Source organism: Oncorhynchus mykiss, chromosome 27 (assembly GCF_013265735.2).
Source record: "Oncorhynchus mykiss isolate Arlee chromosome 27, USDA_OmykA_1.1, whole genome shotgun sequence".
NCBI classification, from domain to species: domain Eukaryota; kingdom Metazoa; phylum Chordata; class Actinopteri; order Salmoniformes; family Salmonidae; genus Oncorhynchus; species Oncorhynchus mykiss.
The window spans coordinates 35784876-35853160 of NC_048591.1; the positions used below are offsets into that span (position 1 = coordinate 35784876).

Consider the following 68285-nt stretch of genomic DNA (forward strand, 5'->3'; position numbering starts at 1 on the left):
CTATAGCCTCCACATTGACTCTGTACCGGTAACACCCTGTATATAGCCTCCACATTGACTCTGTACCGTAACACCCTGTATATAGCCGCCACATTGACTTTGTACCGTAACAACCTGTATATAGCCTCCACATTGACTCTGTATCGTAACACCCTGTATATAGCCTCCACACTGACTCTGTACCGTAACACCCTGTATATAGCCTCCACATTGACTCTGTACCGTAACACCCTGTATATAGCCTCCACATTCCACATTGACTCTGTACCGTAACACCCTGTATATAGCCTCCACACTGACTCTGTACCGTAACACCCTGTATATAGCCTCCACATTGACTCTGTACTGTAACACCCTGTATATAGCCTCCACATTGACTCTGTACCGTAACACCCTGTACATAGCCTCCACATTAACTCTGTACCGTAACACCCTGTATATAGCCTCCACATTAACTCTGTCCCGTAACACCCTGTATATAGCCTCCACATTGACTCTGTACCGCAACACCCTGTATATAGCCTCCACATTAACTCTGTACTGTAACACCCTGTATATAGCCTCCACATTGACTCTGTACCGTAACACCCTGTACATAGCCTCCACATTAACTCTGTACCGTAACACCCTGTATATAGCCTCCACATTAACTCTGTACCGTAACACCCTGTATATAGCCTCCACATTGACTCTGTACCATAACACCCTGTATATAGCCTCCACATTGACTCTGTACCGTAACACCCTGTATATAGCCTCCACATTGACTCTGTACCGTAACACCCTGTATATAGCCTCCACATTAACTCTGTACCGGTACACCCTGTATATAGCCTCCACATTGACTCTGTACCGTAACACCCTGTATATAGCCTCCACATTGACTCTGTACCGTAACACCCTGCATATAGCCCCACTCCTGTTATTTTACTGCTGTATTTTTTTCCCAACATTGACTCTTGTTGGTTAAGGGCTTGTACGTAAGCATTTCACCTTAAGGTCGACACATGTTGTATTCGGCTCATGTGACTAATAACAGTTGATTTGATTTAATTAAGTCATATGGTAAAGCTTCATCAGTAACCACAGGATACAACAGACAGTGTACACAGGCCATTAACGCATATGGTATATCGTCATCAGTAACCACAGGATAGAACAGACAGTGTACACACGTCATTAACTCATATGGTAAATCGTCATCAGTAACCACAGGATAGAATATCAAGAACATTCTCACATGAGAAAAAAGGAAGTGGGGTGTAGTGACTTAGCCAAAAGGATCCATAAAGAGGGAGTTCAGAAAGAGGGAGTCATTTACTTGTGACAATGGTGTTAATGACACAGAATGACTGACAGCTGGTGTATCTTGTCCACTCTCTGAGCCAGGCTGTGCAGGGCCTGGGGGTTCTGCTTTTCTCCATTCCATGGTTAAGGGGTGTATCTCTTCCACACAGGTACACTCAGGTACTCACAGGCAGATACCCACTGCTCACAGATGACCACGCCCACTCTCAGGCTCTCACTCACAGACAGGAACGGGGTCCATAAAAAGTTTAAAACCCATCAGCTTCTTGCGCACCGTACCTGCCCAGCGCACAGTACATGCCCAGCGCACCGTACCTGCCCAGAGCACCGCCTGACACGCATAAATACGTAGTCAGAAACACATAGGAGGCCATCTGAAAGAATGCAATAACACCACCATAATAAACTAACTGGACATAGTGTGTGTGTGTTTGTGAGAGTGTGTGTGTGTGTGTGTGTGTGTGTGTGTGTGTGGTATACCAATGACATCCATGAGTCTGAGCATGTGTGTCTCAGGAAAGGGATCATGGTCATTCTGCCTCCATACGTCATCCCAGCTGTCTCTGCTCACCCCCACCAGCTCCACAGCGTTAGCCAGACACACCAGCCAGACCACTGTAGTCCTGATACACACAGGCGGATGATACAGTCAATACACACACACACACCCTTTCCTGATGACAATGACATGATTGATTGGGATGAGTCTGGGGTCCGGTGAGTGAACAGATGGCTGATGAGGTCAATCTGGGCTGGAACATTCTTTACTTTACTGCCTTTATTGTCCCCTTGGGGGAAATTTGTTGCAATATCACACACATTTTAAAATGGCGTTTAAGGACAAGAACACACTATGAATGGATAATAAAAGGACGATACCCAAGAAGACTCAAGGCTGTAGTCACTGTCAAAGTTGCTTCAACAAAATACTACTAATTTTCTAAAAACCTGCTTTTGCTTTGTCATTATGGGGTATTGTGTGCAGATTGATTAGTGAAAAAAAACAATTTAACGTAACAAAATGTGTAAAAAGTCAAGGGGTCTGAAGACTTCCCGAAGACACTTTACATGTAAACAGGGGTAAAAGTTACTAGTAGCAGGATAAATTCCAATGGTAATAATAATCCTAATATAAAAATCTAAATAGGTAATAGAATGGGTAGAAGTTACTAGTAGCAGGATAAATACTCATGGTAATAATAATCATAATATTTCCTATCTACAGATTGTGACACCAGATAATGTGATTTAACCAAAGATTTTTGGTTAAATCAACCAACCTTATCCATTCCTGGGAGTTCCAGGTTAGGTACTGTTTGTTGTACCACAGAGTATTTTCGACCAACCTTAACTTGGTGATAATGTGTTTGTTCTCGATTTGGGTCCTGTTGCAGGTGGTGCGTTTGCGTTATTTAAAATAAATAAATGTTTTGATCTGTGAAGTAATCCAACAATATGTATGCTCCCATCATGTCTATTTCAAATCTTCTCTCATTGATTGAGACAGGTGTCTCCTCGCCAAGGTGTCACATGTCATGATGACACTCACCTGTCTCAATCAATGAGAGAAGTAGACAAGCTTGCAGCAAACACATTGTTGGACTGATTTTGAGTTGGGCTACATTGGCTCCATACAGGTCGAACAAGATGGTGCCAAAGTTTGTTTGATGTGAAACTTGTATCGTTGGAATATTTTGTTCATGCTATGTTTGTGTGTTGCTAAACTTGTCTCAAAGAAGTTACAGTTACTTAGCTATTTCATATCGATTTGACAGTATGGAGAGCTTGGAAAGTGCAGCGAAAAGAAGCACGTGTAGGGTCTGCTGACAGTCGAAATGGCGCTGAGTAGTGTGGACGAATTGGAGGAAATGGAGAAAAGGTTGGAGAAGAAAGAGCTGTATTGGAAGCAAACAATATGGGTTTCAGTTCTGATGATATGGAGTGGTGGATGAGGGTCAAAGTCCAGAATGGTCTGAAGTGTGGGGGGGACTCTACACCAAACAGCACCTAACCTGTAACACCCAGCAATTGATACCAAAGATCTTTGGTTAAATCCCGTTATCTGGTGTAACAATCTGTAGCTAAATAGTTGCATGATTTGAAGATTTTATTTTGAATGGTGACTTTTCATGATCAAGATGAGGGTGAGATCTGTAGCAGGCTTTATATGTATTGTACAAAGATCACCTTGCCTTGAAATATTCTAAACGTGTAATGTCAATTCAGTTCTGTGTAAGGGTCCCCTGGCGATCCGCTGCAGCTGATCTGTTGATCCGGGTCACGGCACCAATCTCTAGCGGACTTGATATGGACCACAGAATAACCAAGAAATGAAGAGTGACACCACTGCTGTCTTTTTGGGCTTTTTCTACAATGGCATTTTGAAAAGTCAGGTCAGGAACACATCAGTCTTCAATGCACCATCTGACAAGTTGTTCTTTCTCTCTGTGTTTTTCACAGACTGACTACGGGAGCATGATGTTAGCGGTGATGTAGGCACCCAAATCAAATAAAATACATTAAACGAAAGAATATGTTAATAACTTCCAGCTACTGTAGCTGCCTACTTAACACCAATGGACAGTACTAGTAGCACAACAAATGAAAATATAAACCAAAAGTAAAGTTCAAATCAAATCAAATCAAATCAAATTTTATTTGTCACATACACATGGTTAGCAGATGTTAATGCGAGTGTAGCGAAATGCTTGTGCTTCTAGTTCCGACAATGCAGTAATAACAAGTAATCTAACTAACAATTCCAAAACTACTGTCTTGTACACAGTGTAAGGGGATAAAGAATATGTACATAAGGATATATGAATGAGTGATGGTACAGAGCAGCATAGGCAAGATACAGTAGATGGTATCGGGTACAGTATGTACAAATGAGATGAGTATGTAAACAAAGTGGCATAGTATAGTATAAAGTGGCTAGTGATACATGTATTACATAAGGATACCGTCGATGATATAGAGTACAGTATATACGTATGCATATGAGATGAATAATGTAGGGTAAGTAACATTTATATAAGGTAGCATTGTTTAAAGTGGCTAGTGATATATTTACATCATTTCCCATCAATTCCCATTATTAAAGTGGCTGGAGTTGAGTCAGTGTCAGTGTGTTGGCAGCAGTCACTCAGTGTTAGTGGTGGCTGTTTAACAGTCTGATGGCCTTGAGATAGAAGCTGTTTTTCAGTCTCTCGGTCCCAGCTTTGATGCACCTGTACTGACCTCGCCTTCTGGATGATAGCGGGGTGAACAGGCAGTGGCTCGGGTGGTTGATGTCCTTGATGATCTTTATGGCCTTCCTGTGACATCGGGTGGTGTAGGTGTCCTGGAGGGCAGGTAGTTTGCCCCCGGTGATGCGTTGTGCAGACCTCACTACCCTCTGGAGAGCCTTACGGTTGAGGGCGGTGCAGTTGCCATACCAGGCGGTGATACAGCCCGCCAGGATGCTCTCGATTGTGCATCTGTAGAAGTTTGTGAGTGCTTTTGGTGACAAGCCGAATTTCTTCAGCCTCCTGAGGTTGAAGAGGCGCTGCTGCGCCTTCTTCACGATGCTGTCTGTGTGAGTGGACCAATTCAGTTTGTCTGTGATGTGTATGCCGAGGAACTTAAAACTTGCTACCCTCTCCACTACTGTTCCATCGATGTGGATAGGGGGGTGTTCCCTCTGCTGTTTCCTGAAGTCCACAATCATCTCCTTAGTTTTGATGACGTTGAGTGTGAGGTTGTTTTCCTGACACCACACTCCGAGGGCCCTCACCTCCTCCCTGTAGGCCGTCTCATCGTTGTTGGTAATCAAGCCTACCACTGTTGTGTCGTCCGCAAACTTGATGATTGAGTTGGAGGCGTGCGTGGCCACGCAGTCGTGGGTGAACAGGGAGTACAGGAGAGGGCTCAGAACGCAACCTTGTGGGGCCCCAGTGTTGAGGATCAGCGGGGAGGAGATGTTGTTGCCTACCCTCACCACCTGGGGGCGGCCCGTCAGGAAGTCCAGTACCCAGTTGCACAGGGCGGGGTCGAGACCCAGGGTCTCGAGCTTGATGACGAGCTTGGAGGGTACTATGGTGTTGAATGCCGAGCTGTAGTCGATGAACAGCATTCTCACATAGGTATTCCTCTTGTCCAGATGGGTTAGGGCAGTGTGCAGTGTGGTTGAGATTGCATCGTCTGTGGACCTATTTGGGCGGTAAGCAAATTGGAGTGGGTCTAGGGTGTCAGGTAGGGTGGAGGTGATATGGTCCTTGACTAGTCTCTCAAAGCACTTCATGATGACGGATGTGAGTGCTACGGGGCGGTAGTCATTTAGCTCAGTTACCTTAGCTTTCTTGGGAACAGGAACAATGGTGGCCCTCTTGAAGCATGTGGGAACAGCAGACTGGTATAGGGATTGATTGAATATGTCCGTAAACACACCGGCCAGCTGGTCTGCGCATGCTCTGAGGGCGCGGCTGGGGATGCCATCTGGGCCTGCAGCCTTGCGAGGGTTAACACGTTTAAATGTCTTACTCACCTCGGCTGCAGTGAAGGAGAGACCGCATGTTTTCGTTGCAGGCCGTGTCAGTGGCACTGTATTGTCCTCAAAGCGGGCAAAAAAGTTATTTAGTCTGCCTGGGAGCAAGACATCCTGGTCCGTGACTGGGCTGGGTTTCTTCCTGTAGTCCGTGATTGACTGCAGACCCTGCCACATGCCTCTTGTGTCTGAGCCGTTGAATTGAGATTCTACTTTGTCTCTGTACTGGCGCTTAGCTTGTTTGATAGCCTTGCGGAGGGAATAGCTGCACTGTTTGTATTCGGTCATGTTACCAGACACCTTGCCCTGATTAAAAGCAGTGGTTCGCGCTTTCAGTTTCACACGAATGCTGCCATCAATCCACGGTTTCTGGTTAGGGAATGTTTTAATCGTTGCTATGGGAACGACATCTTCAACGCACGTTCTAATGAACTCGCACACCGAATCAGCGTATTCGTCAATGTTGTTATCTGACGCAATACGAAACATCTCCCAGTCCACGTGATGGAAGCAGTCTTGGAGTGTGGAGTCAGCTTGGTCGGACCAGCGTTGGACAGACCTCAGCGTGGGAGCCTCTTGTTTTAGTTTCTGTCTGTAGGCAGGGATCAACAAAATGGAGTCGTGGTCAGCTTTTCCGAAAGGGGGGCGGGGCAGGGCCTTATATGCGTCGCGGAAGTTAGAGTAACAATGGTCCAAGGTCTTTCCTCCCCTGGTTGCGCAATCGATATGCTGATAAAATTTGGGGAGTCTTGTTTTCAGATTAGCCTTGTTAAAATCCCCAGCTACAATGAATGCAGCCTCCGGATAAATTGTTTCCAGTTTGCAGAGAGTTAAATAAAGTTCGTTCAGAGCCATCGATGTGTCTGCTTGGGGGGGGATATATACGGCTGTGATTATAATCGAAGAGAATTCTCTTGGTAGATAATGCGGTCTACATTTGATTGTGAGGAATTCTAAATCAGGTGAACAGAAGGATTTGAGTTCCTGTATGTTTCTTTCATCGCACCATGTCACGTTAGTCATAAGGCATACGCCCCCGCCCCTCTTTTTACCAGAAAGATGTTTTTTCCTGTCTGCGCGATGCGTGGAGAAACCTGTTGGCTGCACCGCTTCGGATAGCGTCTCTCCAGTAAGCCACGTTTCCGTGAAGCAAAGAACGTTACAGTCTCTGATGTCCCTCTGGAATGCTACCCTTGCTCGGATTTCATCAACCTTGTTGTCAAGAGACTGGACATTGGCAAGAAGAATGCTAGGGAGTGGTGCGCGCTGTGCCCATCTCCGGAGTCTGACCAGAAGACCGCCTCGTTTCCCTCTCTTTCGGAGTCGTTTTTTTGGGTCGCTGCATAGGATCCACTCCGTTGTCCTGTTTGTAAGGCAGAACACAGGATCCGCGTCGCGAAAAACATATTCTTGGTCGTACTGATGGTGAGTTGATGCTGATCTTATATTCAGTAGTTCTTCTCGACTGTATGTAATGTATGTAATGTATGTAATGAAACCTAAGATGACCTGGGGTACTAATGTAAGAAATAACACGTAAAAAAACAAAAAACTGCATAGTTTCCTAGGAACGCGAAGCGAGGCGGCCATCTCTGTCGGCGCCGGAAGTTTGATTGCTAGGAATCATAGCAATCTGACTTCCCCTTCTGTCTGAATTTGGAACATTCCTGTTTGTGGGCTTGGGCCACTGACCCTTAACCTGAATGTTCTGTTCTAATGTACTAATCTAGTAAATGGAATGGATGGAATAACCATTTCAACTCCTACTTAAGCATGATATATAATGGCATGCATACTTGATAGGAAAAATAGCTGTAATATTTCAAATGTAAAGTTTGATCATTTTATTGTTGCCTGTCAGGTTGGCCCAGTAGGTAGGAGACTTAAAAGCATGGAGGCAGTGGTACGAAGTCTGTCGTGGAAATTTCCTGTATTTACCAAATCATAAGAGCAAACCACACACAAGTCAGGGTTAGTTATCACAAAGTCCATCTTTAATTACAGTGCCTTGCGAAAGTATTCGGCCCCCTTGAACTTTGCGACCTTTTGCCACATTTCAGGCTTCAAACATAAAGATATAAAACTGTATTTTTTTGTGAAGAATCAACAACAAGTGGGACACAATCATGAAGTGGAACGACATTTATTGGATATTTCAAACTTTTTTAACAAATCAAAAACGGAAAAATTGTCCGTGCAAAATTATTCAGCCCCCTTAAGTTAATACTTTGTAGCGCCACCTTTTGCTGCGATTACAGCTGTAAGTCGCTTGGGGTGTGTCTCTATCAGTTTTGCACATCGAGAGACTGACATTTTTTCCCATTCCTCCTTGCAAAACAGCTCGAGCTCAGTGAGGTTGGATGGAGTGCATTTGAACAGCAGTTTTCAGTTCTTTCCACAGATTCTCGATTGGATTCAGGTCTGGACTTTGACTTGGCCATTCTAACACCTGGATATGTTTATTTTTGAACCATTCCATTGTAGATTTTGCTTTATGTTTTGGATCATTGTCTTGTTGGAAGACAAATCTCCGTCCCAGTCTCAGGTCTTTTGCAGACTCCATCAGGTTTTCTTCCAGAATAGTCCTGTATTTGGCTCCATCCATCTTCCCATCAATTTTAACCATCTTCCCTGTCCCTGCTGAAGAAAAGCAGGCCCAAACCATGATGCTGCCACCACCATGTTTGACAGTGGGGATGGTGTGTTCAGCTGTGTTGCTTTTACGCCAAACATAACGTTTTGCATTGTTGCCAAAAAGTTCAATTTTGGTTTCATCTGACCAGAGCACCTTCTTCCAAATGTTTGGTGTGTCTCCCAGGTGGCTTGTGGCAAACTTTAAACGACACTTTTTATGGATATCTTTAAGAAATGGCTTTCTTCTTGCCACTCTTCCATAAAGGCCAGATTTGTGCAATATACAACTGATTGTTGCCCTATGGACAGAGTCTCCCACCTCAGCTGTAGATCTCTGCAGTTCATCCAGAGTGATCATGGGCCTCTTGGCTGCATCTCTGATCAGTCTTCTCCTTGTATGAGCTGAAAGTTTAGAGGGACGGCCAGGTCTTGGTAGATTTGCAGTGGTCTGATACTCCTTCCATTTCAATATTATCGCTTGCACAGTGCTCCTTGGGATGTTTAAAGCTTGGGAAATCTTTTTGTATCCAAATCCGGCTTTAAACTTCTTCACAACAGTATCTCGGACCTGCCTGGTGTGTTCCTTGTTCTTCATGATGCTCTCTGCGCTTTTAACGGACCTCTGAGACTATCACAGTGCAGGTGCATTTATACGGAGACTTGATTACACACAGGTGGATTGTATTTATCATCATTAGTCATTTAGGTCAACATTGGATCATTCAGAGATCCTCACTGAACTTCTGGAGAGAGTTTGCTGCACTGAAAGTAAAGGGGCTGAATAATTTTGCACGCCCAATTTTTCAGTTTTTGATTTGTTAAAAAAGTTTGAAATATCCAATAAATGTCGTTCCACTTCATGATTGTGTCCCACTTGTTGTTGATTCTTCACAAAAAAATACAGTTGTATATCTTTATGTTTGAAGCCTGAAATGTGGCAAAAGGTCGCAAAGTTCAAGGGGGCCGAATACTTTCGCAAGGCACTGTATATGAGCTCCATCACAACCCTGTGACTCTCAGATCAATTCAGTGTCTATAAATTAATTCTCTGAGAGTCCCTTACACATTGCAACTGAGATCCTTTATAGCAAAGACACAAATAGCCAGACAGCATTGGCATAATGTATCGTTCAGCTTTGTCTCCTAAACTGTGTTCTTTTCTCAAACTCAGAACCATAAACCAAATCCACATATCAACAGGCATATATCAAATCCATCCTATCTTGACTAGATCACAGAGACATATTGACTGGCACACAGACATTGTGGAGCCAAGAGATACACGCTTGACCTCTCCCCTCTCTCAGATGACTGCAAACCCCGCCACAGTATTATACAAAAATATTCTGATGAGAAGTAACTTACAAACATATGATGAATATTAAACATCTTACCTATGTCACCAACCAATTCTGATTATTCCTCAACAAGTCACCATTGGTTTATTTCACCCCCCAAAATGTGGAGTTCCAGGTATAACGGCAGGACAAAACAAAATGAAAAATTACAAACACATTAGGCTAGGCATGAACTTGGTCTTTACCTGTGTTTAGGCCCATTAAGCTTCCATACAGTAGCATGCTACTGTCAGTATATTCCAAAATCGTTGATGTGTGTGTGTGTGTGTGTGTGTGTCTGTCTCTCTCTCTCTCTCTCTCTCTCACACACACACACACACACACACACACACACACACACACACACACACACACACACACACACACACACACACACACACACACACACACACACACACACACACACACACACACACACACACACACACACACACACACACACACACACACACACACACACACACACACCACAGGGTTTCTTCTCATGGTCTGGTCTACACAGCCTTTTTGTAGGCTTAGCTCCGCCTCCCACTACCGAGACAGGCCAAACTGATCCAACAACAAAAAATTAAAAGTACAAACAACATTCTTCAAAACATAATAGAAAATTATTCACAGAAAAATGTATACCCGGGTTTCCCACTTGGGAAGTATCAGAATCAACCAATTGAAAACTATACGCAAATAACTTATGTTCAATTTAACTCGGAGGTCCTGAGTTTCCGAGATGACATGAATGTGACAATGTGCTGAATTTGTAAGGAAGTGAGAAGTGGGAATTTACCACATACGACTGGGAAAAATCCACTTGAACTGGCTGCTCCAACTGGTAATTACTAGTGGGAAACTGCTCTATCATCCTGAGCTCCCAATTCTCCCACATGCTGACCTCTGACGTCCCAAAATAAGGAACTGACCTCAACAACAGTATTTTTGTCAGTTAAATTAATATGAATCTATCAATGTGGTTTTTGAACACTATAATTTGTTTACAAGCTGTACTTTTCATTTATGATAAAACTCCATCACTGCTCACACTTTTCGGACCTGTTGTAAGGCAGGTTCTCACCAGACATCACCGGCAACAACGTCGCCTATGGGCACAAACCCAGTCACTGGACCAGACAGGACTGGCAAAAAGTGTTCTTCACTGACGAGTCGCGGTTTTGTCTCACCAGGGGTGATGGTCGGATTTACGTTTATCATCGAAGGAATGAGCGTTACACCGAGGCCTGTACTCTGGAGCGGGATCGATTTGGAGGTGGAGGGTCCGTCATGGTCTGGAACGGTGTGTCACAGCATCATCGGACTGAGCTTGTTGTCATTGCAAGCAATCTCAACGCTGTGCGTTACAGGGAAGACATCCTCCTCCCTCATGTGGTACCCTTCCTGCAGGCTCATCCTGACATGACCCTCCAGCATGACAATGCCACCAGCCATTCTGCTCATTCTGTGCGTGATATCCTGCAAGACAGGAATGTCAGTGTTCTGCCATGGCCAGCGAAGAGCCCGGATCTCAATCCCATTGAGCACTGTTCGATCTGAGGATGAGGGCTAGGGCCATTCCCCCCAGAAATGTCCGGGAAATTGCAGGTGCCTTGGTGGAAGAGTGGGGTAACATCTCACAACAAGAACTGGCAAATCTGGTGCAGTCCATGAGGAGGAGATGCACTGCAGTACTTAATGCAGCTGGTGGCCACACCAGATACTGACTGTTACTTTTAATATTACCCCCCCCCCCCCCCCTTTGTTCAGGGACACATTATTCCATTTCTGTTAATCACATGCTCCCATGAACTTGTTCAGTTTATGTCTCAGTTGTTGAATCTTGTTATGTTCATACACATATTTTCACATCAGTACCAGATTAGAAAAGCCTTTACCTGGTATGCAGGACACAGTAAGTGCTCTTTTTCCTGATGACCTTACAGCGCCATGGTCAATGAACAACTAATACACAATGTGTATTATGTATGCTGAACAGTATGCACTTTACATTAACAAGGAAAATCTGTTTCAGAAACCTCAGTAAACATGGCTGGAAGAAGATATTCTCATCAGTAGTGGAAATACACTGCTCAAAAAAATAAAGGGACACTTAAACAACACAATGTAACTCCAAGTCAATCACACTTCTGTGAAATGTCCACTTAGGAAGCAACACTGATTGACAATAAATTCCACATGCTGTTGCGCAAATGGAATAGACAACAGGTGGAAATTATAGGAATTTAGCAAGACACCCCCAATAAAGGAGTGGTTCTGCATGTGGGGACCACAGACCACTTCTCAGTTCCTATGCTTCCTGGCTGATGTTTTGGTCACTTTTGAATGCTGGGGGTGCTTTCACTCTAGTGGTAGCATGAGACGGAGTCTACAACCCATACAAGTGGATCAGGTAGTGCAGCTCATCCAGGATGGCACATCAATGCGAGATGTGGCAAGAAGGTTTGCTGTGTCTGTCAGCGTAGTGTCCAGAGCATGCAGGCGCTACCAGGAGACAGGCCAGTACATCAGGAGACGTGGAGGAGGCCGTAGGAGGGCAACAACCCAGCAACCCACCTCCGCCTTTGTGCAAGAAGGAGCAGGAGGGGCACTGCCAGAGCCCTGCAAAATGACCTCCAGCAGGCCACAAATGCGCATGTGTCTGCTCAAACGGTCAGTAACAGACTCCATGAGGGCCCGACGTCCACAGGTGGGGGTTGTGCTTACAGCCCAACACCGTGCAGGACGTTTGGCATTTGCCAGAGAACACCAAGATTAGCAAATTTGCCACTGGCGCCCTGTGCTCTTCACAGATGAAAGCAGGTTCACACTGAGCACATGTGACAGACGTGACAGTCTAGGGATGCCGTGGAGAACGTTCTGCTGCCTGCAACATCCTCCAGCATGACCGGTTTGGCGGTGGGTCAGTCATGGTGTGGGGTGGCATTTCTTTGGGGGGCCGCACAGCCCTCCATGTGCTCGCCAGAGGTAGCCTGACTGCCATTAGGTACCGAGATGAGATCCTCAGACCTCTTGTGAGACCATATGCTGGTGTGGTTGGCCCTGGGTTCCTCCTAATGCAAGACAATGCTAGACCTCATGTGGCTGGAGTGTGTCAGCAGTTCCTGCAAGAGGAAGGCATTGATGCTATGGACTGGCCTGCCCGTTCCCCAGACCTGAATCCAATTGAGCACATCTGGGACATCATGTCTCGCTCCATCCACCAACGCCATGTTGCACCACAGACTGTCCAGGAGTTGGCGGATGCTTTAGTCCAGGTCTGGGAGGAGATCCCTCAGGAGACCATCCGCCACCTCATCAGGAGCATGCCAAGGTGTTGTGGGGAGGCAACACACACTACTGAGCCTCATTCTGACTTGTTTTAAGGACATTACATCAAAGTTGGATCAGCCTGTAGTGTGGTTTTCCACTTTAATTTTGAGTGTGACTCCAAATCCAGACCTCCATGGGTTGATAAATTTGATTTCCATTGATAATTTTTGTGTGATTTTGTTGTCAGCACATTCAACTATGTAAAGAAAAATGTATTTAATAAGAATATTTCATTCATTCAGATCTAGGATGTGTTATTTTAGTGTTCCCTTTATTTTTTTGAGCAGTGTAGTTTAGTTACTGTAGCAGGATGATGTCCAGACAGATCTATAGGCCAACTGCTATTAGTGTAAGTTTCAAATTGTACAAAGCATAATGGGATTGCACAACGCATACATTTGAATTACTTCAAAATCATCATGTCGACCACTGAAGTAGGTTTATGCAACATATTCATGCATATTACGCTCCAAAGGCCATTGCAGCATATTAAAACCTGCTTACTGGATATGCCTGATGCCCCCACAAAGTGAGAGGGCTCTGAGAAATTTATGTGCCCCAGCAAACAATCACCAACAGTATTGACTGATAAGCCTACCCAATCAGGCCTGCTTTATTTCTCTGGAATTTTAGAATCTATGCCAAGGCACATTAAAGCTGTTCTGGTGGCCAGTGGCCCAACGTCCTATTAAGACACTTCATGTTGGTGTTTCCATTATTTTGGCAGTTACCTGAAGTAACACACACACACACACACACACACACACACACACACACACACACACACACACACACACACACACACACACACACACACACTGTAACGATTTTCTTCCTGGGAAGGAGAGGAGGACCAAAATGCAGCGTGGTTATGGTTGAACATCTTTAATAAAGATGATAACATGAACAATATACATATACAAAACAAGAAAACGTGGAAAAACCAAAACAGTCCTAACTGGTGCAAAACACAGAGACAGGAAACAATCAGCCACAAAATACCCAAAGAATATGGCTGCCTAAATATGGTTCCCAATCAGAGACAACGATAAACACCTGCCTCTGATTGAGAATCACTCTAGGCAACCATAGACTAGAATACTACACTGAACACAACCCCATCAATCTACAAAACCCCTAGACAAGACAAACACATAATCACCCATGTCACACCCTGGCCTAACCACAATAATAAAGAAAACACAAAATACTAAGGCCAGGGCGTGACACACATACACACACTCTTTAAATCCCTATGCTTCTTTGAGACCCCTCTTTCAATGTCAGTGATATCTGTTCCAGCCATGGTAGCCAAAATAATGGTCATTTTTACACTTCTGAGACAAAGAATACACTTTACTTAGAAATTAGTTAATATCACTTTCACATAAAATTATTTACCAAATTGTTTCAACATTCACCTGTTGCTATGCAACAGACACAATCCTGCTAATCTTCACTTCATCATAATTTCAACTTCATTGACCCATAACACCTATTCCACCGGGAAATGTATACTGAACAAATATATAATCGCAACTTGCAACAATTTCATAGATTTTACTGAGTACAGTTCATATTAGGAAATCATTCAATTGAAATACATTAATGAGACCCTAATCTATGGGTTTCACCTGACTGGGAATACAGATATGCATCTGTTGGTCACAGATAAAAAAAAAAATGTTTTTTTAAGTATGGCCGAATATCAGAAAACCAGTCAGTATCTGGTGTGATCACAATTTGCCTCATGCAGCACGACACATCCCTTTTGCATACAGTTGATCAGGCTGTTGATTGTGGCCTGTGGAATGTCATCCCACTTCTCCTCAATTGTAAAAAAAAAAAGAATCACTTTTATTTAACCAGGTAGGCTATTTACAACTACGACCTGGCCAAGATAAAGCAAAGCAGTGCAACACAAACAACAACACAGAGTTACACATGGAATAAACAAGCGTACAGTCAATAACAATAGAAAAGTCTATCTACAGTGTGTGCAAATAGCATGAGGAGGTAAGGCAATAAATAGGCCACAGTAGCGAAGTAATTACAATTTAGCAAATTAACACTGGAGTGATAGATGTGCAGATGATGATGTGCAAGTAGAAATACTGGTGTGCAAAAGAGCAGAAAAGTAAATAAATATAAACAGTATGGGGATGAGGTAGGTAAAATTGGGTGGGCAATTTACTGATAGACTATGTACAGCTGCAGCGATCGGTTAGCTGCTCAGATAGCAGATGTTTGAAGTTGGTGAGGTAGATAAAAGTCTCCAACTTCAGCGATTTTTGCAATTCGTTCCAGTCACAGGCAGCAGAGAACTGGAACGAAAGGCGGCCAAATGAGGTGTTGGCTTTAGGGATGATCAGTGAGATACACCTGCTGGAGCGCGTGCTACGGGTGGGTGTTGCCATCGTGACCAGTGAACTGAGATAAGGCGGAGCTTTACCTAGCATGGACTTGTAGATGACCTGGAGAAAGTGGGTCTGGCGACGAATATGTAGCAAGGGCCAGCCGACTAGAGCATACAGATCGCAGTGGTGGGTGGTATAAGGTGCTTTAGTAACAAAACGGATGGCACTGTGATAAACTGCATCCAGTTTGCTGAGTAGAGTATTGGAAGCTATTTTGTAGATGACATCGCCGAAGTCGAGGATCGGTAGGATAGTCAGTTTTACTAGAGTAAGTTTGGCGGCGTGAGTGAAGGAGGATTTGTTGCGGAATAGAAAGCCGACTCTAGATTTGATTTTTTAGATTGGAGATATGAGTCTGGAAGGAGAGTTTACAGTCTAGCCAGACACCTAGGTACTTATAGATGTCCACATATTCTAGGTCGGAACCATCCAGGGTGGTGATGCTAGTCGGGTGTGCGGGTGCAGACAGCAAACGGTTGAAAAGCATGCATTTGGTTTAATCTCTAACATTGTCACCCACTTGTCATTGCAAGCAGAATGCAAACGGTGCATTCACACACACAGCCTTCCAAATCGGTACTGGGTAATGTATTCTGTTTACGGATTTAGGGTTGTACCTGGTAGATTCATTGATCATTTGATTGAGATTGGGCATTAGGCTTAGATTGTAGAACGGGGTGTTAAAACTTCTTAGAACTACCCCTTCCGGATCCGGGAGAATTGTCATCAACGGACAAAAAATCTTACTAGAAAATACTCATATTCATGAAATCACAAGTGAAATATAGTGAAACACAGCTTAGCCTTTTGTTAATCACCCTGTCATCTCAGATTTTGAAATTATGCTTTACAGCCAAAGCAAGACAAACATTTGTGTAAGTTTATCGATAGCCTAGCATAGCATTATGTCCAGCTAGCAGCAGGTAACTTGGTCACGAAAATCAGAAAAGCAGTCAAATTAAATCGTTTACCTTTGATGAGCTTCGGATGTTTTCACTCACGAGACACCCAGTTAGACAGCAATTGTTCATTTTGTTCCATAAAGATTATTTTATAGCCGAAATACCTGTGTTTGTTCTTCACATTTTGTTGAGAAATCCACCGGAAATTGCATTCACAACAACGCCGACAAATATTCCAAATTAGATCCATAATATCGACAGAAACATGGCAAACGTTTTTTGTAATCAATCCTCAAGGTGTTTTTCAAATATCTATTCGATAATATATCAGCTAGGACAATTGGCTTCTTAGTAGGAGTACCTTTGTCTATTATGCACAAATCACTCCACCATCTGACCACTGACGCAATGTTGTTGTTCACACTAATTTTTCAAAATATAAGCCTGAAACTATGTCTAGTGACTGTAGACACATTAGGGAAGCCATAGAAAAAGGAATCTGGTTGATATCCCTTTCAATGCTCAATAGGGATGCATAGGAACGCAGAGGTTTCAAAATAAGAGTCACTTCCTGATTGGATTTCGCCTGCAATATCAGTTCTGTTATACTCACAGACAATATATTGTTTTCTATCCTATGTGTTCTATTATATGCATATTCTATTATCTTGTCCTGAGAAATAGCCTGTTTACTTTGGGAACTTTATTTTTCCAAAAATGAAAATACTGCCCCCTAGTCTCAAGAGGTTTTTAAGGACGTCCCAGTTCCGGTCACCTAGCAGCACGAGCTCTGAAGATAGATGCGTGACAATCAATTCACATATGGTGTCCAGACCACAGCTGAGGACAGAGGGTGGTCTATAGCATAGCGACAACTGTGAGAGACTTGTTTCTGGAAAGGTGGATTTTTAAAAATAGAAGCTCGAATTGTTTGGGTACAGACCTGGATAGTATGACAGAACTCTCCAGGCTATCTCTGCAGTAGATTGCAACTCCACCCCCTTTTGCAGTTCTATCTTGTCGGAAAATGTTATAGTTAGGGATGGAAATGATGCTACAAGCTTGGCACACCTGTCTTTGGAGAGTACCAAAATGTGTAAAAAGTCAATGGGTCTGAATACCTTCTGAATGCATTGTAACAGTATTTTCAAAGAGAGGGCAGCAGTAGAGCCGTTCCTCCTTTTAAAATGTTTTTGAAAGTTGAGGGAATCCCATTAAAAAAAATGGATTGCCGGAATCCCCTCCTTTTATTGTAAACGGCTTGTTTTTCTTTTGAAGTTATTCTTCTGGTCATTTCATACCTCCTCCCACACACCTCGGCCACAGTGTAAGAACTCTACCACACTTCCTTTAACGTGTGTGTGTGTGTGTGTGTGTGTGTGTGTGTGTGTGTGTGTGTGTGTGTGTGTGTGTGTATTTGCACTAAGTTTGTACTGAGGTTTCTCACACCTCTGTTTGTGTTGTACCTTGTTTTTTATCCATGTCTGAGATTACCCCTCACGGTGCATACTGTGTCAGCATGGTCTGATCTCTTGGTATCTAAGGTATCTCTTGCCTGAATGGAGTGGGGGAAATGAAAGGGGGGGGGGGGGGGGTATGTGTGCTTACAGCTGAGACCTGGGTGCAGAGACTGCAGTTGGTACCCACCTGGCTGGGGTATTTTCCTAACCTTAACCTCAGTCTCCTAACCTGCAACATGAATGATCCTAACCTGCTGCTAAAACCTAACCTGCTACACCACCTGATAGGGCAACTGCACGGCCCACAACCGCAGGGCTCTCCATAGGGTGGTGCAGTCTGCACAACGCATCACCAGGAGCAAACTACCTGCCCTCCAGGACACCTACAGCACCCGATGTCACAGGAAGGCTAAAAAATCATCAAGGACAACAACCACCCGAGCGACTGCCTGTTCACCCCGCTATCATCCAGAAGGCGAGGTCAATACAGGTGCATCAAAGCTGGGACAGAGAGACTGTTAAATAGTCATCACTAGCACAGAGAGGCTACTGACTACATACACAGACCTGAAATCATTGGCACTTTAATGAATGGAACTCTAGCCACTTTAATAATGTATACATATCTTGCATTACTCATCTCATATGTTTAAATATGCTGTATTCTACACTATCTACTGTATCTTAGTCTGTGACACGCTGACATTGTTCATCAATATATTTATATATTCTTAATTCCATTAATTTACTTAGATGTGTGTGTATTAGGTATTGTTGTTAAAGTGTTAGATATTACTTGTTAGATATTGCTGCACTGACGGAACTAGAAGCACAAACATTTTGCTATATCCGCAGTAACATTTGTTAAACACGTGTATGTGACCAATAAAATGTGATTTTACTTGAAAAGTCACTTCGGTATCAAAGTGCCGTGAAAAGAGTGTTTCCCTATATTAGTAGGATATGTTGAGGCTGTGCATGTATTTGTCTTTGACATCAGGACAGGAAACCAGGAAACCCCAGGACATCCCCAGGGGCATACATGTGTCCCAGCAACACCACTGGCTCAAAAAACATTCTCCATTCTGAATCGCTCTTCATCAGGGACACCATGGATACGGTGTTCCATTTCTCAATAATGTTGTTGTGTTCTCGAATAACCATTGCAGTTGGAACTACTGTATTCAGAGAACTGTAGAGTTTATGTGACATATATTATAAGGAAGTGAGAGTCTCAATTGTCTGTGACATTAACTGACCCCCACCCTGATGTGTATAAACCTTAGGTGACCGACGGGGTGCTGTATTGAAGCCACCAGGCAGCCATCTTGGTACTCCTACTCAAAGGTAAAAAAAATAAAAAAATAAATAAAAATAAAAAAAAAGGTTTTGAAAGCTGTGGAAAGTCATGTATTAATGTCTACATTCATTTTTGACATTTATTCGATCCTCCTGTACTTTAATGCATACTTTTAAATTATATGTGAGCTAAACATAAAAAGTATATGTGTTTTATTAATAATGTTACTGTCCCCACTACAACAATAAAACATACTTAAATACTTGTTATTTTGTCCTTGAAATATTTAATTTAAATACTGTAGAATTCCATTCATTTATATGGAGGACTAGTTCTACTAGGGAGGGCCAATATGGCGGCTTCAAACCCTCTCAATGGCAATTACAATCTAGGGTTTATATACATCATTGACTCACACACACACACACAACTACGAACAAACACTGCTGTAGTAGTAAAGGTTATTAAACTACCAAAGCGAAACGACTTCCCCTGACCACACCCTCCATCATGCTTTGGAATGAAGAACTGCATAAGTGTGCTGAGAACACTTCACACAACAACCTCTCCGACTTCACACTCAATTACAGCTGTTAAGAAAGGCAAAGCATGGACGTGGTAAGAATGCCTTTATTTCACCATTATAGGCTTTATAAGCTGTTACAAATATGTACAGCTCCTCCAGACTGTCTTGTAGTGGATGTACCAGTGTTGTTGTAGCCTTACTTAGAGAATACAATACTGGTTAAGGTGAAGCATTTTAATTCAACAATGCAATAGAATAGATGGTATTCAGTTTTGCTTACTGAGACAGACAACTGCGAGTATAAATCATATCATTATATCAACATTATCACTGTTGGTGTTTCGGGGTTATTAACCAAAGCAATATCTGTAGAGATTTGAATCATACTCTTGGGTTCATAGTAGTATCTGGAGAAATATAGATAACAGACTAAGAACCCACAGAAAATGACAAGTATTGGCAAAAGATCTGATCTGATTGGCCAAAAGACCAGTTATTGGTACAATTGGGCTGCCTGTGTAAACACAGCCATATTTTCACATTATATATTTTAAATAAACGTTTATCATCATCTCTGTCAAAGTTTAAATAAAACTAATATTGATGCATGGACAGTGCATTATATATTTTTGTCAATTGCTTATTTGAAAACATTGTCAATCACGTAGATAAGTCAAACATTTACACACAGTGGGTTTAAACTAGATATGATCAGATTACTCTGAAGTTCTAATCTCTTGTCTTTTGATAAAGGCTGTATCTGATTCGGCCGTGATCGGGAGTCCTATAGGGCGGCGCACAATTGGTCCAACGTTGTCCGGGTTTGGCCAGGGTAGGCCGTCATTGTAAATAATCATTTGTTTATACCTGATTTGCCTAGTTAAATAAAAATAGGACTTTTGATAATAAGTCCATGGATATGAGTTCCTGTTCACTGCGATATGAGTAACACTGAACATGAACTTCCTCTCAGCACATTTCTCTTACCACTCCTTTCTGACTCACTCTTACTGCATCATAATAAAATGAGCTGTTTCAGAATGACTGTAGGTGTGAGACTACTGTTGGCAACATGCTAAGTGGACCATGAATGTAAACTCATGCATGCTTATGTTATGCGCCAATCTACCACGGCCAAGGGCTGTTCTTAAGCACGACACAATGTGGAGTGCCTGGATACAGCCCTTAGCTGTGGTATATTGGCCATCTACCACAAACCCCCGAGGTGACTTACTGCTGTAATGAACTGGTTACCAGTGTAATTAGAGCAGTAAAAATGCATGTATTGCCTTACCGTGATAAACCACGGCTTTCAGCCAATCAGCATTCAGGGCTCGAAACCACCTAGCAATATATTTAGTTTACTGCACTTGTATTTTCCACAGTTGTGCTATTGATGATACAGTAACTTGTATTAATGAAACTCATCCTACAAGCTGATACCATAACAATGGGGCTCTACACTTCTGGAGATTCCTACTGTACTTGTAGCCCAAAGAGAACAATATGTTTCCTGAAATAACTCCCTTGTCTCCAGATTTCCCTTAGGGTTTTCTTGACTGAATATTAGAAAACAAAGTAACCACGGAGACAGAATTTCTCTCAATGCCCATTCATTTTGTTTTTATGATAAATATAGAACGGACATTTTTCTTCATAACTTTTTTTTTATATCACCATATTAGCTGAGGATTAATAAGCAAACTCTGCGTCATTTATGAATGAGTTCCTCATGATATAGATCTGATCGTATGAAAGCTGATCATTGGTTGTGAGTGCTGCTGTTTGATCTAATGTGTGTGTTTTCAACAGGTCTATGGGATGTATGTGCAATGGCTACTTCGGTAAGATGTGCTCAATTATTATACTGTGTGTTCATTATTAATATGGCGGGATTGTGCCTGAGCTACATTTATATCTCTAAATCTTGGTTATTTGCATAGAATTTGATTTACATACACCTGTATTGCTATCCACTATCTAGAGTCACGATTCTTCACACCTTTGTTTACATTGGTGTGTGTGTGTGGTGATGGTATCTGATAGTCTGCATGCTGCTGTGGGTCTCCAATTAAATGGAAATAATTTATGTTTTCTGAGTGCTATAGCTTTCCAGGTACAGAATACCTTCCTGAAAGCTGGAGTCTCATACTTAGAGTATTTTGTGGCCGTAATAAAGGACAGGATTATTTATGTTAATAGGAAATAAGTACAAGAAATATCCTATTAAATGACTAATATGTAATTATACAATAGGAATACTGACAGTGACCTCACCTAACAGTACTTGGCTGATTGTACTGTTGTATGGTTTCCAACAGGTGTGTCCTCTTCCTGATATCGCTGCCGTTTCTTCAAAGTAAAGGTAAGTGACGAGCCAAGTGACATGAACATGACACCATTACCTGCCATGACTTTATCTTTTCATACCTTTACTGTTGAAGATGTGTGGCTGAAATTGTGTGTGCCGGCCTTAGTGTGTGCCTGCCTACATATACACTGAGTGCACAAAACATTAGGAACACCTGTTCTTTCCATGACATAGACTGACCAGGTGAATCTGGGTGAAAGCTATGTCCCTTATTGATGTCACTTGTTAAATCCACTTCAATCAGTATAGATGAATGAGAGGAGACAGGGTAAAGAAGGATTTTTTAAGCCTTGAGACAATTGAGACACGGATTGTGTATGTGTGGCATTCAGAGGGTGAATGGGGAAGACAAAAGATTGAAGTGCCTTTGAACAGAGGTATGGTAGTAGGTGCCAGTTTTTGTCAAGAACTGCAACACTCCTGGGATTTTCGTGCTCAACAATTTCCAGTGTGTATCAAGAATGGTCCACCACCCAAAGGACATCCAGCCTAACTGACACAACTGTGGGAAGCACTGGAGTCAACATGGGCCAGCATCCCTGTAGAATGCTTTCGACACTTTGTAGAGTTCATGCCCTGACGAATTGAGGCTGTTCTGATGGCAACTCAATATTAGGAAGGTGTCCTTAATGTTTTGTAGACTCAGTGTATGTGTGTATTTGTGTATGTTGTCTCTGTACTATTTGATTTGTAGTAAGAGTATCAGAACCATTATGTATTCTATTCAGTAGAAGGGAATCTACCAGACAGATGAGAGAAAAGGGCAAAAGTGGCAGCTAGATTGGGAAGTGAAAACTAAAATACAGAAGTCACCAAAAAAGACCCTGCCTAATGTCTACCCTCACACCCACACAACCCCACAACCTAACTCTCTGGCATATGCCTCCTGTGACCTCTCTCCCTCTCTCTCAGATGTCACCATGGTGATAGGAGAGGTGGGCGGGGCTGTGACTATCCCCTGTACCTCAGACCTCTTTGAGAACCATCTGGTCTTCATGTACGTTCAGAGACCTGGTTCCAATGGAAATAATCCCCGGTTTATTAATGGCTACCATACGAAGAAGCGCTTAGACCCTAAGGAGTACACTAACCGTACACATGTAGACCCCAGACAGCGAACAATGAAGCTGTGGAGTATATTGCCGTCAGATGAGGGGTTGTACGAGTGCCACATTCAATACCAAACCAAGAAGAAGCAGGAGAACATACAGCTCAATGTGACAGGTAACATTACCTCAGTTCAATCTATCTTTCCATGTTTGTGTTTAATTCAGTTTTCTATTTTATTCTCCCATATGTGAAACATCGCTTTCTGGATGAAAGAGAAGATGAGTTTTTGCTGTCAGATGTGTGCTTGTAATAGCCCAAGCCATAGATATATTCACAGAAAATAAAATACAAAAAGAAAGCTGTAAATTGACTATCACTTAGACAGACTGTCTCTCAGCTCTGAGAGAGAGAGAGAGAACTTTCTGTTTTGGCTATCACTTAGACAGGCTGTCTCTCAGCTCTGAGAGAGAGAGAGAGAGAGAACTTTCTGTTTTGGCTATCACTTAGACAGGCTGTCTCTCAGCTCTGAGAGAGAGAGAGTGTGTGTTTATTTGCCCTTTGTGTTTTCAGGAAGTAAAACTAAGATAACATAAATCCCTTCCTATTGGTCCAAAACAGCATTTTCTCTTTTCTTTCCACTCTCATCCCTCTTTATCTCTATTTCTCTCCCCTTCTACAGCCAACTACAGCATCCCCATTGTAACGGTGGCCTGTGACAACGTCAGTTGCTTGGTGACGTGTTCCTCCGACAGTGGTTACCCTCGTAGGGACATTGAGTGGAGCCCAAACCCTCCTCTGAACCAGAGCCACTGGAGAGTAGTGAACAGTAGTGATGTGACAGACCCAGTCTCTATGCTGTTCTCTGTCTACAGTTCCATATCCGTCAACTGCTCCTCCGGACCCCGGCTGAACCTCAGCTGTAATGTAGGGGGCGCCCTTTCACAGGAACACACTGTCTGTGAGTACTGAGACAGTGTGTCTCTATCACTTTGTCCTTAAAGGAAAAGTCAAGTACAGAAGTCATCCCCTTATGATGCATCTTACATCATATAATGTACGATGCAAAATGCATCATATGGGGATGACTTCTGTGTTTTGAAAGTTACATAACTTGAAAACCTGATTGCTGACAAGCAAAACATTTTAGGACTACAGTATGTTAATCAAACCAGCCGATGTCACAAAGTGCTGTACAGAAACCCAGCCAAAAACCCCAAACAGCAAGCAATGCAGATGTAGAAGCACGGTGGCAAGGAAAAACTCCCTAGAAAGGTCAGAGGAAGAAACCTAGAGAAGAAAGAAACCTAGAGAGGAATCAGGCTATCAGGGGTGGCCAGTCCTCTTCTGGCTGTGCCGGGTGGAGATTATAACAGAATATGGCCAAGATGTTCAAACGTTCATAGATGACCATCAGGGTCAGATAATAATAATCACTGTGGTTGTGGAGGGTGCAACAGGTCAGCACCTCAGGAGTAAATGTCAGTTGGCTTTTCATAGCTTCCAAGATGGCGTAGCAGTGAAGACGTGCTTTTGTTCATCCTCTCGTGTATTTTTGTATTTTTCGTATTTTTTGTATATATTTCAAAAAAAAATAATTATCTTTTCGATTTTTAATTCGATTAAACCTTCCGGTAACCTGCCTCACCCAATGTGATACGGAATCGCTATTATTTTTAATTTTAGAACACATTCAAGAACCACCAGAAGCTAACCAGCTAATTAGCTACAAGCTATTTAGTCATTGTTAGCCACTGCTAGGGGCTTTTACCTTCTGCACAGATACCAGCCCTGTTTTTAGCCTGGATAATACTCAACAGTCTACCAGTATCGGACTGTCTCTCCACAACAACGCCGGACCACTAATCCCTGGACCACTACTTCTGATCTTCACTGCTAGCTTGCACTCACCGTGGCACCCAGTACCGAAGCTATCCCTGAGGCCCACCTCCCGGCCTACTCAGCTGTTCACCCGAACCCTACTCATACACGACTAGAGCCCAATACTCCACCGGATCCTTGCTGTAAACTCTGGACCTTGGCACCGGATCACCGCTGCTACCGATTGGCTATAGTGGCTAACGCCACTGCCATGACGCTAGCACCAGTTAGCCGTGAGCCAGGCACATCTCCCGGCTAGCAAACTAAATTCTACAATACCTCTTTCACCATCTGGCTTGGATTTTCTGTCGACACGGCGCCCCGCTGCACCACCACGACTGGTCTGCCGACGAATACTCCATCCGCTGTGCCTTCAACCGGCCTCCGTCGGAGCAGACGCTCCTACTAGCCCCGGGCTACTAACTTTAAACGCTGCGTCGCCCGCGTGCTAGTGTAGTGTTCTACTACTGCTGCCCCCTGGACACTATGATCACTTGGCTACATAGCTGATGCCTGCTGGACTGTCCATTAATCACGGTACTCCATTCTGTTTATTTATTTTTTATCTGTCGGCACCAGCCACGAACTCAGACTCTGTGTGTAGTTAATCAGACCCTCTCTGCCTAGTCATCACCATTTTACCTGCTGTTGTTGTGTTAGCTGATTAGCTGTTGTTGTCTCACCTGTTGTTTTAGATAGCTCTCCCAATCAAAACCTGCGATTACTTTATGCCTCGCTGTATGTCTCTCTCAAATGTCAATATGCCTTTTATACTGTTGTTCAGGTTGGTTATCATTGTTTTAGTTTGCAATGGAGCACCTAGTTCCACTCTTCATACCTCTGATACCTCCTTTGTCCCACACATGCGGTGACCTCACCCATTATAACCAGCATGTCCAGAGATATAACCTTTCATTTCATCACCCAGTGCCTGGGCTTACCTCCGCTGTACCCACACCCCACCATACCCCTGTCTGCACATTATGCCCTGAATATATTCTACCACGCCCAGAAACCAACGCTCTAGGTGACCAGTTTTGATAGCCTTTAGCCGCACCCTCATCCTACTCCTCCTCTGTTCCTTGGGTGATGTGGAGGTAAACCCAGGCCCTGCATGTCCCCAGACACCCTCATTTGTTGACTTCTATGATCGAAAAAGCCTTGGATTCATGCATGTCAACATCAGAAGCCTCCTCCCTAAGTTTGTTTTACTCACTGCTTTAGCACACTCTGCTAACCCTGATGTCCTTGCCGTGTCTGAATCCTGGCTTAGGAAGGCCACCAAAAATTCTGAGATTTCCATACCCAACTATAACATTTTCCGTCAAGATAGAACTGCCAAAGGGGGAGGAGTTAGCCTGCAAAGTAATGTCATACTTTCCAGGTCCATACCCAAACAGTTCAAACTTCTAATTTAAAAAATTAATCTCTCCAGAAATCAATCAATCAAATTTCAATCAATCAAATTGATTTTATATAGCCCTTCGTACATCAGCTGATATCTCAAAGTGCTGTACAGAAACCCAGCCTAAAACCCCAAACAGCAAGCAATGCAGTTGAAGAAGCACGGTGGCTAGGAAAAACTCCCTAGAAAGGCCAAAACCTAGGAAGAAACCTAGAGAGGAACCAGGCTATGTGGGGTGGCCAGTCCTCTTCTGGCTGTGCCGGGTGGAGATTATAACAAAACATGGTCAAGATGTTCAAATGTTCATAAATGACCAGCATGGTCGAATAATAATAAGGCAGAATAGTTGAAACTGGAGCAGCAGCACAGTCAGGTGGACTGGGGACAGCAAGGAGTCATCATGTCAGGTATTCCTGGGGCATGGTCCTAGGGCTCAGGTCCTCCGAGAGAGAGAAAGAAAGAGAGAATTAGAGAGAGCATATGTGGGATGGCCAGTCCTCTTCTGGCTGTGCCGGGTGGAGATTATAACAGAACATGGCCAAGATGTTCAAATGTTCATAAATGATCAGCATGGTCGAATAATAAGAAGGCAGAACAGTTGAAACTGGAGCAGCAGCACAGCCAGGTGGACTGGGGACAGCAAGGAGTCATCATGTCAGGTAGTCCTGGGGCATGGTCCTAGGGCTCAGGTCCTCCGAGAGAGAGAAAGAGAGAAGGAGAGAATTAGAGAACGCACACTTAGATTCACACAGGACACCGAATAGGACAGGAGAAGTACTCCAGATATAACAAACTGACCCTGAAATAAGTCTCTCACTTTTGCCACCTGCTACCGACCCCCCTCAGCTCCCAGCTGTGCCCTGGACACCATTTGTGAATTGATCGCCCCCCCCCATCTAGCTTCAGAGTGTGTTCTGTTAGGTGACCTAAACTGGGATATGCTTAACACCCCGGCAGTCCTACAGTCTAAGCTAGATGCAATCAATCTCACACAAATCATCAAGGAACCCACCAGGTACAACCCTAAATCTGTGAACATGGGCACCCTCATAGACATTATCCTGACCAACTTGTCCTCCAAATACACCTTTGCTGTCTTCAATCAGGATCTCAGTGATCACTGCCTCATTGCCTGTATCCGCTACGTGTCCGCGGTCAAACGACATCACTGTCAAACACTCCCTAAAACACTTCTTCGAGCAGGCCTTTCTAATCGACCTGGCCCGGGTATCCTGGAAGGATATTGACCTCATCCCATCAGTTGAGGACGCCTGGTCATTCTTTAAAAGTAACTTCCTCACCATCTTAGATAAGCATGCTCCGTTAAAAAAAATGCAGAACTAAGAACAGAAATAGCCCTTGGTTCACTTCAGACCTGACTGCCCTCGACCAGCACAAAAACATCCTGTGGCGGACTGCAATAGCATTGAATAGTCCCCGCGATATGCAACTGTTCAGGGAAGTCAGGAACCAATACACGCAGTCAGCTTTTTCAAGCAGAAATTTGCATCGTGTAGCTCTAACTCCAAAAAGTTCAAGAGCACATCTGCACCTCCTCCCAGCTGTTCACTGCACTGAGGCTAGGTAACAAGGTCACCACCGATAAATGCATGATAATCGAAAACTTCAACAAGCATTTCTCAACGGCTGGCCATGCCTTCCTCCTGGCTACTCCAACCTCGGCCAACAGCTCCGCTCCCCCCCCCCCGCAGCTACTCGCCCAAGCCTCCCCAGCTTCTCCTTTACCCAAATCCAGATAGCAGATGTTCTGAAAGAGCTGCAAAACCTGGACCCATACAAATCAGCTGGGCTTGACAATCTGGACCCTCTATTTCTGAAACTATCCGCCGCCATTGTCGCAACCCCTATTACCAGCCTGTTCACCCTCTCTTTCGTATCATCTGAGATCCCCAAGGATTGGAAAGCTGCCGCGGTCATCCTCCTCTGCAAAGGGGGAGACACCCTGGACCCAAACTGTTACAGACCTATATCCATCCTGCCCTGCCTATCTAAGATCTTCGAAAGCCAAGTCAACAAACAGATCACTGACCATCTCGAATCCCACCGTACCTTCTCCGCTGTGCAATCCAGTTTCCGAGCAGGTCACAGGTGCACCACAGGTGCACCTCAGCCACACTCAAGGTACTAAATGATATCATAACCGCCATCGATAAAAGACAGTACTGTGCAGCCGTCTTCATCGACCTGGCCAATGCTTTCGACTCTGTCAATTACCATTTTCTTATCGGAAGACTCAGTAGCCTCGGTTTTTCTAATGACAGCCTTGCCTGGTTCACCAACTACTTTGCAGACAGATTTCAGTGTGTCAAATCGGAGGGCATGTTGTCCGGTCCTCTGGCAGTCTCTATGGGGGTACCACAGGGTTCAATTCTCGGGCCGACTATTTTCTCTGTATATATCAATGATGTTGCTCTTGCTGCGGGCGATTCCCTGATCCACCTCTACGCAGACAAACACCATTCTGTATACCTCTGGCCCTTCCTTGGACATTGTGCTATATAACCTCCAAACGAGCTTCAATGCCATACAACACTTCTTCCGTGGCCTCCAACTGCTCTTAAACGCTAGCAAAACCAAATGCATGCTTTTCAACAGTTCGCTGCCTGCACCTGCACGCCCGACTAGCATCACCACCCTGGATGGTTCCGACCTAGAATATGTGGACATCTATAAGTACCTAGGTGTCTGGCTAGACTGTAAACTCTCCTTCCAGACTCATATCAAACATCTCCAATCCAAAATCAAATCTAGAGTCGGCTTTCTATTTCGCAACAAAGCCTCCTTCACTCACGCCGCCAAACTTACCCTAGTAAAACTGACTATCCTACTGATCCTCGACTTTGGCGATGTCATCTACAAAATAGCTTCCAATACTCTACTCAGCAAACTAGATGCAGTTTATCACAGTACCATCCATTTTGTTTCTAAAGCACCTTATACCACCCACCACTGCGACCTGTATGCTCTAGTCGGCTGGCCCTCGCTACATATTCATCGCCAGACCCACTGGCTCCAGGTTAGGTAATTACGTAAAGCTCAGCCTTATCTCAGGTCACTGGTCACGAAGGCAACACCCACCCGTAGCACACACTCTAGCAGGTGAATCTCACTTATCATCCCTAAAGCCAACACCTCATTTGGCCGCCTTTCCTTCCAGTTCTCTGCTGCCTGTGACTGAAACGAATTGCAAAAATCACTGAAGTTGGAGACTTTTATTACTTTTATTTATTTTTTGCATTTTGTTGTTTTTGGTATCATTTAAAATAAAAGTATAATGTATGCCTACCACGCTGCACCTTGGTCTCCTTCTAACAAGTAAGAATATGTTCATCAAAAGAGAGATCAGGGTCTAGAGTAATGCTGAGGTACTTCACAGTTTTATTAGAGATGCCTGCACAACCAACTAGATTAATTGTCAGATCTAACAGAACATCCCTTTGTTTCTAGCATCTCTATTTTGTCCGAGTTTGAAAGTAAAACATTTGCCTTTTAGTGAGTTTGGTACACATCCGGTGGATAGGTAGCCGTTTATTAAGTTCAACATAGGAGGGCCAAGCACAGGAAGCAGCTCTTTCAGTAGTTTAGTTAGAATAGGGTCCAATATGCAGCTTGAAGGTTTAGAGGCCAAGACTATTTTCATCAATGGGTCAAGAGATATAGTATTAACAAACTTGAGTGTCTCCCTTGATCCTAGGTCCTGGCAGTGTTGTGCAGACACAGAACAACTGAGCTTTGGAGAAATATGCAGATTTAAAGAGGAGTTTGTAATTTGCTTTCTAATGATCATGATATTTTTGTCAAAGAAGTTCATGAATTGATCCCTGCTGAAGTGAAAGCCATCCTCTCTTGTGTAATGCAGCTTTTTAATTAGCTTGGTGACAGTATACATCTTTTCTTTTGGATTGTTCTTATTCTCCTCAGTTAAGTTGGAAAAATAAGAAGATCGAGCAGCAGTGAGGGCTCTTCGATACTGCACGGTACTGTCTTTCCAAGCTAGTTGGAAGACTTCCTGTTTGGTGTAGCGCCATTTCCATTCCAATTTTTTGGAAGCTTTCTTCTGGGCTCGGGTATTTTCTGTATACCAGGGAGCTAGTTTCTTATGAAAAATGTTATTTGATTTAGGGGTGTGACTGCGTCCAAGCTATTACGCAAGGTAAACATGAGTTCCTCAGTTGTAATAAAAGGGTGGTCCAATAGTCCAGGATAACGAGGTAAAACATTAAGATCCAAAATATGTATTCCACGGGACAAAATTAGGTCCAGATTATTACTGTGGCAGTGAGTAGGTTTGGAGAAATGTTGGACAAAACCCACTGAGTTGATGATGGCTCAAAAAGCCTTTTGGATTGGGTCTGTGAACTTTTCCATGTGAATATTAAAGTCACCAAAAATGTGAATATTATTTGCCATGACTACAAGGTCCCGATAGGAATTCATGTAACTCGGTGAGGAACACTGTATACGGCCCAGGAGGCCTGTAAACAGTAGCTATAAAAAGTGATTGAGTTGGTTGCATAGATGTTAAGTTTTACCCAACCTAGATCGAGGCACAGACACGGTCTCAATGGGGATAGCTGAGCTGACTACACTGACTATGCTAGTGGCAGACTCTACTAAGCTGGCAGGATGGCTAACACCCTGCTGCCTGGCCTGCACAATATCTCATTGTGGAGCTAGAGGAGTTAGAGCCCTGTCTATGTTCATAAATAAGATGAGGACACCGCTCCAACTAGGATGGAGTCCGTCACTACACAGCAGGCCAAGGTTGGGCTAGTTTGTGGTTGAGTCCCAGAAAGAGGGCCAATTATCGACAAATTCTATCTTTTGGGAGGAGCAGACAACTGATTTCAACCAGCGATTGAGTTGTGAGACTGCTGTAGAGCTCATCACTCCCCCTAAGTGGGAGGGGGCCAGAGACAATTACTCGATGCCGACACCTCTTTCTAGCTGATTTACACGCTGAAGCTATGTTGCGCTTATTGACCTCTGACTGTTTCACCCTAACATTGTTGGTGTTGACATGGATAAAAATATCTCTATACTCTCTACTCTCACCAGTTTTAGCCTTAGTCAGCACCATCTTCAGATTAGCCTTAACGTCGGTAGCCCTGCCCCCTGGTAAACAGTGTATGATCACTGGATGATTATTTTTAAGTCTAATACTATGGGTAATGGAGTCGCCAATGACTAGGGTGTTCAATTTCTCAGAGCTAATGGATGGGAGGCTTCCGCTCTTCAGACCCCGTAACGCGTGGAGGAAAGACCAGAGAAGACTCTGACTCTGACTCCTATCCGGTTGAAAGTCTCTGTCGGCTGAATGAGCGACACCGGTTGAGCATTCCTACAGCATTTCCTTCCAGAAGCCATGAGAAAATTGTCCGGCTGTGCGGACTGTGCGAGGGGATTTATACTACTATCTGTACTTATTGGTGGCACAGACGCTGTTTTATCCTTTCCAACACTGAAATGATCCTTGCCTAACGATTACGTCTGAAGCTGGGCATGCAGCATGGCTATCCTCGCCATAAGGCGATCGTTCTCCTGTATATTAGGAGTACAACGACTGCAATTAGAAGGCATCATGTTAATGTTACTACTTAGCTTCGGCTGGTGGAGGTCGTGTAGAAACATGTACGGGGTTAAATACTTGAATTAAAAATTAGAGCGAGGGAAAAATATTAAACGTAATTAAAAAGTAAAAAACGTAAAGTTGGCAGGTAGCAAAGAAACGTTAGCAACAAACCGCACAGCAGCACGTAAACAAGTCCGCAAGTTATGTCAACAATGGCCTAATGAAACAAAGAAACGTTAGCAACAAACTGCACAGCTGCATGTAAACAAGTCCGCAAGTTATGTCAACAATGGACTAATGAAACAAATACCAAAATATCGTTTTGGTGTGGATTTCCTTGAAATGTGTAACTTTATAAATTTATGTCAAGCAATTTAAAATGAAAATCAACATCTTATTCTCTTCATCTACTATAGGCTGGCCTCAGACAGGCTCTCCTGATGTTTATGTGACCTCTGCCGTTGTGGCTGGTGCTGTTGCTCTGCTGTGTTTCCTGCTGGCTGGGCTGTTTGTCTTCAAGGAAAGGAAGGCTCAGACAGCCAGAGTTGATCAAGGTAACTCACCTACAATAGTGTAAAAACACAGTATTGGCCATTGGAAATGGGACAGATAAAATAGAAATACCTACTGTACATCATCCCATTGCTCTTTTTTATCTGAGAAATGTATTCTGAATGTAAACCAATCAGGGTTTAGGCCTCGGCATAGCACTATTACAGCAACCACGTTCGTTTTTAATAATCTTGTCTGTGCTTTAGACACTAAAATGAAATGTGCTGCTTTGTTTGTGGACCTGTCAAAAGATGTTGATACTGTTGTTCATGCCATTTTATTGAATAAGTTGTCCTCAATGGGTCTGAGCTCTGATGCCTGTTCATGGTTTCCTTAGTGACAGAACTCAGGCCAACGTGATTGATGGGGTTAAGTCTGAACTTCTTAAAGGTGTACCACAGTGGTTGATTTTGGGACCTGTTCTCTTGAGTATTTACATAAACACCATTGGTCAATCACATCTATTTAACAAGGCAAGTCAGTTCAGAACAAGTTCTCATTTTCAATGATGGCATAGGAACAGTGGGTTAACTGCCTTGTTCAGGAGCAGAATGACAGATTTTCACCTTCTCAGCTCAGGGATTTGATCTTGCAACCTTTCTAGTTACTTGTCCAACACTCTAACCACTAGAGTGTTGAGTCCACTAGAGTCCGCCGCAGATGTAGGTGGATATATGCGGATGATAGTAATATGTATGCTACTTCCCTGACTGGCTGCGTCAAAACAGGAATCAGATTTTAGAGCTATGCAGGAATCCATTGCTGATTTTAAACTTATGTTTAATACAGGCAAAACACAATAAAGTATGGTTCTCCACCCGAATGGAATCCAGCATATAAATAATTGGGAACTGTATTTATATGATTTTGACCTTTAAAAAACATATAGCTAAGATTTAAAGTTATATTTTTCTACAGAAACAGGTTGTGCCTTTCTCTAAGCAGTAGGAAGCAGATTATTCAGTCAACCAGTTTTTATCTGTTCTTGATAATGGTGATATTATTTATCAAAGTACAGCTGCTACTACTCTTAAACCTTTGGATGCCATCTACCACAGTGCCCTTCGTTTTGTTACAGGTGACAGTTTTGATACTAATCACTGCATCCTATATCAAAAGGTTGGCTGGAATTCGCTAAAGACCCACAGATCTCTACATTACTCCGTTTTGATTACAAGGCCTGACATCATAAACTTCCGTCTTATCTAAATTTGCTGTTGGAGTATAGATACCTGAGTTGCCTAATCCACTCACAGGATTGGTTTACTCTTGAGGTTCCTAAGGTCTCCACCGAGATAGATAAATCTGCTTTTAGTTTGTATTAATTGTATTTCTGGAAAAAATTCTAAATACATTTCATCTTGATACAGTTTGGGCAACTTAAAGTATTGATTGATGTTTGTGAAGGAATTTAACTATTTTTCTGTGTGATTTGTGATGTTTTATTTGTGCTTCCCATGACTGTGTTTAAATATATATATATAGTACCAGTCAAAAGTTTGGACACACCTACTCATTCAAGGGCTTGTCTTTATTTTTACTATCAAAACTTTGAAATAACACATATGTAGTACCCAAAAAAGTGTTAAACAAATCCAAATATATTTTAGATTTTAGATTCACCCTTCAACCTTTATTTAACCAGGCAGTTAAGAACACATTCTTATTTTCAATGACGGCCAAACAGTGGTTTAACTGCCTGTTCAGGGACAGAACGACAGATTTGTACCTTGTCAGCTCGGGGGTTTGAACTCGCAACACTTCTGGTTACTAGTCCAACGCTCTAACCGCCCCATGCTTTTCCCACAGTCTTGAAGGAGTTCCCACATATGTATGCTGAGCACTTGTTGGATGCTTTTCCTTCAATCTGCGGTTCAACTCATCCCAAACCATCTCAATTGGGTTGAGGTCAGGTGATTGAGGAAACCAGGTCATTTGATGCAGCACTCCATCACTCTCCTTCTTGGTCAAATAGCCCTTACACAGCCTGGAGGTGTGTTGAGTCATTGTCCAGTTGAAAACAAAATGATAGTCCCATTGAGCGCAGTTGGGTCAACGCATTGCCTCAGAATGCTGTAGTAGCCATGCTGGTTAAGTGTGCCTTGAATTCTAAATCAATCACAGACAGTGTCACCAGCAAAGCACCCCCACACTATCACACTCCTTCCACCATGCTTCACAGTGTGAACCACACATGAAGAGATCAACTGTTCACCTACTCTACATAGACACAGCAAAGACAGTTGGAAACAAAAATCGCAAATATGGACTCATCAGACCAAATGACAGATTTCTTTGCAGCAATTCGACCATGAAGGCCTGATTCATGCAGTCTCCTCTGAACAGTTGATGTTGAGATGTGTCTGTTACTTGAACTCTATGAAGCATTTATCTGGGCTGCAATTTCTGAGGCTGGAAACTCTAACGAACTTATCCTCTGCAGCAGAGGTAACTCTGGGTCTTCCATTCCTGTGGCGGTCCTCATGAGAGCCAGTTTCACCATAGCGGTTGATGGTTTTTGCGACTGCACTTGAAGAAACTTTCAAAAGTTCTTGAAATTTTCCAGATTGGCTGCCCTTCATGTCTTAAAGTAATGATGGACTGTCATTTCTCTTTGCTTATTTGAGCTGTTCTTGCCAAAATATAGACTTGGTATTTTACCAAATACGGCTATCATCTGTATAACACCCCTACCTTGTCACAACACAACTGATTGGCTCAAACGCATTAAGAAGGAAAGAAATTCCACAAATTAACATTTAACAAGGTACACCTGTTAATTGAAATGCATTCCAGGTGACTACTTCATGAAGCCGGTTGAGAGAATGCCAAGAGTGTGCAAAGCTGTCATCAAAGCAAAGGGTGGCTATTTGAAGAATCTCAAATCTCAAATACATTTTGATTTGTTTAACACGTTTTTGTTACTACTTGATTCCATAAGTGTTATTTCATAGTTTTGATGTCTTCACTATTGTTCTACAATGTCATTTTTTTTAAATAAAGAAAACCCCTTGAATGAGTAGGTGTTCTAAAACGTTTGACCAGTAGTGTAGATATATAGTTTAGGTATAATGTGTATATTTATGTTGTATATTCAGAAGGTGTATGTAAAAGAGACCTGGGTCTCAATATGTCTTTGCTGTTAAAATAAAGGTAATATCAAAAAATACAACATGTATAAATACATCCTGTGTTTCCAGATGGGGAGGAAGCAGCTAGGCCAGCTGAGTGAGTATGTTTCATTGTTTCACTCAAACTCAGAAGACAAAGACCAGATCAAAAACTTGACATTGGTTTATATAACCACTGCAGCTGACCTGGCCAAACAGTTCAAAATGTTTGTTTTGTTAAAATCTACCTTTTCATTCCTCTCTTTTTTCATTCCTCTCTTCTCTTTCTTCCTGCTTCACAGAAGAGTACAGCTCACCTGTAGGAACCTAGATTCTTAATGGAACTTGGAGTCTGTAACATTGTACACTTGGAACCAAGAATATGGAAGGTTATTTTATTGATAAGATATAAATAAATCTGAAGTGCTATCTTCTGATGGGACCAGGGGATGGTCACTGAGGTGACCTACATATTGCCTGGACTTGGCGTCATTGAAAATGAGGTTAACTTTCCTCTCCACACTGGAGGACAGGCTGGACATGAGAGGTGTTTTCATGATTTTGAGGAAGACTGGGAGTTGTATAAATATTTAACCAGTATGTTCAAATGACTGAGTTCCAATGAAGAACTAGACATGCAATGACTGTCCTCAATGTGTGCACTATTGTAAGACATGGAGTTAACCAGGGAAATGTGTTAAAGTCAATATACATGTGGATTAGGACTAATAACCTGCACTGCACTTAAACAGAGTGTACACGTATTTAATGTGCACTTATCAGGGGTTGACTGTATTCAACTGACTCATGTGCAATTGAAAACTGTGTAACTGTGAAGCTATCTGTGTATTAACCACAGTTTACGCAGTACAGACATGGCCACAACTTGGGGCTTGGTTCCTCTATAGGTTTTTCCTAGGTTCCTGCCTTCTGGGGAGTTTTTCATGATCTGCCTCTGTATTTTTGCTAATGTACGAAGGGCTTTATGAAGTACATTTGAGATGATGAACGGGGGAAGTGAATGTGTCTGTCAGGAGAAGATCTTATATTCCAGTTTCTATACCTGCATCTACCAGTAAGACTGAGTCCACCCCACATATTCCTGCCTGTATGAACTGGTTTTAAGGAACTACATAACATGTGCTGGTTGTTCAGTGAGACAGCAAAAGGTGGATGATGAATAGAACAAATGTTTACTGATTATTTCAGGATTTAAAAAAAAGGTGAATCTTTGATATGTATGCTACATATTTATGACATATTAAGTTGTTCTCATGTAAAATACTCTTGAAGGCTACATAATATTTGTAACCTCTTTTTGATAAGTTATGAATAAGTTATTTGTGTTAAATTATGTCTTTCGACTTTATACTAGTGCATATTCTATTTTCTCTGCTTCGAATATAATTAAAGTGATAAAGCTGTTGACAAAATTTGTTGAATTGTATAAATCATTTCAATTTTCTAAATCAGTTACATAACCTTTGGATTGCTCAAACTCAATAACGTAATCTGATTACTTTCAGATACATTTGGATTACTTTCCCCTTAAGAGGCATTAGAACACAGGTGTCAAACTCAGGAGGGCAGAGTGTCTGTGGGTTTTTGCTCCTCCCTTGTACAGTACTTGATTGATGAATCAAGGTCACTATTTAGTAAGGAACACCACATCTGGTTGTCTAGGTTTTTATTGAAAGGGGGAAAAAAACTAAAACCTGCTGACACGATGTGTTACATCTGCTCCTGCCACACCCTCTACTGCTCATCCTGTGTCTCATTGACCTGCCTCCACTCCGCCAGTGCTCTCTCCCTCTCTGTGTGTGTGTGTGTGTGTGTGTGTGTGTGTGTGTGTGTGTGTGTTTGATTGTGTGGGCAGGGTCAGGTGTCCTGGAGTCAGAGCAGATCCCCACCAGCTGCAACCCATTCCATAATCAAGACCTCTACAAATACTCAGCCCTGCCACTTCCACGCTGTCAGATCGTAATCTCTGCTCAGTCAGTCTATGTTTCTAGCTGTTTAGATCCTGTTGTGCCTGTTTTCCCTTGCCTGATTCTGGTTTCCTCTCCGCTACAGTTCTGACTGATCTGACTCTGGTTCCTGTCCCCAGTCCCACGTCACATCATCCTGCTTCTCTGTCCTGGATTCCCCAATCTACTGCTCCCTTGGATTCCCCATCCGGACCTGCTTACCCTGTTCCAACCCCTCTCAGCCTCCGCTCCTGGTTTCCTACAACCCGCCCGAGCTTCACCTGGCCTGCACGCTACCTTCCCCCTGTGTGTTAATAAATACCTTGAATACTTTATCCCAATCTCCTCGTCTGAGTCTGCTCTTGGGTTCCCCTGTTCCACTACGCGTAACACTAGGCCCTCCACGGAATGAGTTTGAAACTCTTACAATAGAAGGCAAAAAGGATCCATCAAACACATTTGGTCTGTCATCATAGGGGTCTCTGACTCGATCAGGTGGAACAAACTTACACTGTGCCACTTATCAATGCTGAATTGAATGTCATCGAGAACACAAAGGTATCAATGTATTTTTTCGCAAACATCCTTTCTGAATTTAAAAGTAATCTAGTTTTTCAAAAGTATCTAGTCTGATTACACAATATTTTTGGTGGTAAAGTATTTGATTACAGTTTGTTTTCTGTAATCAGATTACATGTAACTAATTACATGTAATCAGTTACTCCCAACCCTTGTTATTGGTATAACTCCCCAACACCAAATTGCAGTATCAGTGTTCACCAGCAGATATCAGTCTCCCCACAGATTTATGCTGAGCCACTCCACTGACTGAAGAGACCATTATTGTTTGCAAATCTGCTATCACCAAGGAACCAGTCTTATCCATGCTAAGTATGTTTTACTGTATGTGTAGATCCACTGTGTTGTATAATGCCATTTCTTCCACCTTTGTCTCTACTGCAATCAGCTTGCCTGATTGCCTCTGAGAGGATTTAAGAGATGGGGAAGATGGGAAAGAAGAAGAGAACAGAAAATATACTGTCTCCAATCAGCAGATATAGTTTCCATGTGTATTGGGAGAAGAGAGCAGTCTGGTCTGGATACTCTGACACCAGTTATTGTTTACACAAACCACATCTCTATAACTATTTTTTTCTCTCTCTCTCTCCCACCCCGTTCTCTCCTCTCCCCATCTCTACCCTACTCCTCCATCTCTCCCTTGAACCATTGTGCCAGTCTGTCCCTACCGTGCTTACATTAAACAGCAGAATTACGCCAATCTGCTTAGACTTCAGGAATGTAACTCCCTCCCTCCGTACCTTCCCTCCTGCCCTCCCTCTCTCCTTCCTCTCCCTCCCGCCCGCCAGCCTGCCCTTCCTATCCCTCCTTCCCTGGTCTAACCAGAACAAAATAAATAGAGACAGAGTGCCTCCACTCATCCTCATGGTAGACACACACCATGTTTATCTGAGTTGAACCATAAACACTAGTAAATTAACCAGTTTGACATGCTTCTGCAGACATGCAGGAGTAGTTAGAGGAGTCAGAAGGAAGCTGATGTAATGATGGTGTAGCCCTTGAAAAAGCCTTCCATTTTACACACATCTACAGACCACTGAGCTGGCAGAGATTTCTGTCTGTTTTCTTTTAGATAGAGGCAACCTCTGCTCCAGTCTGCTGTGGCCGATACCATACAAGAGCCTAATAATATTATTCCACTTCAGAATCATTAGACCTGCCTTTGTGACGCGAATATCATGCCATTTCCTGTTGAATGTGGAACGAGGGAGGGCTTGGTTTGTTGTAGAAAGTTTGTTCTTTTGAAAAGTTTTAATTCATATATTAATTGTTAATTTTGCTCTGATTGCCATATTAGTATATGTAGCCTTAGGAATAAGGTTAATTAAATTAGTAACTTGCTCAAATCAGATAACATTCATATATTAGCCATTTCTGAGACTCACATAAATAATTAATTTGATGATACAGCAGTAGCAATACAAGGATATAACATCTATAAAAGAGACAGGAATGCTTACGGGGGAGGTGTTGAGAGAGCCATATCCTGTAATTCTTAGAGAACATCTTACTATATCAATCAAACTAATCAAATGTATTTCAAAAGCCCTTTTTTCAAAAGCAGATGTCACAAAGTGCTACACAGAAACCCAGCCTAAAACCCCAAATTAGCAAGCAATGCAGATGTAGAAGCACAGTGGTTAGGAAAAACTCCCTTTAAAGGCAGGAACCAAAGAAGAAACCTAGAAAGGAACCAGGCTCTGAGGGATGGCCAGGTGGAGATTATAAAATGACATGGCCATTAAGGCCAGATTGTTCTTCAAGATGTTCAAATGTTCATAGATGACCAGGAGGGTCAAATAATAATCACAGTGGTTGTAGAGGGTGAAACAGGTCAGTACCTCAGGAGTAAATGTCAGTTCGCTTTTCATAGCCGAGCATTCAGAGGTCGGGACAACAGGTGCGGTAGAGAGAGAGTCGGAAACAGCAGGTCAGGGACAAGGTAGCATGTCCGGTGAACAGGCCATGGATTCATAGCCGCAGGCAGAACAGTTGAAACTGGAGCAGCAGCACGACCAGATGGACTGGGGACAGCCAGGTAGACCTGAGGCATGATCCTAGGGCTCAGGTCCTCTGGGAGAGAGAGAATTAGACGAAGCATACTTAAATTCACACAAGACACCAGATAAGACAGGAGAATTACACCAGATATAACAGACTGACCCTAGCCCCCCATCACACAGATCATTGCAGCATAGATACTGAAGGCTGAGACAGGGGTGGGTCAGGGGACACTGTGGCCCCGTCCGACGATACCTCCGGACAGGGCCAACCAGGCAGGATAAGATCTCCTCCACTGCACAAGCCAGAGGGGGTGCAAAACTGTACAGGTAGATCCCATCTGTGACGCACCCCTCATAGGGATGGCATGAAGGAGCATTAGTAAGCCAGTGACTCAGCCCCCGTAATTTTTAATGTATTAATTTTTATTTCACCTTCACCAAGTTGAGAACAAGTTCTCATTTACAATTGCGACCTGGCCAAGATAAAGCGAAGCAGTTCGATACATACAACAACACAGAGTTACACATAGAGTAAAACAAACATGCAGTCAACAATGCAGTAGAAAAATAAGTCTATATACAATGTGAGCAAATGAGGTGAGATAAGGGAGGTAAAGGCAAGAAAAGGCCATGGTGGCAAATTAAATACAATATAACAAGTATGGAATGGTAGATTTGCAGTGGAAGAATGTGCAAAGTAGAGATAGAAATAATTGGGTGCAAAGGAGCAAAATAAATAAATAAATACAGTAGGGGGAGAGGTACAGTGGGGAGAACAAGTATTTGATACACTGCCGATTTTGCAGGTTTTCCTATTTACAAAGCATGTAGAGGTCTGTAATTTTTATCATAGGTACACTTCAACTGTGAGAGACGGAATCTAAAACAAAAATACAGAAAATCACATTGTATGATTTTTAAGTAATTAATTTGCATTTTATTACATGTATTATATATCAGCCTCCGGATATATGGTTTCCAGTTTACATAGAGTCCAGTGAAGTTCATTGAGGGCCGTCTTGGAGTTCGCTTGAGGAGGAATGTACACATCTGTGACTATTTTATTTATTTATTTATTTTACCTTTATTTAACCAGGTAGGCAAGTTGAGAACAAGTTCTCATTTACAATTGCGACCTGGCCAAGATAAAGCAAAGCAGTTCGACAGATACAACAACACAGAGTTACACATGGAGTAAAACAAACATACAGTCAATAATAAAGTATAAACAAGTCTATATACAATGTGAGAAAATGAGGTGAGAAGGGAGGTAAAGGCAAAAAAGGCCTTGGTGGCAAGGTAAATACAATATAGCAAGTAAAACACTGGAATTGTAGTTTTGCAATGGAAGAATGTGCAAAGTAGAAATAAAAATAATGGGGTGCAAAGGAGCAAAATAAATAAATAAATAAAATACAGTTGGGAAAGAGGTAGTTGATAGGGCTAAATTATAGGTGGGCTATGTACAGGTGCAGTAATCTGTGAGCTGCTCTGACAGTTGGTGCTTAAAGCTAGTGAGGGAGATAAGTGTTTCCAGTTTCAGAGATTTTTGTAGTTCGTTCCAGTCATTGGCAGCAGAGAACTGGAAAGAGAGGCGGCCAAAGAAAGAATTGGTTTTGGGGGTGACTAGAGAGATATACCTGCTGGAGCGTGTGCTACAGGTGGGAGATGCTATGGTGACCAGCGAGCTGAGATAAGGGGGGACTTTACCTAGCAGGGTCTTGTAGATGACATGGAGCCAGTGGGTTTGGCGACGAGTATGAAGCGAGGGCCAGCCAACGAGAGCGTACAGGTCGCAATGGTGGGTAGTATATGGGGCTTTGGTGACAAAACGGATTGCACTGTGATAGACTGCATCCAATTTGTTGAGTAGGGTATTGGAGGCTATTTTGTAAATTACATCGCCAAAGTCGAGGATTGGTAGGATGGTCAGTTTTACAAGGGTATGTTTGGCAGCATGAGTGAAGGATGCTTTGTTGCGAAATAGGAAGCCAATTCTAGATTTAACTTTGGATTGGAGATGTTTGATATGGGTCTGGAAGGAGAGTTTACAGTCTAACCAGACACCTAAGTATTTGTAGTTGTCCACGTATTCTAAGTCAGAGCCGTCCAGAGTAGTGATGTTGGACAGGCAGGTAGGTGCAGGTAGCGATCGGTTGAAGAGCATGCATTTAGTTTTACTTGTATTTAAGAGCAATTGGAGGCCACGGAAGGAGAGTTGTATGGCATTGAAGCTTGCCTGGAGGGTTGTTAACACAGTGTCCAAAGAAGGGCCGGAAGTATACAGAATGGTGTCGTCTGCGTAGAGGTGGATCAGAGACTCACCAGCAGCAAGAGCGACCTCATTGATGTATACAGAGAAGAGAGTCGGTCCAAGAATTGAACCCTGTGGCACCCCCATAGAGACTGCCAGAGGTCCGGACAACAGACCCTCCAATTTGACACACTGAACTCTATCAGAGAAGTAGTTGGTGAACCAGGCGAGGCAATCATTTGAGAAACCAAGGCTGTTGAGTCTGCCGATGAGGATGTGGTGATTGACAGAGTCGAAAGCCTTGGCCAGATCAATGAATACGGCTGCACAGTAATGTTTCTTATCGATGGCGGTTAAGATATCGTTTAGGACCTTGAGCGTGGCTGAGGTGCACCCATGACCAGCTCTGAAACCAGATTGCATAGCAGAGAAGGTGTGGTGAGATTCAAAATGGTCGGTAATCTGTTTGTTGACTTGGCTTTCGAAGACCTTAGAAAGGCATGGTAGGATAGATATAGGTCTGTAGCAGTTTGGGTCAAGAGTGTCCCCCCCTTTGAAGAGGGGGATGACCGCAGCTGCTTTCCAATCTTTGGGAATCTCAGACGACACGAAAGAGAGGTTGAACAGGCTAGTAATAGGGGTGGCAACAATTTCAGCAGATAATTTTAGAAAGAAAGGGTCCAGATTGTCTAGCCCGGCTGATTTGTAGGGGTCCAGATTTTGCAGCTCTTTCAGAACATCAGCTGAATGGATTTGGGAGAAGGAGAAATGGGGAAGGCTTGGGCGAGTTGCTGTTGGGGGTGCAGTGCTGTTGACAGGGGTAGGAGTAGCCAGGTGGAAAGCATGGCCAGCAGTAGAAAAATGCTTATTGAAATTTTCAATTATGGTGGATTTATCAGTGGTGACAGTGTTTCCTATCTTCAGTGCAGTGGGCAGCTGGGAGGAGGTGTTCTTATTCTCCATGGACTTTACAGTGTCCCAGAACTTTTTTGAGTTAGTGTTGCAAGAAGCAAATTTCTGCTTGAAAAAGCTAGCTTTTTATAAGCTATACAGTGGTTCCTCCTTCAAAAGTTGTGTCATACTGCGGCACACCCTAAGTGCTGCTGCAGCATTCTGTGGCACGTCATTTAATTCTCAGCCATTTCTTCTGTTACTGCAAGTTATTGCTAGTTTGACCACCAGAGGGCAGCTTTGAGAAGCATATGATAGTATTCCGTATTGGCATTACCAGAGAATTTAAAGCCTTGTTGGTAATAACATAGTATATGGAATTGATTTTATGAAATGTGGCTTAATTAATTTGAATAATTTTACAGTATTACCATTCAGAGTAAATTCAGATTGCTTCGCTTTCGGAGAGCACACTGGACGTTTGGGCTGAGGAGTTGACGTGAGCGTTCTGGCCTTACAACGGCAGTCAAGCACCCAAGCTAACGTTGGCTAGCTACTTCCAGACACAAATGATACCACTATGAGCATTTACTCGCCCTAGCAGAGCTGGTAAGACCTTTTTCGTATTAACCAGAGCGTTGGTGACTGTAAATGTACTGCAGGAAACAATTTAATTACACTTTTCCCAATGTTTACTGACACTGGCCATATTCAACGGGTGTTGAGCGCTCGTAAAGTAATTATTCTGCGCTCTGGTACACTCAGACGAGAGTGCTCTGAAATCTATGTAGATAGTAGGCTAGACACATTTTTTAACAACGTTCTTTTCTGATAAAAACTAGTTCATTGCACCCACCATGGAGCCCAGTTTCATGACATGACCATATTTCCTAGCTACTTGCCGTCATTCTGAAGTAATCTCAAAATTTTGGTGCATAATTTTAGTGCATTTTTCACCCTGCCAGCTCCTATTATTTCTGTTAAGCACCGTTGCACCAACTCGCCTTCCGAACATTCTATTCCCAGCTTATTGTTCTACGTCACAATGCCTGCTTCGCTATTGTTGGCAATGAAACCTGCTCACGTTGTAAACAACAAAATGTAAACAACAAAAATAATATTGGAACTCTGTGGTCTTCCCATTGTTTACAATGGGGGAGATATATGTATATATGTCTATTTTGCCAAATATCTCGCAATGTGTACATTTAGATTTTTTTCAAGTCGGGCGTAACCGGTGTGAAAAGGCTAGCTAGTTATCGGAGTGCACGCTAATAGTGTTTCAATAGGTGACATCATTTGCTCGGACACCTTGAAGTAGTTGTTCCCCTTGCTCAGCAAGGGCTATGGCTTTTGTGGAGCGATGGGTAATTATTCTTCGAGGGTGGCAGTTGTCTATGTGTGCAGAGGGTTCCTGGTTCGAGCCAGGTAGGGGCGAGGAGCGGGACGGAAGCAAAATTGTTACAATGGCACCATTTTAATCAGGAAAATCTCCTCTGTAATTATGTAAGTGTGGGCAGCGAGTTCGTTTGTCATCGATCGCTAGACCAGAAATAGTCAGAAGTTGTATTTTTTCCCTACTTTTTCATTACGCAGACATAAGCACAGTTGACACCATCGAGGTGCAGATGTTTACTTTCTACAGAAGTCGTTTTTTTTCAGTTTTGTCCGATGAGCAGATTGTAGTGGTAAAATAAAAACCAATATATTTTAATGGAATTCTAAGCATCACTCCAGTCAAAACAGGCTCTGTGAACAATCAATTACATTAATTTGCTATGGGCTCGCGCTAGTGTTCCAGTTTAGCCAACGTTCTTAAGCCGTTTTTCAGCCTTGGGTGAATTTTGACACGTTCTATTGTCCAGCCTATAGAAAGCCAGAGCGAATTTACGAAAGCACCCGGATGTCCATTGAGAAAGCACAATAACTATACCATTTATCTAAGCTAAGAATGACAAGAATAATCAAGTCAATAAGCGTTGGGTAGTTAGATATAGTTAGCCTATAGTTAATATACTGGCAAGTTTGATGTATAACTACTAACGTTAGGTAGCTAGCTAACATACCGGTACATACTGCTGTAAGGTGCAACAAATTGCTGTTCCCATCTCATTCCTTTCCCTCTTCCACACGTCATCATTCTGCTCCTGAGTGGCTCGCTTGTGGGTGTGCTGGCAGCATCTTCGGTTATGCGTCAATAATTCTGCTCACAGTAGCATATATGTATGAAGGTGTGGTTATTCACAGGCAAATTGTTATATGCTATGGAGGTACATTCGTGTCTTTTTGTCGAGAGCAAAACATTTTATTTTCAATCAAAAATAATTGTTCTGAAAGCTATCTGTTGCTGCCAAGTCATAATTTCCCTGGGGGTTAGCCTTGCAATAACCAAGTGGTATGAGACATAGCCCTATATATTTAAAGGTTTCAAGTACACTTCAATAGGTGTCTGCGTCACAGTATCTTCTATTGACATTATCTTCTATTGTTTGTCCTCATGTGTTTGTTTTTCAGCATAAAGTACTCTGTAGCCACTTAGTGTGGAGGTGAGACTACACACACACAGTAACAGTCTCTCTTATTCACTTCATCCCTCTCCCCCTTGTCCCTAAATCCTCTAGGTTATATCAGCAGTTTTGGTGAACCCCTCCTGCATCTGAACTGAAATCCGAGCAAGGGTTGCCTTCCAGAGAGACATCAGAGATTGTAACCTTCATTGTTTCACGGAAACGTGGCTCACTCAAGACAGTACGGTACAGCCACCTGGTTTCTTCCTGCATCGCGCCGACAGAAACAAACATCTATCTGCTAAGAAGAAGAAGGGGGGGGGGGGTATGCGTTATGATTAATGAGACGTGGTGTGATCATAACAACATACAGGAACTCAAGTCCTTTAGCTCACCTGACCTAGAATTCCTTACAATCAAATGTCGACCGCATTATCTAACAAGAGAATTCTCTTTGATTATAATCACAGCCGTATATATCCCCTCCAAGCAGACACATCGATGGCCCTGAATGAACTTCATTGGACTCTATGTAAACTGGAATCCACATATCCTGAGGATGCATTCATTGTAGCTGGGGATTTTAACAAGGCTAATCTGAAACAAGACTCCCTAAGTTTGATCAGTATATCAAATGCGCTACCTGTCCGGAAGAATTCCGGGACCATTGTTACTCTATCTTCCGCGACACACAACGTCCTGCCCCGCCCTCCTTTCAGAAAATCTGACCACGACTCCATTTTGTTGCTCCTAGCCTATAGACAAAAACTAAAACAGGAAATTCCCGTGCTCAGGTCTGTTCAACGCTGGTCCAACCAATCTGATTCCACGCTTCAAGATTGCTTCGATCACGTGGATTGGGATATGTTCCGCATAGCGTCGGACAATAACATTGATGAATACGTTGATTTGGTGAGCGAGTTTATTAGCAAGTGCATCTGTGATGTTGTTCCCACAGCAACTATCTTCCCCAACCATAAACTGTGGATTCAAGGAAGCATTCGTGCAAAACTGAAAGCGCGAACCACTTCTTTTAATCAGGGCAAGGCGACCGGAAACATGACCTAATACAAACAGTGTAGCTATTCCCTCCGCAAGGCAATCAAACAAGCTAAGCGTCAGTATAGAGACAAAGTAGAGACTCAGACACAAGAGGTTTGTGGCAGGTTCTACAGTCAATCACAGACTACAAAAAGAAAACCAGCCACGTCGTGGACTACGATGTCCTGCTCCCAGACAAACTAAACAACTTCTTTGCTCGCTTTGAGGACAATACAGTGCCAACGACACGGCCCGCTACCAAAACCTGTGGGTTATCCTTCACCGCAGTCAACGTGAGTAAAGCATTTAAACGTGTTAACCCTCGCAAGGCTGCCGGCACAGACGGCGTCCCTAGCCTCGTCCTCAGAGCATGCGCAGACCAGCTGGCTGGTGTGTTTACGGACATATTCAATCTATCCTTATCCCAGTCTGCTGTTCCCACATGCTTCAAGAGGGCCACCATTGTCCCTGTTCCCAAGAAAGCTAAGGTAACTGAGCTAAACGACTATCGCCCCATGGCACTCACCTCCATCATCATGAAGTGCTTTGAGACACTAGTCAAGGATCATATCACCTCCACCCTACCTGACACCCTAGACCCACTCCAATTTGCTTACCGCAACAATTGGTCCACAGACGATGCAATCGCAATCACACTGCACACTGCCCTAACCCATCTGGACAAGAGGAATACCTATGTAAGAATGCTGTTCAACAACTAAAGCTCAGCATTTAACATTATAATACCCTCCAAACTCATCATTAAGCTCGAGACACTGGGTCTCAACCCCGCCCTGTGCAACTGGGTCCTGAACTTCCTGATGCGCCGCCCCCAGGTGGTGAGGGCAGGAAACAACATCTCCACCCCGCTGATCCTCAACACTGGGCCCCCACAAGCGTGCGTTCTCAGCCCTCTTCTGTGCTCCCTGTTCGCCCATGACTGCATGGCCATGCACGCCTCCAACTCAATCATCAAGTTTGCAGACGACACTACAGTGGTAGGCTTGATCACCAACAATGACGAGACAGCCTACAGGGAGGAGGTGAGGGCCCTCGGAATGTGGTGTCAGGAAAATAACCTCACACTCAACATCAACAAAACAAAGGAGATGATTGTGGACTTCAGTAAACAGCAGAGGGAGCACCCCCCTATCCACATCGACGGGACAGTAGTGGAGAAGGTGGAAAGTTTTAAGTTCCTCGGTGTACACATCACGGACAAACTGAAATGGTCCACCCACACAGACAGCGTGGTGAAGAAGGCACAACAGAGGCTCTTCAACCTCAGGAGGCTGAAGAAATTCGGCTTGTCACCAAAATCACTCACAAACTTTTACAGATGCACAATCGAGAGGATCCTGTCGGGCTGTATCATCGCCTGGTACGGCAACTGCTCCGCCCACAACCGTAAGGCTTTCCAGAGGGTAGTGAGATCTGCACAACGCATCACCGGGGGAAAACTACCTGCTCTCCAGGGCACCTACACCATCCGATATCACAGGAAGGCCAAAAAGATCATCAAGGACAACAACCACCTGAGCCACTGCCTGTTCACCCCGCTTTTCATCCAGAAGGTGAGGTCAGTACAGGTGCAACAAAGCTGGGACCGAGAGACTGAAAAACAGCTTCTATCTCATGGCCATCAGAAGGTTAGGCAGCCATCAATAACATTGAGTGGCTGCTGCTAACATACTGACTCAATCTCTAGCCACTTTAATAATTAAAAATTGGATGTAATAAATGTATCACTAGTCACTTTAAACTATGTCACTTTATGTAATGCTTACACACCCTACACTACTCATCTCATTTGTATATAATGTACTCTATACCATCTACTGCATCTTTCCTATGCCGTTCGGCCATCGCTCACCCATGTATATTCTTATGTACATATTCTTATTCATTCCTTTACACTTGTGTGTATAAGGTAGTTGTTGTGAAATTGTTAGATTACTTGTTAGATATTACTGCATGGTCAGAACTAGAAGCACAAGCATTTCGCTACACTCACATTAACATCTGCTAACCGTGTGTATGTGACAAATAAAATTTGATTTGATTTGTTAAAGTGTATAATTGTAATGCATACATGCGGACACAGCATCATTCAAATAATGGAGTTTGATATGACTAAAGAATAATGTCTCAGAGACTCATACCTGAACCGCACCTTTTTTTTTGCCAAGGAAGAGTACATGATCAGTGAATATATTCAATGTACAGGCTACAATGTGGGAATCTCATGTGTGGTAATAACTACAGTACATGTGTACATAGGACTTGCAACCTTGCCACACAGTACACAGTTATTATATTCTACTCTATCCACAGGCTTCATTAATGCCATACAGACTTGAAGGTGATACAGCAACTATGATAGCTGAGGTTCATAGATTGGTATGAATATTAGTTCAGAACCTAACGTTTTAGGGTCCATACACAGACGGGCTACATACTGTAGATAGCTACACATCCATGGGCATACAGTTATTTTTATCCTCCACTACACAATAAGCAAGAAAAGAGATAGTTAGCTACGTTACTTCAGCTGCATTGCAAGGCAAGCTTACACAATTGTGCATTCAATTTTCAGTAAATACTTTAGCTAGCTAGATTCTTTACACAAATTACAAATGTATTCTCCTAACACTAACTAGCTGGCTAATTTTAGCTGGTCAGATATTTGCGAAATAGTGATTTTCATAAAGTAACTTTATGACAAAAAAATATGCACCAACATTGTGTCTCTACATTAACTAACATATATTCCTCTCAATTGTAATTTATTTGCTTGACTCGTTATGACGTTATAACAACTTACATCAACTTACATTGGAACCACTCGATATGATTGGTCATATAAAAACATTGGGGCCCAAATGCATAATGACACCCCCTAACACCCCCTTGTGGTGGTCTGGAGCAATGAAGCCGTGACACTGGGTTCCTCTAAATCCCGCGGTGCAAGCTTGCAACTTTAAAAGGAGGAACCACTGTAACTGACAAGAATTCACTTGGTAGGTAAAATGGCCAGCATTTGATTGGAAGTAATTCTAGGTCGGGTGAGCAGAATGACTTGAGTTCTTGTATGTTGTTATGATTACACCATGAGTTGTTAATCATAAAGCATACACCCCCGCTCTTCCTCTTGCCAGAGAGGTGTTTATCTCTGTCGGCGTGATGCATGGAGAAGCCCGGTGGCTGTACCGATTCTGACAACATTTCCCGAGAGAGCCATGTTTCTGTGAAACAGAGAATGTTACAATCTCTGATGTCTCTCTGGAAGGCAACCCTTGCTCGAATTTGGTCTACCTTGTCGTCAAGAGACTGGACATTGGCAAGTAGTATACTCGGGAGTGTTGAGGGATGTGCAGGTCAGCTGAGCCTTCTGCGGCGTCGTTGTTTTGGGTCGCCTACTGGGATCAGATCCATTGTCCTGGGTGGTGGTCCGAACAGAGGATCTGCCTCAGGAAAGTCGTATTCCTGGTCGTAATGTTGGTAAATTGACATTGCTCTAAAATGCAATAGTTCTTCCCGGCTGTATGTAATAACACTTAAAGTTTCCTGGGGTAACAATGTAAGAAATAATACATGAATAAAACAAAATACTGCATAGTTTCTGAAGAACGGGAAGTAGGGTGACCATATCTGTCGGCCTCATTTCATACAGCCTGTCTCTTTCAATAAGGGAGGAGGTCTTTATTCTAGTGAGATTTCTAAAGCGAACACCGCCATCTTTAGATCTACTAAACCTAGATCGAGGCACAGATATGGTCTCAATGGGGATAGCTGAAATGACTACACTGACTGTGCTAGTCACAGACTCCACTATGCTGGCAGGCTGGCTCACTGCACCTTATCTCATTGTGGAGCAAGAGGAGTTAGAGCCCTGTCTATGTTCATAGATAAGATGAGAGCACCCAGCTAGGATGGAGTCTGTCACTCCTCAGCAGGCCAGTATTGGTCCTGTTCGTGGGTGTGTCCCAGAAAGAGGTCAAATTATCGACAAATTCTATCTTTTGGGAGGGGCAGAAAATAGTTTTCAGCCAGTGATTGAGTTGTGAGACTCTGCTGTAGAGCTCATCACCCCTTACTGGGAGGAGAGCAGAGACAATTACTAAATGCCGAGATCTTTCAAGCTGATTTACACACTGAAGCTATGTTGCACTTGGTGACCTCTGACTGTTTCATCCTAACATAATTTGTGCTAACGTTGATAACAATATCCCTTTACTCTCTGTACTCTACACCAGTTTTAGCCTCAGCCAGCACCATCTCCAGATGGCCTTTACGTCGGTAGCCCTGCCCCCTGGTAAACAGGGTATGATCGCTGGATGATTATTTTTAAGTCTAATATTGTGGGTAATGGATTTGCCAATGACTAGGGTTTTCAATTTCTCAGAGTTAATGGTGGGAGGCTTCATCAGATCAGACACCGTAACGGGTGGCGGAAAACCTGAGAATGCTCGGCCTCTGACTCTCTGTAGAACCGTTTCAAAGTTTCTGTCGGCTGAATGAGCGACTCCAGTTGAGCATGCCGACAACATTTCTTTCCAGTAGCCATGAGAAAGTTGTCCGGCTCCGGCAGCAGGTGCGGGGGCATTTATACTACTATTTATACTACTATTTACTTATTGGTGGCACAGACGCTCTCTCATCCTTTCCTACACTTAAATTTCCCTTGCCTAACTATTACATCTGAAGCTGGGCTTGCAGCATGGCTATCCTCACCATAAGGCGATACATTTCCTGTATATCATGAGTACAGAGACTGCAATTGGATGGCATAATGTTACTACTTAGCTTTTTGGGCTGGTGGAGATCCTGTAGAACCATGTCCAGATAAAGCTTCCAGGGTTAAAAAGTTGAATGAAAACATTTGAGCGAGGAAAACATTAAGATGTTGGTAAATGTATTAATAGTAAAAAAAACTCTAAGTTTGGCAGATAGCCAAGTAACAACAGCACAGCAGCACGGAGACAAGTCCGGAAGTTGAGGGCAGAGCTAGCTGATTTCTCCAAGTGAGAAATATCCATTGAAGTGGTCAAGTTATTGTCAGGTGTTTTTGAAGTATTTTTAGGCAAAAACTGGAAGAAAAAAGCGGTGGATCCTGAAGAGGTTTTAATCACAAAATCATGTGATGATGCCAATTGTTTTAATGACTACTGGGCAAACTTAGGCAGGAAATGTCAACAACTAACAGGGAGCCATTGTACTCATGCATAAAAAAAGCATTGCCAGTTTGAATTATGTAAAGTTAGCGTGGGAGAGGTTGAACAATTATTGTTATCTATCAATAATGGCAAACCTCCTGGCATTGACAGCTTAGATGGAAAGCTACTGAGGATGGTAGCTGAATCTATAGCCACTCCTATCTATCATATCTTTAATCTGAGTTTAGAGGAAAGGCGTTGTTCTCCGCTACTCAAGGGTGGTAAAGCGGCCTTTACTGGTTCTATCAGCAGACCTATCAGCTTGCTGCCAGCTCTTAGAAAACTGCTGGAAAAATAGTGTTTGACCAAATACAATGTTATCAGAGGGCTAATATAAATACTATGCATGCCAGTCTCTCTTGGTTAAGAGTTGAGGAGAGACTGACTGCATCACTTCTTGTTTTTATAAGAAACATTAATTATGTTGAAAATTCCAAATTGTTTGCATAGTCAACTTACACACAGCTCTGACACACACACTTACCCCACTAGACATGCCACTAGGGTTTTTTTCACAGTCCCCAAATCCAGAACAAATTCAAGATAGCGTACAGTATTATAAAGAGCCATTATTGCATTGAGCTCCCTTCCATCTCATATTGCTCAAATGAACAGCAAACCTGGTTTAAAAAAACAGATAAAGCAATACCTCACAGCACAACGCCTCTATTTGACATAGATAGTTTGTGTGTATGTATTTTAAATCAAATCAAATTTTATTTGTCACATACCCAAACACAACAGTGAAATGCTTACTTCCAAGCCCTTAACCAACAATGCAGTTTTAATAAAATACCCCCCCCCCCCAAAAAAAAGTACGAGATAAGAATAACAAATGATTAAAGATCAGCAGTAAATACCAATAGCAGGGCTGTATACAGGGGGAACCGGTACAGAGTCAATGTGGGAGGCACCGGTGTCAAGGTATTGATATGTAGGCTACGTGTGCCATGTTTTAATTGATGTAGTTCTGTCCTTGAGCTGTTCTTGTGTATTAATGCACCGTATTATGTCATGTTTCCTGTTTTGTGTCGACCCCAGGAAGAGTAGCTGCTGCTTTCACAACACCTAATAGGGGATCCTAATAAAATACCAAATGTCAATTAAATGAGTTTAGGGCTGAGAGAACCGATGGGCTGTGCTTGGAGACAGAAGATTGATTCAGGAGAGCAGGGCTGGTATCTGATCAGCGTCAGGGACTGTTCTCTTTTTCCTCGAAAATTAGATCCATGCATTTTACAACATACATACATGTGACACTTGTGTGTTAGTAAGGAGAGAGTTGAAGACAGGGAGAAGGAAAGAGAGACAGAGTGAAAGAGTGAGCTGTGTAAACTGAACTGACAATGATTGAAATGATTAGTTGTTTCAGCCATTTTAGGAACAGTGATGTTACAGTTTCTATAAGACAACTCTGACCCTTGGAGAGAGAGATGACTTGGAAGTACTTATCACCACTTTGGCTTCTAACATTTGACTTTTCTACTGAGGTGGGGGAGGAGGGCATGCACACATCTGAGTAGAGGTGAGGTGGGGGGTAGGGAGATGAAGATAGAATCTGAATACTCAAATGGGAATTCGCTGAGGGGCTTCAATTTCCGATCAAAGACTCTCAGACAAACCCTTTGGGACCGGCCCACAATCACACGTGGATATTCTATGTCTGCTGTGTGTGATGTTGGAAACCTGAGGAGTTATTGAAAAGAGTCACATCTCCTTGTTTATTAATAACACTGCTAAGACCTGACCTTTACATTTACTGTCATAACAAGTATAAATGTACGGCACACACCGATGTGTTGCCAGGGGAACACACACCCGAATGGTTAGACATCCCTTTGACCTAATGATAGCAGGCAGTCTAATCATTCTGAGATGCCAGCCATATATCAATACAGGAATACATCAAACAGAGCTCCCATACGACCATGGACACCAGCACACCACAGACTCTTTTAGTTACTACTGGGACGATAGGGCCATGGACACCAGCACACCACGGACTCTTTTACTTACTACTGGGACGATAGGGCCATGGACACCAGCACACCACGGACTCTTTTAGTTACTACTGGGACGATAGGGCCATGGACACCAGCACACCACAGACTCTTTTAGTTACTACTGGGACGATAGGGCCATGGACACCAGCACACCACGGACTCTTTTAGTTACTACTGGGACGATAGGGCCATGGACACCAGCACACCACGGACTCTTTTAGTTACTACTGGGACGATAGGGCCATGGACACCAGCACACCACGGACTCTTTTAGTTACTACTGGGACGATAAGGCCATGGACACCAGCACACCACGGACTATTTTAGTTACTACTGGGACGATAGGGCTATGGACACCAGCACACCACGGACTCTTTTAGTTACTACTGGGACGATAGGGCCATGGACACCAGCACACCACGGACTATTTTAGTTACTACTGGGACGATAGGGCCATGGACACCAGCACACCACGGACTATTTTAGTTACTACTGGGACGATAGGGCCATGGACACCAGCACACCACAGACTCTTTTAGTTACTACTGGGACGATAGGGCCATGGACATCAGAACACAACAGACTCATCTAGTTACTACTGGGACGATAGGGACATGGACATCAGAACACAACAGACTCTTTTAGTTACTACTGGGACGATAGGGACATGGACACCAGCACACCACAGACTCTTTTAGTTACTACTGGGACGATAGGGCCATGGACATCAGAACACAACAGACTCATCTAGTTACTACTGGGACGATAGGGCCATGGACATCAGAACACAACAGACTCATCTAGTTACTACTGGGACGATAGGGCCATGGACACCAGCACACCACGGACTCTTTTAGTTACTACTGGGACGATAGGGCCATGGACACCAGCACACCACAGACTCTTTTAGTTACTACTGGGACGATAGGGCCATGGACACCAGCACACCACGGACTCTTTTAGTTACTACTGGGACGATAGGGCCATGGACACCAGCACACCACGGACTCTTTTAGTTACTACTGGGACGATAGGGCCATGGACACCAGCACACCACGGACTCTTTTAGTTACTACTGGGACGATAAGGCCATGGACACCAGCACACCACGGACTATTTTAGTTACTACTGGGATGATAGGGACATGGACATCAGAACACAACAGACTCATCTAGTTACCACTGGGACGATAGGGACATGGACACCAGTCTGGACACACTCATCTAGTTACCACTGAGACTATGTCAGATATGTCTGGAAGTCATCAGTTAAAGACTATCCCTTACTCTACATGTGGTAGAGAGATGGGGAATGCGGGGGGCTAAGCAGCGTTTAGGAGTCGTATTCCTTATCCCCCACACCTCCTCAGAACAGACACCTGACACCCACAGGCCCCAACTCCATCCCCAGGCTAAATGTACCTCTCTGCTGCTGATCAGGAGGGATGGTGAGCCTTGCTGTGACTCACATTCATTCCCCCTCCTTAGCTGGTGTGTATGTGCTCCCATTTCAGAGCTCATCCCAGTTCCACAGTACAGTAGGTGGTATTGCTGATGTTGTTATGGTGTTCTCCTTGGTTACAACTCGTGACAGACCTCCAGCCAGGATACACCAGAACACCGACAGACTAGAATACACCAGAACAATAAGACAGACCAGAAAACACGAGAACAATAAGACAGACCAGAATACACCAGAACAATAAGACAGACCAGAACACACCAGAACACCGACAGACCAGAACACACCAGAACACCGACAGACCAGAATACACCAGAACACCGACAGACCAGAATACACCGGAACACCGACAGACCAGAATACACCGGAAACACCTACAGACAAGAATACACCAGAACACCGACAGACCAAAACACACCAGAACACCGACAGACCAGAATACACCAGAACACGACAGACCAGAATACACCGGAACACCGACAGACCAGAATACACCGGAAACACCTACAGACAAGAACACACCAGAACACCGACAGACCAGAATACACCAGAACACCGACAGACCAGAATACACCGGAACACCGACAGACCAGAATACACCAGAACAATAAGACAGACCAGACTACACCAGAACACCGACAGACCAGAACACCGATAGACCAGAATACACCAGAACACCGACAGTGTTGTGGAGTCTCTCTTTATATAGTGTTGTGGAGTCTCTATTTATGTAGTGTTGTGGAGTCTCTCTTTATGTAGTGTTGTGGAGTCTCTCTTTATATAGTGTTGTGGAGTCTCTCTTTATGTAGTGTTATGGAGTCTCTCTTTATGTAGTGTTGTGGAGTCTCTATTTATATAGTGTTGTGGAGTCTCTCTTTATGTAGTGTTGTGGTGTCTCTCTTTATATAGTGTTGTGGAGTCTCTCTTTATGTAGTGTTGTGGAGTCTGTCTTTATGTAGTGTTGTGGAGTCTCTCTTTATGTAGTGTTGAGGAGTCTCTATTTATATAGTGTTGTGGAGTCTCTATTTATATAGTGTTGTGGAGTCTCTCTTTATATAGTGTTGTGGAGTCTCTCTTTATGTAGTGTTGTAGTGTCTCTATTTATGTAGTGTTGTGGAGTCTCTCTTTATGTAGCATTGTGGTGTCTCTCTTTATATAGTGTTGTGGAGTCTCTCTTTATGTAGTGTTGTAGTGTCTCTATTTATGTAGTGTTGTGGAGTCTCTCTTTATGTAGCATTGTGGTGTCTCTCTTTATATAGTGTTGTGGAGTCTCTCTTTATGTAGTGTTGTGGTGTCTCTCTTTATATAGTGTTGTGGAGTCTCTCTTTATGTAGTGTTGTGGAGTCTCTCTTTATGTAGTGTTGTGTTGTCTTTATGTAGTGTTGTGGTGTCTTTATGTAGTGTTGTGGTGTCTTTATGTAGTGTTGTGGTGTCTCTATTTTATGTAGTGTTGTGGTGTCTTTATGTAGTGTTGTGGTGTCTTTATGTAGTGTTGTGGTGTCTCTCTTTATGTAGTATTGTGGAGTCTCTCTTTATGTAGTGTTGTGGTGTCTCTCTTTATGTAGTGCTGTGGAGTCTCTCTTTATGTAGTGATGTGTTGTCTCTCTTTATGTAGTGTTGTGGTGCCTCTCTTTATGTAGTGTTGTGGAGTCTCTCTTTATGTAGTGTTGTGGAGTCTCTCTTTATGTAGTGTTGTGTTGTCTCTCTTTATGTAGTGTTGTGTTGTCGCTCTTTATGTAGTGTTGTGGTGTCTCTCTTTATGTAGTGTTGTGGTGCCTCTCTTTATGTAGTGTTGTGGAGTCTCTCTTTATGTAGTGTTGTGGTGTCTCTCTTTATGTAGTGTTGTGGTGTCTCTCTTTATGTAGTGTTGTGGTGTCTCTCTTTATGTAGTGTTGTGGAGTCTCTATTTATGTAGTGTTGTGGTGCCTCTCTTTATGTAGTGTTGTGGAGTCTCTCTTTATGTAGTGTTGTGGTGTCTCTCTTTATGTAGTGTTGTGGTGTCTCTCTTTATGTAGTGCTGTGGAGTCTCTCTTTATGTAGTGATGTGTTGTCTCTCTTTATGTAGTGTTGTGGTGCCTCTCTTTATGTAGTGTTGTGGAGTCTCTCTTTATGTAGTGTTGTGGAGTCTCACTTTATGTAGTGTTGTGTTGTCTTTATGTAGTGTTGTGGAGTCTCTATTTATTTGGTGTTGTGGATTCTCTCTTTATGTAGTGTTGTGGTGTCTCTCTTTATGTAGTGTTGTGGAGTCTCTCTTTATGTAGTGTTGTGTTGTCTTTATGTAGTGTTGTGGAGTCTCTCTTTATGTAGTGTTGTGGAGTCTCTCTTTATGTAGTGTTGTGGTGTCTCTCTTTATGTACTGTTGTGGAGTCTCTCTTTATATAGTGTTGTGGAGTCTCTATTTATATAGTGTTGTGGATTCTCTCTTTATGTAGTGTTGTGGAGTCTCTCTATGTAGTGTTGTGGTGTCTCTCTTTATGTAGTGTTGTGGAGTCTCTCTTTATGTAGTGTTGTGGATTCTCTATTTATATTGTGTTGTGGAGTCTCTATTTATATAGTGTTGTGGATTCTCTCTTTATGTAGTGTTGTGGTGTCTTTATGTAATGTTGTGGAGTCTCTATTTATATAGTGTTGTGGTGTCTCTCTTTATGTAGTGTTGTGGAGTCTCTATTTATATAGTGTTGTGGAGTCTCTATTTATATAGTGTTGTGGATTCTCTCTTTATGTAGTGTTGTGGTGTCTTTAGCTAGTGTTGTGGAGTCTCTATTTATATAGTGTTGTGGAGTCTCTATTTATGTAGTGTTGTGGAGTCTCTATTTATATAGTGTTGTGGAGTCTCTATTTATATAGTGTTGTGGATTCTCTCTTTATGTAGTGTTGTGGTGTCTTTATCTAGTGTTGTGGAGTCTCTATTTATATAGTGTTGTGGATTCTCTCTTTATATAGTGTTGTGGTGCCTCTCTTTATGTAGTGTTGTGGTGCCTCTCTTTATGTAGTGTTGTGGAGTCTCTTGATGTAGAGTTGTGGAGTCTCTCTTGATGTAGTATTGTGGTGTCTCTCTTTATGTAGTGTTGTGGAGTCTCTATTTGTATAGTGTTGTGGAGTCTCTATTTATATAGTTTTGTGGAGTCTCTATTTATGTAGTGTTGTGGAGTCTCTATTTATATAGTGTTGTGGAGTCTCTATTTATATAGTTTTGTGGAGTCTCTATTTATGTAGTGTTGTGGTGCCTCTCTTTATGTAGTGTTGTGGAGTCTCTCTTTATGTAGTGTTGTGGTGTCTCTCTTTATGTAGTGTTGTGGTGTCTCTCTTTATGTAGTGCTGTGGAGTCTCTCTTTATGTAGTGATGTGTTGTCTCTCTTTATGTAGTGTTGTGGTGCCTCTCTTTATGTAGTGTTGTGGAGTCTCTCTTTATGTAGTGTTGTGGAGTCTCACTTTATGTAGTGTTGTGTTGTCTTTATGTAGTGTTGTGGAGTCTCTATTTATTTGGTGTTGTGGATTCTCTCTTTATGTAGTGTTGTGGTGTCTCTCTTTATGTAGTGTTGTGGAGTCTCTCTTTATGTAGTGTTGTGTTGTCTTTATGTAGTGTTGTGGAGTCTCTCTTTATGTAGTGTTGTGGAGTCTCTCTTTATGTAGTGTTGTGGTGTCTCTCTTTATGTACTGTTGTGGAGTCTCTCTTTATATAGTGTTGTGGAGTCTCTATTTATATAGTGTTGTGGATTCTCTCTTTATGTAGTGTTGTGGAGTCTCTCTATGTAGTGTTGTGGTGGCTCTCTTTATGTAGTGTTGTGGTGTCTCTCTTTATGTAGTGTTGTGGATTCTCTATTTATATTGTGTTGTGGAGTCTCTATTTATATAGTGTTGTGGATTCTCTCTTTATGTAGTGTTGTGGTGTCTTTATGTAATGTTGTGGAGTCTCTATTTATATAGTGTTGTGGTGTCTCTCTTTATGTAGTGTTGTGGAGTCAATATTTATATAGTGTTGTGGAGTCTCTATTTATATAGTGTTGTGGATTCTCTCTTTATGTAGTGTTGTGGTGTCTTTAGCTAGTGTTGTGGAGTCTCTATTTATATAGTGTTGTGGAGTCTCTATTTATGTAGTGTTGTGGAGTCTCTATTTATATAGTGTTGTGGAGTCTCTATTTATATAGTGTTGTGGATTCTCTCTTTATGTAGTGTTGTGGTGTCTTTATCTAGTGTTGTGGAGTCTCTATTTATATAGTGTTGTGGATTCTCTCTTTATATAGTGTTGTGGTGCCTCTCTTTATGTAGTGTTGTGGTGCCTCTCTTTATGTAGTGTTGTGGAGTCTCTCTTGATGTAGAGTTGTGGAGTCTCTCTTGATGTAGTATTGTGGTGTCTCTCTTTATGTAGTGTTGTGGAGTCTCTATTTGTATAGTGTTGTGGAGTCTCTATTTATATAGTTTTGTGGAGTCTCTATTTATGTAGTGTTGTGGAGTCTCTATTTATATAGTGTTGTGGAGTCTCTATTTATATAGTTTTGTGGAGTCTCTATTTATGTAGTGTTGTGGAGTCTCTCTTTATGTAGTGTTGTGGAGTCTCTATTTATGTAGTGTTGTGGAGTCTCTATTTATTTGGTGTTGTGGATTCTCTCTTTATGTAGTGTTGTGGTGTCTCTCTTTATGTAGTGTTGTGGAGTCTCTCTTTATGTAGTGTTGTGTTGTCTTCATGTAGTGTTGTGGAGTCTCTCTTTATGTAGTGTTGTGGAGTCTCTCTTTATGTAGTGTTGTGGTGTCTCTCTTTATGTAGTGTTGTGGTGTCTCTCTTTATGTAGTATTGTGGAGTCTCTCTTTATGTAGTGTTGTGGATTCTCTATTTATATAGTGTTGTGGTGTCTCTCTTTATATAGTGTTGTGGATTCTCTCTTTATGTAGTGTTGTGGAGTCTCTCTATGTAGTGTTGTGGTGTCTCTCTTTATGTAATGTTGTGGAGTCTCTATTTATATAGTGTTGTGGATTCTCTATTTATATTGTGTTGTGGAGTCTCTATTTATATAGTGTTGTGGAGTCTCTATTTATATAGTGTTGTGGATTCTCTCTTTATGTAGTGTTGTGGTGTCTTTATCTAGTGTTGTGGAGTCTCTATTTATATAGTGTTGTGGAGTCTCTCTTTATGTAGTGTTGTGGAGTCTCTATTTATATAGTGTTGTGGAGTCTCTATTTATATAGTGTTGTGGATTCTCTCTTTATGTAGTGTTGTGGTGTCTTTATCTAGTGTTGTGGAGTCTCTATTTATATAGTGTTGTGGAGTCTCTCTTTATGTAGTGTTGTGGAGTCTCTATTTATATAGTGTTGTGGAGTCTCTTTTTATGTAGTGTTGTGGAGTCTCTATTTATATAGTGTTGTGGATTCTCTCTTTATGTAGTGTTGTGGTGTCTTTATGTAGTGTTGTTGAGTCTCTATTTATATAGTGTTGTGGAGTCTCTCTTTATGTAGTGTTGTGGAGTCTCTATTTATATAGTGTTGTGGAGTCTCTATTTATATAGTGTTGTGGATTCTCTCTTTATGTAGTGTTGTGGTGTCTTTATCTAGTGTTGTGGAGTCTCTATTTATATAGTGTTGTGGATTCTCTCTTTATATAGTGTTGTGTTGCCTCTCTTTATGTAGTGTTGTTGTGCCTCTCTTTATGTAGTGTTGTGGAGTCTCTCTTGATGTAGTGTTGTGGTGTCTCTCTTTATGTAGTGTTGTGGAGTCTCTATTTATATAGTGTTGTGGAGTCTCTATTTATATAGTTTTGTGGAGTCTCTATTTATGTAGTGTTGTGGAGTCTCTATTTATATAGTGTTGTGGAGTCTCTATTTATATAGTTTTGTGGAGTCTCTATTTATGTAGTGTTGTGGAGTCTCTCTTTATGTAGTGTTGTGGAGTCTCACTTTATGTAGTGTTGTGGAGTCTCTATTTATTTGGTGTTGTGGATTCTCTCTTTATGTAGTGTTGTGGTGTCTCTCTTTATGTAGTGTTGTGGAGTCTCTATGTATGTAGTGTTGTGTTGTCTTTGTGTAGTGTTGTGGAGTCTCTCTTTATGTAGTGTTGTGGAGTCTCTCTTTATGTAGTGTTGTGGTGTCTCTCTTTATGTAGTGTTGTGGTGTCTCTCTTTATATAGTGTTGTGGAGTCTCTCTTTATGTAGTGTTGTAGTGTCTCTATTTATGTAGTGTTGTGGAGTCTCTCTTTATGTAGCATTGTGGTGTCTCTCTTTATATAGTGTTGTGGAGTCTCTCTTTATGTAGTGTTGTAGTGTCTCTATTTATGTAGTGTTGTGGAGTCTCTCTTTATGTAGCATTGTGGTGTCTCTCTTTATATAGTGTTGTGGAGTCTCTCTTTATGTAGTGTTGTGGTGTCTCTCTTTATATAGTGTTGTGGAGTCTCTCTTTATGTAGTGTTGTGGAGTCTCTCTTTATGTAGTGTTGTGTTGTCTTTATGTAGTGTTGTGGTGTCTTTATGTAGTGTTGTGGTGTCTTTATGTAGTGTTGTGGTGTCTCTATTTTATGTAGTGTTGTGGTGTCTTTATGTAGTGTTGTGGTGTCTTTATGTAGTGTTGTGGTGTCTCTCTTTATGTAGTATTGTGGAGTCTCTATGTAGTGTTGTGGTGTCTCTCTTTATGTAGTGCTGTGGAGTCTCTCTTTATGTAGTGATGTGTTTTCTCTCTTTATGTAGTGTTGTGGTGCCTCTCTTTATGTAGTGTTGTGGAGTCTCTCTTTATGTAGTGTTGTGGAGTCTCTCTTTATGTAGTGTTGTGTTGTCTCTCTTTATGTAGTGTTGTGTTGTCGCTCTTTATGTAGTGTTGTGGTGTCTCTCTTTATGTAGTGTTGTGGTGCCTCTCTTTATGTAGTGTTGTGGAGTCTCTCTTTATGTAGTGTTGTGGTGTCTCTCTTTATGTAGTGTTGTGGTGTCTCTCTTTATGTAGTGTTGTGGTGTCTCTCTTTATGTAGTGTTGTGGAGTCTCTATTTATGTAGTGTTGTGGTGCCTCTCTTTATGTAGTGTTGTGGAGTCTCTCTTTATGTAGTGTTGTGGTGTCTCTCTTTATGTAGTGTTGTGGTGCCTCTCTTTATGTAGTGTTGTGTTGTCTCTCTTTATGTAGTGTTGTGGTGTCTCTCTTTATGTAGTGTTGTGGTGTCTCTCTTTATGTAGTGTTGTGGTGTCTCTCTTTATGTAGTGTTGTGGTGTCTCTCTTTATGTAGTGTTGCAGTGTCTCTCTTTATCTAGTGTTGTGGAGTCTCTCTTTATGTAGTGTTGTGGAGTCTCTCTTTATATAGTGTTGTGGAGGCTCTATTTATATAGTGTTGTGGAGTCTCTATTTATATAGTTTTGTGGAGTCTCTATTTATGTAGTGTTGTGGAGTCTCTATTTATATAGTGTTTTGGAGTCTCTATTTATATAGTTTTGTGGAGTCTCTATTTATGTAGTGTTGTGGAGTCTCTCTTTATGTAGTGTTGTGGAGTCTCACTTTATGTAGTGTTGTGTTGTCTTTATGTAGTGTTGTGGAGTCTCTATTTATTTGGTGTTGTGGATTCTCTCTTTATGTAGTGTTGTGGTGTCTCTCTTTATGTAGTGTTGTGGAGTCTCTCTTTATGTAGTGTTGTGTTGTCTTTATGTAGTGTTGTGGAGTCTCTCTTTATGTAGTGTTGTGGAGTCTCTCTTTATGTAGTGTTGTGGTGTCTCTCTTTATGTACTGTTGTGGAGTCTCTCTTTATATAGTGTTGTGGAGTCTCTATTTATATAGTGTTGTGGATTCTCTCTTTATGTAGTGTTGTGGAGTCTCTCTATGTAGTGTTGTGGTGTCTCTCTTTATGTAGTGTTGTGGAGTCTCTCTTTATGTAGTGTTGTGGATTCTCTATTTATATTGTGTTGTGGAGTCTCTATTTATATAGTGTTGTGGATTCTCTCTTTATGTAGTGTTGTGGTGTCTTTATGTAATGTTGTGGAGTCTCTATTTATATAGTGTTGTGGTGTCTCTCTTTATGTAGTGTTGTGGAGTCTCTATTTATATAGTGTTGTGGAGTCTCTATTTATATAGTGTTGTGGATTCTCTCTTTATGTAGTGTTGTGGTGTCTTTATCTAGTGTTGTGGAGTCTCTATTTATATAGTGTTGTGGAGTCTCTATTTATGTAGTGTTGTGGAGTCTCTATTTATATAGTGTTGTGGAGTCTCTATTTATATAGTGTTGTGGATTCTCTCTTTATGTAGTGTTGTGGTGTCTTTATCTAGTGTTGTGGAGTCTCTATTTATATAGTGTTGTGGATTCTCTCTTTATATAGTGTTGTGGTGCCTCTCTTTCTGTAGTGTTGTGGTGCCTCTCTTTATGTAGTGTTGTGGAGTCTCTCTTGATGTAGTGTTGTGGAGTCTCTCTTGATGTAGTATTGTGGCGTCTCTCTTTATGTAGTGTTGTGGAGTCTCTATTTGTATAGTGTTGTGGAGTCTCTATTTATATAGTTTTGTAGAGTCTCTATTTATGTAGTGTTGTGGAGTCTCTATTTATATAGTGTTGTGGAGTCTCTATTTATATAGTTTTGTGGAGTCTCTATTTATGTAGTGTTGTGGAGTCTCTCTTTATGTAGTGTTGTGGAGTCTCTATTTATGTAGTGTTGTGGAGTCTCTATTTATTTGGTGTTGTGGATTCTCTCTTTATGTAGTGTTGTGGTGTCTCTCTTTATGTAGTGTTGTGGAGTCTCTCTTTATGTAGTGTTGTGTTGTCTTCATGTAGTGTTGTGGAGTCTCTCTTTATGTAGTGTTGTGGAGTCTCTCTTTATGTAGTGTTGTGGTGTCTCTCTTTATGTAGTGTTGTGGTGTCTCTCTTTATGTAGTATTGTGGAGTCTCTCTTTATGTAGTGTTGTGGATTCTCTATTTATATAGTGTTGTGGTGTCTCTCTTTATATAGTGTTGTGGATTCTCTCTTTATGTAGTGTTGTGGAGTCTCTCTATGTAGTGTTGTGGTGTCTCTCTTTATGTAATGTTGTGGAGTCTCTATTTATATAGTGTTGTGGATTCTCTATTTTTATTGTGTTGTGGAGTCTCTATTTATATAGTGTTGTGGAGTCTCTATTTATATAGTGTTGTGGATTCTCTCTTTATGTAGTGTTGCTGTGTCTTTATCTAGTGTTGTGGAGTCTCTATTTATATAGTGTTGTGGAGTCTCTCTTTATGTAGTGTTGTGGAGTCTCTATTTATATAGTGTTGTGGAGTCTCTATTTAGATAGTGTTGTGGATTCTCTCTTTATGTAGTGTTGTGGTGTCTTTATCTAGTGTTGTGGAGTCTCTATTTATATAGTGTTGTGGAGTCTCTCTTTATGTAGTGTTGTGGAGTCTCTATTTATATAGTGTGGTGGAGTCTCTCTTTATGTAGTGTTGTGGAGTCTCTATTTATATAGTGTTGTGGATTCTCTCTTTATGTAGTGTTGTGGTGTCTTTATGTAGTGTTGTTGAGTCTCTATTTATATAGTGTTGTGGAGTCTCTCTTTATGTAGTGTTGTGGAGTCTCTATTTATATAGTGTTGTGGAGTCTCTATTTATATAGTGTTGTGGATTCTCTCTTTATGTAATGTTGTGGTGTCTTTATCTAGTGTTGTGGAGTCTCTATTTATATAGTGTTGTGGATTCTCTCTTTATATAGTGTTGTGTTGCCTCTCTTTATGTAGTGTTGTTGTGCCTCTCTTTATGTAGTGTTGTGGAGTCTCTCTTGATGTAGTGTTGTGGTGTCTCTCTTTATGTAGTGTTGTGGAGTCTCTATTTATATAGTGTTGTGGAGTCTCTATTTATATAGTTTTGTGGAGTCTCTATTTATGTAGTGTTGTGGAGTCTCTATTTATATAGTGTTGTGGAGTCTCTATTTATATAGTTTTGTGGAGTCTCTATTTATGTAGTGTTGTGGAGTGTCTCTTTATGTAGTGTTGTGGAGTCTCACTTTATGTAGTGTTGTGGAGTCTCTATTTATTTGGTGTTGTGGATTCTCTCTTTATGTAGTGTTGTGGTGTCTCTCTTTATGTAGTGTTGTGGAGTCTCTATGTATGTAGTGTTGTGTTGTCTTTGTGTAGTGTTGTGGAGTCTCTCTTTATGTAGTGTTGTGGAGTCTCTCTTTATGTAGTGTTGTGGTGTCTCTCTTTATGTAGTGTTGTGGTGTCTCTCTTTATATAGTGTTGTGGAGTCTCTCTTTATGTAGTGTTGTGTTGTCTCTCTTTATATAGTGTTGTGGAGTCTCTCTTTATGTAGTGTTGTGGAGTCTCTCTTTATGTAGTGTTGTGGAGTCTCTCTTTATGTAGTGTTGTGGAGTCTCTCTTTATGTAGTGTTGTGGTGTCTCTCTTTATGTAGTGTTGTGGTGTCTCTCTTTATATAGTGTTGTGGAGTCTCTCTTTATGTAGTGTTGTGTTGTCTTTATGTAGTGTTGTGGAGTCTCTCTTTATGTAGTGTTGTGGAGTCTCTCTTTATGTAGTGTTGTGGTGTCTCTCTTTATGTAGTGTTGTGGAGTTTCTCTTTATGTAGTGTTGTGGATTCTCTATTTATATTGTGTTGTGGAGTCTCTATTTATATAGTGTTGTGGAGTCTCTATTTATATAGTGTTGTGGATTCTCTCTTTATGTAGTGTTGTGGTGTCTTTATGTAGTGTTGTGGAGTCTCTATTTATATAGTGTTGTGGAGTCTCTCTTTATGTAGTGTTGTGGTGTCTCTCTTTATGTAGTGTTGTGGAGTCTATTTATATAGTGTTGTGGAGTCTCTATTTATATAGTGTTGTGGATTCTCTCTTTATGTAGTGTTGTGGTGTCTTTATCTAGTGTTGTGGAGTCTCTATTTATATAGTGTTGTGGAGTCTCTATTTATGTAGTGTTGTGGAGTCTCTATTTATATAGTGTTGTGGAGTCTCTATTTATATAGTGTTGTGGATTCTCTCTGTATGTAGTGTTGTGGTGTCTTTATCTAGTGTTGTGGAGTCTCTATGTATATAGTGTTGTGGTGTCTCTCTTTATGTAGTGTTGTGGAGTCTCTATTTATATAGTGTTGTGGAGTCTCTATTTATATAGTGTTGTGGATTCTCTCTTTATGTAGTGTTGTGGTGTCTTTATCTAGTGTTGTGGAGCCTCTATTTATATAGTGTTGTGGATTCTCTCTTTATATAGTGTTGTGGTGCCTCTCTTTATGTAGTGTTGTGGTGCCTCTCTTTATGTAGTGTTGTGGTGTCTCTCTTTATGTAGTGTTGTGCAGTCTCTATTTATATAGTGTTGTGGAGTCTCTATTTATATAGTGTTGTGGATTCTCTCTTCATGTAGTGTTGTGGTGTCTCTCTTTATGTAGTGTTGTGGAGTCTCTCTTTATGTAGTGTTGTGGAGTCTCTATTTATGTAGTGTTGTGGGGTCTCTATTTATGTAGTGTTGTGGAGTCTCTCTTTATGTAGTGTTGTGTTGTCTCTCTTTATGTAGTGTTGTGGTGTCTCTCTTTATGTAGTGTTGTGGAGTCTCTCTTTATGTAGTGTTGTGGAGTCTCTCTTTATATTGTGTTGTGGAGTCTCTATTTATGTAGTGTTGTGGAGTCTCTCTTCATGTAGTGTTGTGGAGTCTCTCTTTATGTAGTGTTGTGGTGTCTCTCTTTATGTAGTGTTGTGGTGTCTCTATTTATGTAGTGTTGTGGATTCTCTCTTTATATTGTGTTGTGGTGTCTCTCTTTATGTAGTGTTGTGGTGTCTCTCTTTATATAGTGTTGTGGAGTCTCTCTTTATGTAGTGTTGTGTTGTCTTTATGTAGTGTTGTGGAGTCTCTCTTTATGTAGTGTTGTGGAGTCTCTCTTTATGTAGTGTTGTGGTGTCTCTCTTTATGTAGTGTTGTGGAGTTTCTCTTTATGTAGTGTTGTGGATTCTCTATTTATATTGTGTTGTGGAGTCTCTATTTATATAGTGTTGTGGAGTCTCTATTTATATAGTGTTGTGGATTCTCTCTTTATGTAGTGTTGTGGTGTCTTTATGTAGTGTTGTGGAGTCTCTATTTATATAGTGTTGTGGAGTCTCTCTTTATGTAGTGTTGTGGTGTCTCTCTTTATGTAGTGTTGTGGAGTCTATTTATATAGTGTTGTGGAGTCTCTATTTATATAGTGTTGTGGATTCTCTCTTTATGTAGTGTTGTGGTGTCTTTATCTAGTGTTGTGGAGTCTCTATTTATATAGTGTTGTGTAGTCTCTATTTATGTAGTGTTGTGGAGTCTCTATTTATATAGTGTTGTGGAGTCAATATTTATATAGTGTTGTGGATTCTCTCTTTATGTAGTGTTGTGGTGTCTTTATCTAGTGTTGTGGAGTCTCTATGTATATAGTGTTGTGGTGTCTCTCTTTATGTAGTGTTGTGGAGTCTCTATTTATATAGTGTTGTGGAGTCTCTATTTATATAGTGTTGTGGATTCTCTCTTTATGTAGTGTTGTGGTGTCTTTATCTAGTGTTGTGGAGCCTCTATTTATATAGTGTTGTGGATTCTCTCTTTATATAGTGTTGTGGTGCTTCTCTTTTTCTCTTTATGTAGTGTTGTGGTGCATCTCTTTACGTAGTGTTGTGGTGTCTCTCTTTATGTAGTGTTGTGCAGTCTCTATTTATATAGTGTTGTTGAGTCTCTATTTATATAGTGTTGTGGATTCTCTCTTCATGTAGTGTTGTGGTGTCTCTCTTTA

At 42.1% G+C, this 68285-nt stretch overlaps 1 protein-coding gene and 1 long non-coding RNA gene across 2 annotated transcripts in view; one reads left to right on the plus strand and one right to left on the minus strand.

Annotated features, from left to right (window-relative positions):
* LOC110507269 overlaps positions 1–2822 on the minus strand; it is a 4205-nt gene extending 1383 nt beyond the window's left edge. The window contains exons 1-2 of the long non-coding RNA XR_002471097.2: positions 2655–2822; positions 1789–1931 (exon numbers count right to left, since the gene is read on the minus strand). This is a non-coding gene — a long non-coding RNA (uncharacterized LOC110507269). The remainder of the gene's footprint in view (positions 1–1788; positions 1932–2654) is intronic.
* Positions 2823–19658: 16836 nt separating this feature from the next.
* Positions 19659–38009, plus strand: LOC110507976 (T-lymphocyte activation antigen CD80). Its single transcript, XM_021588404.2, has 8 exons — positions 19659–19840; positions 21561–21592; positions 22070–22113; positions 23032–23343; positions 23849–24127; positions 32462–32599; positions 35798–35825; positions 36010–38009. The coding sequence occupies exons 1-8, from the start codon at positions 19832–19834 to the stop codon at positions 36044–36046; spliced, it is 879 nt and encodes a 292-aa protein (XP_021444079.2). The 5' UTR covers positions 19659–19831; the 3' UTR covers positions 36047–38009.
* The last annotated feature ends 30276 nt before the right edge of the window (positions 38010–68285 follow it).

Excerpts from the sequence above, each read along its gene's own strand:
- LOC110507976 (XM_021588404.2), top strand. Across the intron at positions 23,344-23,848 it reads CATACAGCTCAATGTGACAG|CCAACTACAGCATCCCCATT; the intron begins GTAACATTACCT and ends CCCCTTCTACAG. Across the intron at positions 32,600-35,797 it reads GACAGCCAGAGTTGATCAAG|ATGGGGAGGAAGCAGCTAGG; the intron begins GTAACTCACCTA and ends CTGTGTTTCCAG.